Consider the following 72,089-nt stretch of genomic DNA (forward strand, 5'->3'; position numbering starts at 1 on the left):
GACCAGGTAGAAGGGTGAGATGGTCCAACTTAGATATTTACACCTTCTATGAAGCACTAATGGCAGATAAAGATCACTCTGTAGGAAGGTACCTAAATCCTGAAGTAATAGGGGTTGACCTAGTCAAGGCCTATGAAGGGGTAACAGAACATATAGATAGACTCCTCATGGTTAACCCCGGGAAACAAGGACGGAGGGAACACAGGTGGTTCGATCAGGCCTGTTCTATCCTTTTGAGAGATTTGAAACTTGAACTGAAAACCTGTCCCAGGGACAAAACGAGGATTATGGTGTGTTAAGGCTTATATAAGGACGCAGTAAACCGCTGTAAATCATCCCTGCAGCAGCAGGCCTGGGAGAACCTGAGGGAGGCAGTGGACACCAAAACATGATAGCATTTTGGAAGATAATAAACGACCCATGCTTCCAAGACAGGGACAAACACAAGATTGTTAATCATATCTTGGCGAACACATGGTTTGAGCACTTCAATGGTCTATACAACCTTAGTACCCATGAGGATTGCCTAGTGACCAAGGAAGGGCCAGGAAAAGAGGAACTTATAACTTTCTCGTTAAAAGAGATTAAGGCTGGTGTGGAAGGATTGACCAGGAACAAAGTGCCGGGATTAGATGATGTCCCTCGGGACTTGTTCCTGGTTCATGCAGCGTTGTGGGTTCCTTTTCTGACCAGGGTTATAAATGCAGCAGTGTGTACGGGCATGCCTAAATCCTGGTTGACAGCCACAATTGTTCCAATTTTTAAAAAAGGTGACAGGGAGAGCCCGTCCTGTTACCGTCCCATTTCCCTGATTGATGTGTCCGTGAAAGTTCTTGGCAGGGCTATACTTAATCGCCTATTAGATTGGGCAGAAGAACACAAGATCATCACGGATACGCAGTATGGGTTCAGGGCCGGCCGTCCTACAACAGACCAAATCTTAAGCCTGTATCTCCTGATGGCCAAGTACACGATAGCGAGTCAAGGTACTGTGTACTTATCGTTTATGGATCTTACAGCGGCATTCGACCGGGTGAACAGGAAAAAAATATGGGAACTCATGGAGAGACTGCCAGTGGACCAGGGCCTAGTAAACATCTTGAGATCCCTACATAGGAACACCCGTGCTCAGGTCAGGTACAATGAGGAGGGTAGCATGACAGATCAGTTTTCATGTACGAGGGGAGTCAGACAGGGCTGTATTCTGGCTCCCTTCTTATTTACCCTCTATATTAATGGCCTAGAGAAAGCTCTGGCTGGGTTAGGAGTAGACTCGCCTAAGATAGGTCAGAGGGGGGTTTAGGTTCTGCTCTAAGCAGATGATGCAGTACTTCTGGCCCGAACCCCCCACGGCCTACAAATACTGTTAGATGGCTTTATCCACTTCATGGAGAGTCTGGACTTGTCAGCAAATCTTGCCACATCCTACATAATGGAGGTTGGGAAGGCGCCCCTAAAGAAATATAAATATATGATTGGGGCACATCATATAGAAAAAGTCAAGTCCTTCTCATACCTGGGGACATTGATTGAGTCCAGTCTCAACTTTAAACCGTTGCTGGAGGACAAGTGTTGTACCTTAATCAAAAGCAAAAGAAAGTGCAGAACTATAAGGAAGTGCTACAGCGTAAATCTATAAGCTGTTTACCTATAGTATACTCTAGTACCTCCGAAGCACTTGAATGTAATATATGCACATAAATCTATTGCAAGTCTATGCTGCAATTTGCACTGCCGGTGAAACTGCCTGGATGAATTTGTATGTGCTAGGGGTGGATTTACAACCCCCTTGTGCCTCTTTTACACAGCTGTTGCGTCACTTTTGTGATGCACTGGTGATGCAAAATATGTACCATGATATGTGGTATTTACAATGTGACGCATCTGGAAGGTGCATCACATTATAAAGCCCTGTGTCACAAGGAGATGATGTCACAGTACACAATAACTGGCATATCTCTGGGGATGTAGCAGTTATTGTGCATTTGCTGATTAGTGATTTAATGTAGTAAATGGATTATTTTAGAACAGTGTATAGATACACACTTACCGGTACATGCATCATTGTAGTCATTTGCGATTTCTTAATTGTGATTTTTAAGGAATCACAATTAAGAAAGCGCAAATGCATATGCATGTAGAAATCGCTGAAAAATGTGCAATTTCTAAATGTTCCTTAATTGCGACTCTTAATTGAAAAATCGCAAATCTTTTTACTTTCTTGCATTACCTTTAATGAATCGCAAATTGCGATTCCTTAAATGCAATTGCAATTTAAGAAATCGCAAATTTTGGGATTTCTTAAATTGCGAGGGGCTTCTTGTTTCATGCATTCCAAAAGCAATTTTTGCGATCGCAAATGGCCGATTTTTGCGATTCGCACCGTTTGCGATTGCAAAATGCTTTGATGCATGTGCCTGTTAGTGCTGTATGGTCACAACAATACTGAAACAGAAGTATGATAGTGTTTACTGGAAGTGTAAGAATACAGATTGGGGAATTGAAGGTATAAAAGACAAGTTTGTCGGTGCATAGAATACTGCATGCATAGTCTATAGGTGTTTGAAGCACTCCCTGCTCTAAGGCACACTTTCACCATGAGTACTTGGGTACTGGCTGAATGATTACAATTCTGCAAGGAGAGTGTAACGTCAAAGCGTATCCGTAATGTGTGTGGGGGTACACGCAGAGGTCGATTTACTGTACAATGGATGGTGTGATCACTGTACGCGCACAGTACAAATACCGAAGAAAAAAACAGTTAAAAAGGAATTATATAGAATTTCATTTTAATATGTTGAAAAAAAATTAATTAATAAAACAAATATTTTTGAATTTAGTTTTGTTATTATTTTACATTAATAATATGAAATATAATGTAAAAAATAAAATAAATATAAATATTTATAATACAAATTTAAGAAATTAGTATAAAAAGAAAGAAATATAATAATTAATGCATTTAAGAATTATCATTTACAAAACCTTTGAAATTCACTGAAAAAACCATAGGTTTCACACACGTTATAGTTAGGAATTAGCATTTAAAAAACCTTGCAAATTCATTGAAAAAACCATAGGTTTCACACGTTATAGTTAGCTGGACATTTCACTCATACAAAACCTTTGAAATTCCCCCATTATAGTTAGTTCAGCTAACTATAACTCGCGCGCCCGCAATGCACTGCTGATGACGTCACATATTACATCACTCATGACATGGTCAGTGACATCACTCATGGCATCACTGATGACATCTCAAATGACATCACTGATGACATCATCCAGTGAATGTGTGTCTTTCTGAAAAATACATATTTTTATATATGTATATCTAAAGGTCGATGTAAGAATAAATGGGTAAATAATATATATATATATATATATATATATATATATATTACCTACTAGCTAGTAGGTATATATAGTTAGGATTTTTTCTCTATGGAACTTTTGAAAATTCTATGTCTAATAACTTTGGCGTTTGTGAACGGAATCGGCTGAAATTCTCAGGAAAATGGCACATTTTGTTTCTGAGCAGCCCCTGAAAATTTGGGGGGGTTCCGTAAAGGGGGTGCCGAGAAAAAGGGGGGTCCTAAAACGCGTTTTTCCCATTCATTTTTCCATAGGGCGTTTGGCCTCACTTTTAGCTCGAACGGCTGAATGGATTTGCACGAAACTTGGCAAAATTGTAGGGACTGTTAGCCCGATGTGCCTTTGCTGGGTCTCAATATATGTGCTCCAGTGGATTTTGAGAAATTAACGTTTAAAAAAACGGATATATCTGTGACAGCGTACCGGATAGCGCACCAGTTCGCGTACTTTTCGCGTAACGGAGCTTTGCGAAGCGAAGCTGATTGGCTCTCCGGTGTCTGTCAACATTCTAAACAGTCCGGAGCGGCCGCCATCTTGTCTCTCGGTAGGATCGAGAGACAAGAAGAGGCCAAAACGAAGGGGGAAATGAAGGAAAGGGGGCAAGGTAGACCCCTTCTGACCCCCTAGGATTGATGAGGGGGATATTAAAGTGCCCCGCGGGGCCCAAAAAAAATTGCCATTTTTTGTCGTAGAGGCGCAAATCGGTACGTGAACCAGGCAGCTAACCGGGCAGCTAACCGGCAGTGTAACAGGAGTCTGAGGAGAAGCTGAATGGCTGTCAACATTGTAAACAGTCTGGAGCGGCCGCCATCTTGTCTCTCGGTAGGATCGAGAGACAAGAGGTGGTGAAAAACGAAGGGGGAAATGAAGGAAAGGGGGCAAGGTAGACCCCTCCTGACCCCCTAGGATTGATGAGGGGGATATTAAAGTGGCCCGCGGGGCAAAAAAATAGTGATGTCACTGACCATGTCATGAATGATGTAATATGTGACATCATCAGCAGTGGATTGCGGGTGCGCGATATATAGTTATTGCAACTAACTATATATGCGAATTTCTATGGTTTTGTGCGAGTAAATTAAGGTTTTGTAAAATGCTAATCCCTAACTATATATGGTCTATAACCAATGGTTTTTTCAGTGAATTTTCATGGTTTTTTAAATGCGAATTCCTAACTATATATGGTCTAGAACCTATGGTTTTTTCAGTGATATATATATATTAATATATATATATATATATATATATATATATATATATATATATTACCTACTGGCGGTCGCCAGTAGGTAGTTATAGTTAGGATAATTTTCAATGTTAAATCTCAACATTCTATTTTGAATAACTTTGGCGCCGGTTGTCGAATCTGCCTGAAATTTTCAGGAAAATGGTCTCATGGCGGTCCGGTCCTTCCCTGAAAGTTTGGGGGGGATTCGTCAAGCGGGGGCCGAGATAAAAGGGGGGTCCCAAAACGCGTTTTCCCCATGTTAATTTCCATAGGGCGGTCGATTTCACTTTTAGCCCGAACGGCTGAATGGATTTCCACCAAACTTGGCAAAATTGTAGGGACTGGTAGCCCGATGTGCCTTTGCTATGTCTCAAGATATGTGCTTCAGTGGATTTTGAGAAATTAACGTTCAAAAAAATATATATATCTATATGCGCTCTCGGGTGCGCGCACCCGTGAGCGCTCCCGGCGCGCCACGCGACTTGCGCGCAGAAAGCTGATTGGCTCTCAGTTGTCTGTAAACATTCTAAACAGTCCGGAGCGGCCGCCATCTTGTCTATCGGTAAAATCTAGTCATAAGAGGTGGCAAAAACAAAGGGTGGAATTGACCATAAGGGGGCAGGGTAGACCCCCCCTGACCCCCTAGGTTTGATATGGGGGCCATTAAAGGGCCCCGCGGGGCCTCAAAAAATTTTTTTTTTTTTCGATTTTCGCGGGGGAAGCGCTTGGTGCGCGCACGGGGGAGCGTATCGGGGAGGGTACTATGGAAAAATAATCACTTCAAAAATTATAATATAGTGGGAGAAAGGTAGTAACTATGAGTAAACTTACTATGTAACAGAAAAATAGTTGAACAGTATACTATAAGTCTCACTTTATATTTTAAACATTTTTGGTAATACTTCATGAATTACATATAAAAAAGAATATTGTCTGAAACAATTGAAATTATTAAAGATAAATTTATTCCTCTGATTCTTTTTCATAATTTAATAAAATTTCTAACATAATATTGTCCGGAATTTCCTCATAATTATATGTACATGATTCAATTTCTTCCAAACATTCTATAAACTGTTCATCCAAAGAGTCATCCATGAAATCAACTTCTTTTTTTTCATCTTCTGGTTTTTCCACCTTTACTTTGATAGAAGTATCATTTGCCTTATTTTCTCCTTCCATTTTCTTTCTGAAAATTGCATATAAATTAACTATATTAGTAGAGCTAGTATACCAGAGAAGCCTAACTCAATCCATAACTATTACAGAGAAGTCTATGTCTATCTCAAACTATTAAAGAGGGATAGCATATCACTAACAGAATATTTTTTAAGAAATAAACTTAATGTGTACAATATACTTCCATAATTAGAAGTTACCTTAGAGAAATTAGTTGAAGTTGACAGTGAAATTTGTTTTCAAGTGTACTTCAGGAAGCAGTAGTCAAAATTGCTGTGTTTCCCTCTCTTCTTTTATATATATTGTTGTACTTAACCAATCAAACGACAGGAAAAAATCGTAGAAAATGAGAGATACTTTTTAATTGGTTGTAAATTCTAACATTACAAGTGTGTTTTTGTCATGTAATTTACCTCAGGATATTTAGACAGGCCTGTAGCCTAAATGTCTCAATGGAATTTCACCAAATTTGTGCAAATGGTAGGGACTGCTATGTAGTAGGGCGTATTCTATATTTGATGAAAGTGTCTCCATTGGGTTTTCCGTAAATTACTTTCCCACCTTTTTTTATTTTGCGCTTACTAGTGCGCGCTCCAGTACGCGCACCGGCAGCGTAACGGGAGCCCTCCATTTTGTGTTTCGGGACAATCGAGTCACAAGATGGAGGGCAATCAATGTTCGGTATGGCTAGAAGGGGGCACAGTAGAGACTTCTTGACCCTCTACGTTTTCTGAGGGGGTCTTAGGAGGCTCATAAAGGTGAAAACAAAAAAAAAATATGTGATATTTTTCGCGGGGGAAGCGCCCGGTACGCGCACCTTTAAGCGTACTCGTACGCGTACTTTGGTGAAAAATAGTGAAAAAAGTTAGAAAAAAATAAACGCTTTGAATGATCAGAGTTAGGGTAGCTTTGAAAAGAGCTTTTGGGTTCTGTGGTTGATTTAGGTACCTACAAGTAGGTTCCAATACACATTCTTAAATTCAGGAGGAATATTCTATTCCCCTCATCTGAGAAGTGCACTCCATCTCCTCTGTAGATGTCTTGCATGTTGTAACGCAAGTTATTATTGTATAATGAACCCATTCCATAGTCTCTCATGTAAGCAGAAACAGATTTATTTACATGTTTCCGTGCTTTCTCAAATTGTGGACCAAATTGGTTGGACCAGTTCCATTTCTGTCTTTGGCATATATTGGAATATACCAAGGCAGTGTGGGGAAAAAGTATCATCAATTGATGAAAGGTGTCCTTTAATAGCATTTCCAGACCTACCCCAGTTAATGTGCCTAGATCGTTTCCACCACAGTGCACAATTATAAGGTCAGGTTCTGGCAGATGCAAAAAGGTTTTCACCAATGGTATCAATTGGTGACATTTTAATCCTCTGTGGCCAATCCACTTGATTTCCACATTTGATAAATCAAGGTTATGAAAATTTCTGCTAGCTGCATACCTTTGAGCCCAGTGGATGTAGCTATGTCCAATAACCCAAACAGAGTACATGATGTGAGAAGGTTCTGGTCCAGTCAGATGAAGTGTGGGAATGAAATGGCAGTTGGAACAGTAGGAGTTCACAAAAAAATAATTGTGGAGTTTCTGTGCTCTTGAATCACTAGCAATGATTGGTGGATTCAGATAGTTGAAAACTGAAAGTTAGGGTGTATGGTTATGTTGTGTGAAAGAAGCAATTTGAATGGTTTAAAAAAAGTCACCAAAAGCAAAAATACCCTGTATAGGCTGCTGTATTGACAGGTCAAACATCCTTGCTGAGTTAATTTGCAACATTGTAAGATAAACTTTTGAACCTTAGAGTTCAGTTAGGAGGGAGTTGCTATGGTAACAGATAGAAAGGTTTGAGAGGGGGATGGGTGTTGGTTTGAAAATAGTGAGGGAAGAGTTTTCATTGGTTGAATTAAGGCATATGTGTACAAAGATAGAGATTTTCTATGCCAGTCTTGGTTTCAGTGTATTGAGAGCACACCTTTTCCTCTGCTAAAGAAAAATTGGTGTGTGTGTCTGACACTGTTTTCAATCTCCAAAAGCATTTCTAAAGGTAAGTAATAATTCATTTAATTTAGATAGAGATTTATTTTCTCTATGGAGAATATTTGGAAGCAGATAGTTATGTTTTAGAAGTGAAATTGTATGTTAGTATATAAGTCCTGCGCAGTGTTTTTTACATGTTATTTAAAAATCGATTTTGGGTGCAAATGAATGGTATTTTTATTTGGCCTTTTTTATGATTGCCATGTGCAGTTGATGCATGACTTTAAACATGGGTAATAAGTGATGCACTGGTGGCGCCAGGCTTTTATAAATGAGGCCCTGACTTTGTTTGATGATATTGAGTGGTTGTAGTTAGGTTCTGTGCAGTGTTTTTTACATGTTATTGAAAAATCGATTTTTGGGTGCAATTGATTGGTATATGTATTTGGCCCTTATTTATGAATGCCATGTGCAGCTGATGCATGACTTTAAACATGGGTAATAAGTGACGCACTGGTGGCGCAAGGCTTTCATAAATAAGGCCTGACTTTGTTTGATGATATTGAGTGGTTGTACTTAGGTTCTGTGCAGTGTTCCTTACATGTTATTCAAAAATCGATTTTTGGGTGCAATTGATTGGTATATGTATTTGGCCCTTATTTATGATTGCCATGTGCAGCTGATGCATGACTTTAAACATGGGTAATAAGTGACGCACTGGTGGTGCAAGGCTTTCATAAATAAGGCTCTGACTTTGTTTGATGATATTGATTGGTTGTACATAGGTTCTGCACAGTGCTTCTTACATGTTAAACAAAAATCGATTTTTGGGTGCAATTGATTGGTATATGTATTTGGCCCTTATTTATGAATGCCATGTGCAGCTGATGCATGACTTTAAACATGGGTAATAAGTGACGCACTGGTGGCGCAAGGCTTTCATAAATAAGGCCCTGACTTTGTTTGATGATATTGATTGGTTGTACTTAGGTTCTGCGCCGTGTTTCTTACATGTTATTGAAAAATCGATTTTTGGGTGCAATTGATTAGTATATGTATTTTGCCCTAATTTATGATTGCCATGTGCAACTGATGCATGACTTTAAACATGGGTAATAAGTGACGCACTGGTGGCGCAAGGCTTTCATAAATAAGGCCTGACTTTGTTTGATGATATTGAGTGGTTGTACTTAGGTTCTGTGCAGTGTTCCTTACATGTTATTCAAAAATCGATTTTTGGGTGCAATTGATTGGTATATGTATTTGGCCCTTATTTATGATTGCCATGTGCAGCTGATGCATGACTTTAAACATGGGTAATAAGTGACGCACTGGTGGCGCAAGGCTTTCATAAATAAGGCTCTGACTTTGTTTGATGATATTGATTGGTTGTACATAGGTTCTGCACAGTGCTTCTTACATGTTATTGAAAAATCGATTTTTGGGTGCAATTATTTGGTATATGTATTTGGCCCTTATTTATGATTGCCATGTGCAGCCGATGCATGACTTTCAACATGGGTAATACGTGACGCACTGGTGGCGCAAGGCTTTCATAAATAAGGCCCTGACTTTGTTTGATGATATTGATTGGTTGTACTTAGGTTCTGCGCCGTGTTTCTTACATGTTATTGAAAAATCGATTTTTGGGTGCAATTGATTAGTATATGTATTTTGCCCTAATTTATGATTGCCATGTGCAACTGATGCATGACTTTAAACATGGGTAATAAGTGACGCACTGGTGGCGCAAGGCTTTCATAAATAAGGCCTGACTTTGTTTGATGATATTGAGTGGTTGTACTTAGGTTCTGTGCAGTGTTCCTTACATGTTATTCAAAAATCGATTTTTGGGTGCAATTGATTGGTATATGTATTTGGCCCTTATTTATGATTGCCATGTGCAGCTGATGCATGACTTTAAACATGGGTAATAAGTGACGCACTGGTGGCGCAAGGCTTTCATAAATAAGGCTCTGACTTTGTTTGATGATATTGATTGGTTGTACATAGGTTCTGCACAGTGCTTCTTACATGTTATTGAAAAATCGATTTTTGGGTGCAATTGATTGGTATATGTATTTGGCCCTTATTTATGAATGCCATGTGCAGCTGATGCATGACTTTAAACATGGGTAATAAGTGACGCACTGGTGGCGCAAGGCTTTCATAAATAAGGCCCTGACTTTGTTTGATGATATTGAGTGGTTGTACTTAGGTTCTGTGCAGTGTTCCTTACATGTTATTCAAAAATCGATTTTTGGGTGCAATTGATTGGTATATGTATTTGGCCCTTATTTATGATTGCCATGTGCAGCCGATGCATGACTTTCAACATGGGTAATACGTGACGCACTGGTGGCGCAAGGCTTTCATAAATAAGGCCCTGACTTTGTTTGATGATATTGATTGGTTGTACTTAGGTTCTGCGCCGTGTTTCTTACATGTTATTGTAAAATTGATTTTTGGGTGCAATTGATTAGTATATGTATTTTGCCCTAATTTATGATTGCCATGTGCAACTGATGCATGACTTTAAACATGGGTAATAAGTGACGCACTGGTGGCGCAAGGCTTTCATAAATAAGGCCTGACTTTGTTTGATGATATTGAGTGGTTGTACTTAGGTTCTGTGCAGTGTTCCTTACATGTTATTCAAAAATCGATTTTTGGGTGCAATTGATTGGTATATGTATTTGGCACTTATTTATGATTGCCATGTGCAGCTGATGCATGACTTTAAACATGGGTAATAAGTGACGCACTGGTGGTGCAAGGCTTTCATAAATAAGGCTCTGACTTTGTTTGATGATATTGATTGGTTGTACATAGGTTCTGCACAGTGCTTCTTACATGTTAAACAAAAATCGATTTTTGGGTGCAATTGATTGGTATATGTATTTGGCCCTTATTTATGAATGCCATGTGCAGCTGATGCATGACTTTAAACATGGGTAATAAGTGACGCACTGGTGGCGCAAGGCTTTCATAAATAAGGCCCTGACTTTGTTTGATGATATTGATTGGTTGTACTTAGGTTCTGCGCCGTGTTTCTTACATGTTATTGAAAAATCGATTTTTGGGTGCAATTGATTAGTATATGTATTTTGCCCTAATTTATGATTGCCATGTGCAACTGATGCATGACTTTAAACATGGGTAATAAGTGACGCACTGGTGGCGCAAGGCTTTCATAAATAAGGCCTGACTTTGTTTGATGATATTGAGTGGTTGTACTTAGGTTCTGTGCAGTGTTCCTTACATGTTATTCAAAAATCGATTTTTGGGTGCAATTGATTGGTATATGTATTTGGCCCTTATTTATGATTGCCATGTGCAGCTGATGCATGACTTTAAACATGGGTAATAAGTGACGCACTGGTGGCGCAAGGCTTTCATAAATAAGGCTCTGACTTTGTTTGATGATATTGATTGGTTGTACATAGGTTCTGCACAGTGCTTCTTACATGTTATTGAAAAATCGATTTTTGGGTGCAATTGATTGGTATATGTATTTGGCACTTATTTATGATTGCCATGTGCAGCCGATGCATGACTTTAAACATGGGTAATAAGTGACACACTGGTGGCGCAAGGCTTTCATAAATAAGGCTCTGACTTTGTTTGATGATATTGATTGGTTGTACATAGGTTCTGCACAGTGTTTCTTACATGTTATTCAAAAATCGATTTTTGGGTGCAATTGATTGGTATATGTATTTGGCCCTTATTTATGATTGCCATGTGCAGCTGATGCATGACTTTAAACATGGGTAATAAGTGACGCACTGGTGGCGCAAGGCTTTCATAAATAAGGCCCTGACTTTGTTTGATGATATTGATTGGTTGTACATAGGTTCTGCGCAGTGTTTCTTACATGTTATTCAAAAATTGATTTTTGGGTGCAATTGATTGGTATATGTATTTGGCCCTTATTTATGATTGCCATGTGCAGCCGATGCATGACTTTCAACATGGGTAATACGTGACGCACTGGTGGCGCAAGGCTTTCATAAATAAGGCCCTGACTTTGTTTGATGATATTGAGTGGTTGTACTTAGGTTTTGCGCAGTGTTTCTTACATGCTATTCAAAAATCGATTTTTGGGTGCAATTGATTGGTATATGTATTTGGCCCTTATTTATGATTGCCATGTGCAGCCGATGCATGACTTTAAACATGGGTAATACGTGACGCAATGGTGGCGCAAGGCTTTCATAAATAAGGCCCTGACTTTGTTTGATGATATTGAGTGGTTGTACTTAGGTTCTGTGCAGTGTTCCTTACATGTTATTCAAAAATCGATTTTTGGGTGCAATTGATTGGTATATGTATTTGGCACTTATTTATGATTGCCATGTGCAGCCGATGCATGACTTTAAACATGGGTAATAAGTGACACACTGGTGGCGCAAGGCTTTCATAAATAAGGCTCTGACTTTGTTTGATGATATTGATTGGTTGTACATAGGTTCTGCACAGTGTTTCTTACATGTTATTCAAAAATCGATTTTTGGGTGCAATTGATTGGTATATGTATTTGGCCCTTATTTATGATTGCCATGTGCAGCTGATGCATGACTTTAAACATGGGTAATAAGTGACGCACTGGTGGCGCAAGGCTTTCATAAATAAGGCCCTGACTTTGTTTGATGATATTGATTGGTTGTACATAGGTTCTGCGCAGTGTTTCTTACATGTTATTCAAAAATTGATTTTTGGGTGCAATTGATTGGTATATGTATTTGGCCCTTATTTATGATTGCCATGTGCAGCCGATGCATGACTTTCAACATGGGTAATACGTGACGCACTGGTGGCGCAAGGCTTTCATAAATAAGGCCCTGACTTTGTTTGATGATATTGAGTGGTTGTACTTAGGTTTTGCGCAGTGTTTCTTACATGCTATTCAAAAATCGATTTTTGGGTGCAATTGATTGGTATATGTATTTGGCCCTTATTTATGATTGCCATGTGCAGCCGATGCATGACTTTAAACATGGGTAATACGTGACGCAATGGTGGCGCAAGGCTTTCATAAATAAGGCCCTGACTTTGTTTGATGATATTGAGTGGTTGTACTTAGGTTCTGTGCAGTGTTCCTTACATGTTATTCAAAAATCGATTTTTGGGTGCAATTGATTGGTATATGTATTTGGCCCTTATTTATGATTGCCATGTGCAGCCGATGCATGACTTTCAACATGGGTAATACGTGACGCACTGGTGGCGCAAGGCTTTCATAAATAAGGCCCTGACTTTGTTTGATGATATTGATTGGTTGTACTTAGGTTCTGCGCCGTGTTTCTTACATGTTATTGTAAAATTGATTTTTGGGTGCAATTGATTAGTATATGTATTTTGCCCTAATTTATGATTGCCATGTGCAACTGATGCATGACTTTAAACATGGGTAATAAGTGACGCACTGGTGGCGCAAGGCTTTCATAAATAAGGCCTGACTTTGTTTGATGATATTGAGTGGTTGTACTTAGGTTTTGCGCAGTGTTTCTTACATGCTATTCAAAAATCGATTTTTGGGTGCAATTGATTGGTATATGTATTTGGCCCTTATTTATGATTGCCATGTGCAGCCGATGCATGACTTTCAACATGGATAATAAGTGACGCACTGGTGGCGCAAGGCCTTTATAAATCAGACCCTGACTTTGTTTGATGATATTGAGTGGTTGTACTTAGGTTTTGCGCAGTGTTTCTTACATGTTATTGAAAAATCGATTTTTGGGTGCAATTGATTGGTATTTGCATTTGGCCCTTATTTATGAATGCCATGTGCAGCTGATGCTTGACTTTAAACATGGGTAATAAGTGACGCACTGGTGGCGCAAGGCCTTTAAAAATAAAGCCATGAGTTGCTATTGTATAAACTTAAATATGTTGCAATTTATTGTTTATATTGTTTGCTTTTTAACATTACTTTGTTGTTTGCTAATAGTGGTCTTTCATGTGTTTTTTTAACAGAACAACAGATTCAAATCAACTTCTGAAAAGCAAGCAAAAATGCCTTCAAGGCAAAGAAAAATCAAAAATACCATACGGAAAAGGAGAACATCAACAACAGAGTTTATGGAATCCTCTTCAACAACTACTTCAAAAAACACCAGAAAAGCTTCTGGTAAGCCAATTAAGTCTTTTCTTCGTAACATATGTCGTAGGAAAAAAAATGAAATTGCTAATGTGAATATACAGAAAAAGTCAACAAATCTAAAAAGGAAAGAGAAGCCCACAAAAAATGTTTCCATTGGACCAGGAGAGAAGAGAATGGTTAGCAATAGAAGGGTAAATGTTTTTAGGGACATTCGTAGGCGAATGTTTCGCAATAGGGTAGTTTTAAATTTGCTAAAAAATGAAAAGAAAAGTAAACTAAAAGCTGCTTTTTACAAGAAAAAGAAAAGTGTAGAAAAGATTGTTGATCAGGCTTTTGAAGTTAAGAAAAAATTATTTATTTTAATAATCAATAGAATTAGGATACTTAATAAGGCAATGGATGTTTTCAAATCGAACAGTAGATGGAAAAGAATTATTAATCGGAGTAATTTTTGTGAAGTATTTTCTGGTGAATGGATGCATAGTTCAAGTTCTGAGCCTTTTTTTAATGAGGAGAGTTACTTTCAGGAAAATGATTTGGTGCATGCGGTTGACACCAGTGGTCGTGCCTATGAGGTGAAAGATAGTTGTGTGATGGAAAAAGAGAAACTTGTACCTAGAGATGCAGAAGAGGTGTTAGCTGATGAAGTTTTAGGGAGACGTACTAAGGGTCCAGTGTACACATGGAAATGCAGTAGTATTTGTAGTGTGCGACAGGAATCAATTGATTTGCTTCGAAATTTCTTACGTACATATAGTAAAAAAAGTCTCAAACAAAAAATGAAGATCCTGCAAGAGTTAGATCCTTGCAGAGTGAGAGAAAGCACAGGTTTGCAAGGGCATTCACTAGCATGTCTTTCTAGAAAAGTTTGTCGGAGTGTTTTTCATCATTTTAGGATGTTAGCAGTGCATCATAATAACGTAAGGAAATTAGTGAGGAAGTTGTATTATGCAAAAAGTCCTGCACTTAAGCTTAAACAGTTAAATAGTGCTCTTTTGCATGGATCTGAAGTGGATGTGAAGACTATTTGTGAAGAAATTGAGTTTTGTTATTTTGGGAACAAAGAGGACAGTGTAGAAATAGATATAGTAATGGATGGCAATGCAGAAGATAATGGACAAATTTCAAGTATTGAAAAGTTTGATGAGGAAATTATCAAGTTTAAGGTGAAATCAAGTGAGAGGCCTAATGTAACTTGTGTGTGTTGTCGACGGACTCATTATAAAATTCAGACTAGGTTAGTTGATTTATATGCAAAAAGTGAATTGGAAAATAATAGTGAATGGGAGGATTTTGTAAGTTATTTGTTGGTGGAGAATTCTTTTGATTTGAGTTTGGATCAGCGTATTTGCACTTATTGTTTGAAAAAATTAAATGAAAATAGAATGCCTGCAAGAGCAGTTTATAATAATCTTCAGTTGATAGATATTCCTTCTGAATTGATGGATCTAAATACTTATGAATCTATTTTGATTCAATGTGTCCATCCTTTTCAGGCTATTGTACGCATGGAGCCTAAGACAGGGAAATTGCCTCCATCAGATTTACTGAGAGGATTAAAGGGAAGAGTTGTTTATTTGCCTCTAGATGTAAAGAAAAATATTAATACAATTGGTGTAGAAAGAGTAGAAGAAGATCCTTTAGTTATTCTAGTTAATGGGGTTCCAACAAAGAGTAAGAAAATTTGGCAAGATTTAGTGGATGTTAAAAAAGTCAAGAAGGCAACGTTGTATTTAGTTAAAAACAATGAGTACTACAAACATGTAAGTGTTGGAGTTGAGGAAACAGCTACAGAAGAAGATAGTGATTCTTCAGTTGGTCAAATTGAAAAAGTTGATGTGTCTAGAACTGAAGAAATATATGAACATTATACTGTTCATCCTTTGCATTCCAAAGAAGTAATGGGAAATGCAATTGACTTGTTTCAAATGAAGGCAGCAAAAGGAAGTCCCATTAGTGTATGGGAAGAAAGTTTGGAAGCTCGTTGTTTTCCACAATTATTTCCAACAGGTTGTGGTGGACGATATGATGATCGACCAGTTCAAATTCCTGCAGCTGAATACCGGACTCTAAGATTATATGCAGAAGATCCAAGGTTTCGTCAATGCATTCCATATTTATTTCATCTACTGTTTGAAAGTGATTTGTCTGGGCTTTCTTATGCAGTTAATCATATATTAAAAAGTGGACCTCATTTGCAAAATGTATGTGCAAGGGACTTTATGGAGAAAGTTAATCTGCAAGACAGTATTTTGGAATCTCAGCTAATCAATCTCATGGCATGTCAACGTGGAACCAATGAGTATTGGTTTCGTCGTCATGGAGAATTGAAATGTATGCTAAGAAACTTAGGAACTCCTACATGGTTCCTCACTCTTAGCTGTGCTGAGTATGCATGGGACGATTTACTTCAATTTCTACGAGAGGCAAATGAAAACATACCAAATATAGAATTGAAAACACCAGGAGAACTGTGTTCTTTAGATCCAGTGAATGTTTGCAGATATTTTAATCATAGATTTGAAGCTATGATGTCTTTTATTACCAACAAAAAAAATCCTCCCCTTGGAGAGGTTTTGGATTTCTTTTGGAGGAAGGAATATCAAGCGAGAGGTGCTCCTCATATACATATGTTGTTGTGGATTAAAGATGCACCCAAATTTGGAACAGATTCAGATGAAACAGTGATGAGTTTCATTGAAGAGTATTCAACATGTGCTGTTCCAAAATCTACTGAAGAAAACAATTTAAGGCAACAAGTTTTACGTTTTCAATCTCATCGTTGTGGAAAGTACTGTCGTCGAAAATTTAAAAACAAGGAAAAGTACTACACGAAATGTCGTTTTGCATTTCCTCGACCAGTGATTTCTAAGGGAAGAGTAAATAATTTGATGTCATCTCTACGACATACTGTGACGAGAAAATCTCCCAAAAACACATATAATTTGAAAAGAAATGAAGAATCTAAGTACATAAACGATTACAACCCAGTGATTTTGTCCATGTGGAATGCTAACATGGATATTCAGTTCGTTGCTGACAACTCTATTGCTGTGGCTCGATATGTGACATCTTACATCACCAAAAAAGAAAAGACAGAACTGAAGGAAATGTGGGAGGACATTTCACATGAAAAGAGTCTAAGCAAGAAATTATACAGTTTCAGTCTGAAGATGTTGTCGCATCGAGAAATTGGAGCATATGAATGTTCTGATCGGTTATCATCAGCAAGTCTCTATGCCAAATCAAGAACAATCATTTGGGTGAGTCTTGGTCTTGCTGCCACACGAAACCGAGTTTTGAAATCTGTACAAGAAATTGAATATTTGGCGGAAAAAGAACCAAACAGTACAGATATTTTGAAGACAAATATGTTGGATACATACTATCCAAATAGAAGTACTCACCTTGAGAACACATGTTTGTATGAAGTTCTTCAAAACTACAGTTATAAGAGGAACATCACAGAAGATATCAATAATGGAAAATATGCACTCATTGGCTATGAAGGATGTCTAGTGAAGCAGAAAAAAGGCCATTTGATTAATCATCGAAAATTGAGTTGTGAAGTTCCAGACAAAAGAGAATTTTACTACTTAGCTCTTTTGCAACTCTTTAAGCCATGGCGTACAGAAGAGGAACTACTTGGAGATTTTCTCTGTTATGAAGACTCTTTTAATGCAACTAAGGATACCATAGAATGTCCTATTTTTCTAAATTATCTGCAAATGTTGAATGAAGAAATGGAGCAAGAAACCACAATTGCTGAAGAGATAGCTAGAAACAGTTCTCAAGATAGTCAGAGTTCTACTTCATTGAGCCAGGATCCACTAGGAGGACCAATTATCCAAAATGAAGCTGCCACTGCCATGGATGAGGTGGAAAGAGCTATGGAACAAGCTCAAGAGGATGGAGTTAACTTAGAAGATTTGGTAACGCAACTAAACATTGAGCAGAAAAAGATATATGATGAAGTCACAGAGCAGATTGAACATGGATTCAGACATGAGAAAAAAGAGTGCTCATGTATATTATTTGACCCTGTCCGACTGTATGTAAGTGGAGAAGCGGGGACAGGAAAAAGTTTTCTAATTAAAGCCGTTGCAAGTTATCTGCAGAAAAGGACTGATTCACCACTGTCTTGTGTTGTAACTGCTCCAACTGGTCTGGCAGCACATAACATTAAAGGGATTACTCTACATCGTTTATTGATGCTGCCAGTTGAACATGATAATAAATTGCATTACAACAAGCTATCTGGAGATGCGTGTTCTGAAGTTTCAAGAGTCTTGAAGAAAATGAAACTTCTTATCATAGATGAAGTAAGCATGGTCTCAAATCTAATGCTTGCTTTTGTGCATTTGAGAATGCAAGAAATTCTTAAAACAGACTATGATGTGTTATTTGGAGGAAAACACATTATTGTTTTTGGAGATCTATTGCAGTTGACTCCAGTAAAAGGACAACCAGTGTTTAAAATGCTCACGCATGAAGATACCAGGAAGTCCCTTGGAAGCATTGGAAATGTTAATATATGGCTAAATTTTAAATATGCTGAACTGCTTCAAAATATGCGACAGGCCAAGGATGAAGATTATAAAAATATTCTACAAGATGTAAGAATTGGAAAAATGACTGAGAAAGGGAAAAAAGCTTTGCATAGTCGATTAATTTCAAATTTGTATCCAAATGAAAACATTCTTCCAGAGAATATTTTTAAAAAAATGACTGAGAAGAAATCTGGGATATGTTTGATGCCAACTCTGCAAGAATGTTCCATCTTCAACCAAAAAATGTTAGACTTAGAAAATGAAGAGATTGTGAAACTAGAAGCAATAGATAAAATAGAGCATATGGGTACAACAATTGTTTTGTCAGAAAATTTGAAAATTAAATTGCATTCATTGGAGAAAAGTATTTCAAAAACAGCTGGTTTTGAAAAGACTCTGAATGTGTGTTTAAATTGTCGTATCATTTTGAGAAGGAATTTAAATGTTGAAAGCGGTCTGGTAAATGGAGCAATGGGTTATGTTGTTGATTTTGTGAATTACAGAAATAGAGATGGAATTGAATTTTTAAAAATAAAATTTGATGGCATTGAACAAGTACAACAAATAAGTCGTTGTTCTGCTAGATTTTTACTTGTAAAAGACTTATATGTTCGCCGAAAACAGTTTCCTGTTTGTTTGGCGTATGCAGTGACAATTCATAAATCTCAAGGTTTAAGTGTAGATAGTGCATTGGTGAACATTGGAAGATCTGTGTTTAAAGAGGGTATGGCATATGTGGCATTATCTCGAGTCAGAACTTTATCAGGATTGTATTTGATTGCATGTGATGAGACAAATATTTCTGCCGATCTAGATTGTGTTAAAGAATACAATAGGTTAAGAAGAGAGTATGCTCCACATTTGCCTCAATATCCTCTGTTTGAAAAACGTGTGGTAGGCCGAAAAAGAAGAAATGAGGATAATTGTAGTGAGGTAGTTGCAAAAAGACAAAAAGTAGAGAAAACTGTAATTGAAAACAGGAAGAAAAAGAATTGTGGAGAAAATGTTGTTGGATTTCAGTTTGAAAACAGTTCTGGTGTCAACTGCTATGCTAATGTAGTGGTTAATGTTGTTTTTTTTCTTAAAAGTTTACAAGAACAGATTGTTGAAAATCGGGATCAAAGATTGTGTGGTTTATTGAATTCTGTGTTTCAGAAATGTAGCAGTGTTACAGCACAAATAGAAAGTGTAACAGAAATTCGAAATATTTTAGATTTGTGTTCTGGTCAAGATAAATTTTCACAGAACATTCAGCAGGATTGTCAGGAATTTTTAATGTATATGTTTGGTGTTTTGGAAGATGAAGGTGTAGATGTAGATAATCTTTTCAGTCTTTCTTATCAATGGCAGCATGACTGCCACAATTGTAGTTTATCAAGTACTACTACAATAGACACTGAAAGATTTATATATTTGACTTTACCAGACTGTAAATCAGTGTCTTTTAAAAATCTAGTTAAAGCAGCAGATCATAATATGGTGTGTACCCAATGTAACTGTACAATGCTGTCCACATTATTTATACAAAGGTATGGGCAGTATATCATTTTAGTTTTCCAACGATGTAGACCTGATGGAACTAAATTGACAACTTCTATCAAAAATTTTGTGGCTTCTCAGTTATCAATTTCTGGAAGGACCTTTACAACTGAAGCTATTATTTATCATGATGGACCTTCGACCACCTCAGGACATTATACATGCTACTTAAAATCTGAAAATGGATGGAGTTACTGCAATGATTCTCATTTAACTTATAAACAACGTTTGCCTTATGACTCTACAAATTCTTATCTAGTGTTTTTAAAACCAAAGTTTTAGTAAAGGGAATTGGCCTTTGAAGACGGGAATAGTTAATAAAAGTTAGTTAGTTAGTTAGTTAATCTAATATTTGAAATTATTTATCTCATGTAGATACTTTAAGTGGATCTCAAAGTAAAAAATACCGATATATCAGACACAAATTGGCCGTGAGGATTGTGTATGGTATGATGTTTTTAGATCTTTTTTCATAGGAAGTCGATGAAATGGAACTCATAAGGAACAGCAGACTTTTTTTCTACCAAAAGGACCTTCACTATCTTCTATTTGGCCTCATGGAAAAGTAAGTGAATCAAAGATTAGTGTACATATATGAGATGTATGTTTGAATGGGTTTTTTTAAACACAATCTTTTAGATTGTGTTTTTTTTTTCCCGCTGTTATATGATGAAGACTTTGAACTCACTAATTTAAGTGGAATTCAATATATTCTGAGAACAGCAAAAATAAATAATGTAACATATTGTAGAAGTTATTGTGTAGTTTGCATTATGTAATTTATATTGTGTTCACATTGTTATGCACTCATTTTCTTTTTCACCCTTATTTACCTCTCTTTAATAATTTACAATCTTTTTTCATTGCTGTTTCTTTACTGTACTTCATTCACAACTTCTTAATCTAATAGGAACTATCTGCATTTCCTCAGTTCCTTCCACCACTTTTTATCTTTTTTATATTCTCTTAGTACCACTGCTTTAGTTTCCTAACCCTCTTTCTCTTTCTCCATTTTTTTTTCTTTCACACTCATTGTACTGTAGTTCAGTTAGTTCTTCCTTTTGTCTTTCTTTTACTCTCTCTCTTCTTTCTCTCTATTACTCCCCATGTGTTGCCCTTATTCACTTATATGTACCCTCTTTCACCCCTCTTTACTTATATTCACTGATATTTACTTTCCCTCAATCGCTGCTATTCTTTTCCTCTGATCCCGTCACTACCTGTCATTCTCATACTTAACTGTCCTTCTTTTTACTTTCAATATCCATTTATATTCTCCCTTAACCTCTACTTTAGTGTTCTTCCTATTTCTTCTTTCTTTTGCTCCCTTATTCATTTTTCTTTTCTCAGTTACTTCCTTTTACACTTTTTATCTGTCTTACTATCTATTACACAGTCCCTCCTTCATTTTTTTTTCTTTTTTTTTGTTAGTGCGCTGACGGTACGCGCACGGGTGCGCGCACCGAAAGCGCACCAAAGTGAAATATAAAAAAAAATATTTTAAATTAAAAATATTATCTCAATATACATTATAGTGTTCAGTTTTACAAAAACATACTTTAGCAATTCACTAAAAAACACATAGGTATGAGTACGAATAAAAAGTTAGGAATTAGCATTAAAAAAACCTATGAAATTCACTGAAAAACCATAGGTTTCACACCAGTTATAGTTAGGAATTAGCATTTAAAAAACCTATGAAATTCACTGAAAAAACCATAGGTTTCACACCGGTTATAGTTAGGAATTAGCATTTAAAAAACCTATTAAATTCACTGAAAAAACCATAGGTTTCACACCAGTTATAGTTAGCTGGAAATTTTACTGATATAAAACCATTGAAATTCCCACGTTATAGTTAGTCGGACTCACTATAACTTGCGCGTGCAATGCACTGCTGATGACATCACATATTACATCACTCATGACATGGTCAGTGACATCACTCATGACACCATCCTTGTGACACAGTGACAGACCTCCTTTCACTATAATGTGACCCTTGAGACACATATTCAAAAATAGAAACTGAAATTTTTAAAAAAATGGAGATACCTATATCAGTTACAACAAGCTATTCAGTAATTCCACTATCTATATACACATCCACTCATTCACCAACAGTTCTATATAGTCACTCATACATATACTCACTCATCATATGAAGTGATACACCTATACATCCTGTTACACACCGACATTCATCCAAAAGTTACTCACACACATATTCACACGTGCAAATAAACTATTGGACATCCATTTATTTGAATATAGAGTTATACACACACTTCCACCTTACTTCTATTTAAAATTACACATATTTATTCTCTTAAACAATCACTTATAGAAACACATACTTATTTAAACAGGAACTCTTACAATCTCTTGCTCTCACATATACTCACTTATATACATCAATATTCATATATACTAGATTAAAACATATGTAGTTACTGATAAAGACACTAGTGAGACAATCATTCACTCACTAACAAACACATATAGACACTCATCCACCCATACAGTCCTGTACATATGTTGTCTTCAAAACACATACAAACAAAGAGTCAGTCACTCATGCATCTATGTGCTAAGTAATACCCCCACCAAACCATATAGACACTCATACTGATACTAATAAAAATATTTAATAACCCATATACATACACATGAGTGGATGTGTATTAGATGGTGGTATTACTGAATTGGTTGTTGTAACTGGTATGGGTATATCCACTTTTTTGAAAATATTAGTTTCTATTTTTGAATATGTGTTTCATGGGTTACATTACACTGAAAGGAGGTCTGTCACTGTGTCACAAGGATGGTGTCATCAGTGATGTCATGAGTGATGTCACTGACCATGTCATGAGTGATGTAATATGTGATGTCATCAGCAGTGCATTGCACGCGCAAGTTATAGTGAGTCCGACTAACTATAACGTGGGAATTTCAATGGTTTTATATCAGTAAAATTTCCAGCTAACTATAACTGGTGTGAAACCTATGGTTTTTTCAGTGAATTTAATAGGTTTTTTAAATGCTAATTCCTAACTATAACCGGTGTGAAACCTATGGTTTTTTCAGTGAATATATATATATATATATATATATATATATATATATATATATATATATATATATATATATATATATATTCACTGAAAAAACCATAGGTTCTAGACCATATATAGTTAGGAATTCGCATTTACAAAACCTTATTTTACTCACACAAAACCATTGAAATTCCATATATAGTTAGTTGCACTAACTATATATCGCGCACCCGCAATCCACTGCTGATGATGTCACATATTACATCATTCATGACATGGTCAGTGACATCACTGATGACATCTCAAATGACATCACTGATGACATCACTGATGACAACATCCAGTGACTGTATGTTTCTGTAAAGTTAAAACATGTCTTACATATTGAAGAATGAGTGGATGTATAAGTGTCTGGATGAAGGATTTAGTAGGTGCATGACTGACTGTATGAGTGAGTGATTAAATGTGTCTCACTGAGTGCATGGGTTAGTGACTAAACTGTCTTAATTTGTGCATCATTATGTCTGTTGTTCTGTAAACTGTTGCATGTGTTGATAAGTAGCTATATGAGTAACTATATGGGTTATTGATTGGTTGCCCAAGTATTTGTATGGGAGACTGAGTGTGTGTGTGGGTGGCTGGGAGGTGTATGACTCTGTGCATAGATGTGTGAGCAGTTGATTCACTAGATGTATGGTTTCAAAAGTGCATGTGGAAACAGCTGTATGGGCGGTTGACTGTGTGCATGAGTGTATTGGTGAGTGAATGGATATCTCAGTGCTACATGTCAAAGTAAGTACATATGTAAAACACAGTACATGTGAGAGTTGACATATATAAATAACTGTGCATAAGAGCCAATGAATGTGTGAGTGGCTGTATGGATCATTGTGAACTTGTATCAGGGATTGTATAAGAGAGTAAATATGTGTTAGTATATGTTTGAATAAGTAAAGTTTGTATAACTGTATAGTTGAGGAAATGGAGGTGTGATTGATTCTTTGCATGACTGACTAGGTGTGTGAGTAACTCCATGGATGAGTGACAGTCTGTGAGTGTCTGTTTGCACTGATTGTATCTAAGGTTATATTAGAGTCTGAAGAGGTTCATCGTATTATCACATGAATGATATCATCAGTGATGTGATCAGTAATGTCAAATGAGATGTCATCAGTGATGTCATCAGTGATGTCATTTGAGATGTCATCAGTGATGTCATTTGAGATGTCATCAGTGATGTCATCAGTGGTGATGTCACTGACCATGTCATGAATGATGTAATATGTGACATCATCAGCAGTGGATTGCGGGTGCGCGATATATAGTTAGTGCAACTAACTATATATGGAATTTCAATGGTTTTGTGTGAGTAAAATAAGGTTTTGTAAATGCGAATTCCTAACTATATATGGTCTATAACCTATGGTTTTTTCAGTGAATTTTCAAGGTTTTGTAAATGCTAATGCCTAACTATATATGGTCTATAGCCTATGGTTTTTTCAGTGAATATATATATATACATACATATATAAACATATATTATCTGTATATCTATATAAATACAAACATAAATGCATGCATACATATACTTATATGCATGCAGATGCATGTTATTTACATGAAAGTTGAAAAAGCACTAATAAAAGCAAAGCTAAAAAGCCACCTCATTACAAACAGAATGGCTTTAACTTAAACGAGGGCGAGATCTATTGCATTTTCAATGCTTGTTTACTTTGGTTCCATCAAGAAGGCATTCAGATGTGTCACACATTTGCCATAAATTCTGAATGTTAGCACTCTAGTTGCACATTAGATCACTGTAGTAAAGCTACTGCTCACCAGGGACGTCTGCTGCTGGTATTCAAAGTGCATGTTTCAGTCTGCATGTCAGAATTTTTTTAATGAAATAGAAGAGGATTTGAGAAGTCACTCAAAATGATCCCTAATTTTTCTTTCTGAAGCACTAATCATACTTTCTATGGCAAAATTAACCCCCTCATGTTGTTCCTTTTTAAATTGAGTGTTTTCAGACTTACCACTTCATTCCAATCAAGATGGCTTCTGGTGTGCCATACTTTTGTCATAAGTAAGACTGTTAGCGCTCTAGTTGTTCTTTAGAACACTCTGGGACATTCTGTCATTGGGCTATACTTGGGGTACATCTGGGTGATATTTGGGCTACATTTAGGCTCTTTTGTCTCTGGTGGCCATCTTGGGAGACTGTATGTCAGAATTTTTTAATGAAATTGAAGAGGGTTTGAGAAGTCACTCTAAATGTGCCCTAATTTTTCTTTCTGCAGCACTAATCAAAATTCATATGGCAAAATATACCCCCTCATTTTGTTCCTTTTTAAATTAAATGTTTTAAGAGTTACCACTTTATTCCAATCAAGATGGCTTCAGGTGTGCCATACCTTTGTAATAAGTAGGACTGTTAGCGCTCTAGTTGTTCTTTAGAACACTCTGGGACATTCTGTCATTGGGCTATACTTGGGCTACATCTGGGTGATAGTTGGGCTACATTTGGGCTCTTTTGTCTCTGGTGGCCATTTTGGGAGACTGCATGTCAAAATGTTTTAATGAAATAGAAAAGGATTTGAGAAGTCACTCAAAATGTGCCCTATTTTTTCATTCTGCAGCACTAATCATACTTTCTATGGCAAAATATACCCCCTCATGTTGTTTCTTTTTAAATTAAATGTTTTAAGAGTTACCACTTTATTCCAATCAAGATGGCTTCAGGTGTGCCATACCTTTGTAATAAGTAGGACTGTTAGCGCTCTAGTTGTTCTTTAGAACACTCTGGGACATTCTGTCACTGGGCTATACTTGGGCTACATCTGGGTGATATTTGGGCTACATTTGGGCTCTTTTGTCTCTGGTGGCCATTTTGGGAGACTGCATGTCAGAATGTTTTAATGAAATAGAAAAGGATTTGAGAAGTCACTCAAAATGTGCCCTAATTTTTCATTCTGCAGCACTAATCATACTTTCTATGGCAAAATGAACCCCCTCATTTTGTTCCTTTTTAAATTAAATGTTTTCAGACTTACCACTTCATTCCAATCAAGATGGCTTCTGGTGTGCCATACTTTTGTCATAAGTAAGACTGTTAGCGCTCTAGTTGTTCTTTAGAACACTCTGGGAGGCTGCAGTAGAACACAAAGGAATCAACTGACAGTCTCTGTCTTTGTTGGATGTACATGTTTTACTGAGAATGTCAGACTTCATTTTCACATGACTGAGAAAGATAATGTGAAGTTACAGAAAATATGCTTTCAGTTTAGCTTATAGATCCCCTTCCAAACCACTGTGGGAAAATCATGAGATATTAGTTTTCTTTCAAACAATATTCATGATATCACAGCAGAAGGTTTTTTCACATGGTAAAATCACCTTAGAACCCACCACAATTCCTAAAACGAGTATGGTACCATCAACAAATGATTTATAATGTAACTAAAGTCCTAAAACCCTCTATTAACTACAATGCTTTTTAATGAGGTGCTATCATGTATATTGGTCCCAAGATGGCTGCCAACACTTCTTGGATGAAGTGCTGACAGCCAATCAGATCAGACGTGTGGTTAGGCTCCGCCCAGATATATATCTTTTTTTGAACCTAAATTACTCAAAATCCACTGGAGCACATATATTGAGACCTAGCAAAGGCACATCGGGCTAACAGTCCCTACAATTTTGCAAAGTTTCGTGCAAATCCATTCAGCCGTTCGAGCTAAAAGTGAGGCCAACCGCCCTATGGAAATTAACATGGGAAAAACGCGTTTTGGGACCCCCCTTTTTTCTCGCCCCCCCCTTGATGAAACCCCCCCAAATTGTCAGGGGCTGCTCAGAAACAAAATGTTCCATTTTTCTGAAAATTTCAGCCAATTCCGTCCACAAACGCCAAAGTTATTAGACATAGAATTTTCAAAAATCCCATAGGGAAAAAATCCTAACTATATATACCTACTGGCGACCGCCAGTAGGTAATATATATATATATATATATATTCACAAAAAAACCATAGGTTATAGAACATATATAGTTAGGAATTTGCATTTACAAAACCTTGAAAATTCACTGAAAAAACCATAGGTTATAGACCATATATAGTTAGGGATTAGCATTTACAAAACCTTATTTTACTCGCATAAAACCATTGAAATTCCATATATAGTTAGTTGCACTAACTATATATCGCGCACCCGCAATCCACAGCTGATGATGTCACATATTACATCATTCATGACATGGTCAGTGACATCACTGATGACATCACTGATGACATCATCCAGTGTTTGTATGTTTCTGTAAAGTTAAAATATGTCTTACATATTGAAGAATGAGTGGATGTATAAGTGTCTGGATGAAGGATTTAGGAGGTGCATGACTGACTGTATGAGAGAGTGATTAAATGTGTCTCACTGAGTGCATGGGTTAGTGACTAAACTGTCTTAATTTGGCAATCATTATGTCTGTTGTTCTGTAAACTGCTGCATGTGTTAATCAGTAGCTATATGAGTAACTATATGGGTTATTGATTGGTTGCCCAAGTATTTGTATGGGAGACTGAGTATGTGTGTGGGTGGCTGGGAGGTGTATGACTCTGTGCATAGATGTGTGAGCAGTTGATTCACTAGATGTATGGGTTCAAACGTGCATGTGGAAACAGCTGTATGGGCAGTTGACTGTGTGCATGAGTGTATTGGTGAGTGAATGGATATCTCAGTGCTACATGTCAAAGTAAGTACATATGTAAAACACAGTACATGTGAGAGTTGACATATATAAATAACTGAGCATAAGAGCCAGTGAATGTGAGAGTGGCTGTATGAATCATTGTGAACTTGTATCAGGGATTGTATAAGAGAGTAAATATGTCTTAGAATATGTTTGAATTAGTAAGGTGTGTATAACTGTATAGTTGAGGAAATGGAGGAGTGATTGATTCTTTTCATGACTGACTAGATGTGTGAGTAACTCCATGGATGAGTGACAATCTGTGAGTGTCTGTTTACACTGATTGTATCTAAGGTTATATTAGAGTCTGAAGAGGTTCATCGTATTATCACATGAATGATATTATCAGTGATGTGATCAGTAATGTCAAATGAGATGTCATCAGTGATGTCATCAGTGATATCATCAGTGATGTCATCAGTGATGTCACTGACCATGTCATGAATGATGTAATATGTGACATCATCAGCAGTGGATTGCGGGTGCGCGATATATAGTTAGTGCAACTAACTATATATGGAATTTCAATGGTTTTATGCGAGTAAAATAAGGTTTTGTAAATGCTAATCCCTAACTATATATGGTCTATAACCTATGGTTTTTTCAGTGAATTTTCAAGGTTTTGTAAATGCAAATTCCTAACTATATATGTTCTATAACCTATGTTTTTTTCTGTGAATTTCATTGGTTTTTTAAAAGCTAACATCTGTAGCTGTAAAATGTATTCTTCTTTAAATCCCAAAATATATTTTAGATGTTTATTGATAATTTTTTTTTTTAATATTTTTTTTCTTCGCTTCCGGTAAGCGAACCGGGAAGCTTTCCGTTAGCTCATCTTGATGCCGCGACCTAGTCTGCGAACCGGTAAACGTTTCGTTAGCGCAACTGTGACGCGTCGCGGAAGCGCGACGTATCACGTTGTCGCGTAATGCGTCTTATGACACGCCGCGTTAGCGCTCCCGGAAGTGCTCCGGACCGCGAACCGGAAACGATTCGGGACGCGGCGCGCACCGCGTAACGTAAGCGGAACAGGTCATGTGACTTGTTTATCAAACTTTTCATTGGTTCATTTCACTTTTGGTTTCCAAATGATGTATGACTAGGTCATGTGACCTAAAAATAACACTTTTCATTGGTTCAGAACTTTTGCTTTTCCCAAATCATGAAAACCCCTCCTTCTTTCCTCACTCTTACTTTCATCTTGGTGAGAGAAAGACCATTTTCCAGTCATTCAGCAATGGCTTCTATTCTAGCTTCAGATGGTGGACCCCCACCACCACCTCAACCTCCTCATGAGAAGAGAGGACCACCAAGTCAATTCATCTCCAACAGAGAGGAGGAAGAGGAGGACCTAGAAGAAGAGGACACAGATGAACCTGAATTTATACAGGAGTTGCCCCGTGTTTCCCGAAGGAAAACAAGTTTTATATGGCAATTTTTTTCCATCCCTCAAGGGGAGAAGAAGGTCAATGCGAAATATGCCACCTGCCTCATCTGCAAATACCGATTATCTAGAGGCACTGATAAAAAGTATAGTATGGGCAACTATACTATGCATCGCCATATGGCCAGGTGGCATCCATTAAACTACAGCCGGGCAGAGTTAAGGGACCTGCAAGATAATCCCCCGACAACTCCTGTGGCCAGATCAACGTCAACTATTTCTTTGACAGGAAGAGAGGCACAGGAAACTGTGCCAAATATACAGCAAAACTTCAAACACATGAAGTTTACCTGCTTAGATTGTGGTGCTATGCTCTCATGTGGAAACATGAGCGTGAAATTAATCAACATAGCGTACGAAAACCACAAGTGCCCTAACCCACCCAAACAGTAATTTTTTGTTTTGCTCCTGTTGAGCTCTTTTCAATGCCTGTTTTTTGTTGTTTCCCCTCCATGAAAAACACAAAAAAAATATAAAACTGTTCTAAAAATACAAAAAAAACAAAAAATGTTCAGAAAAAAAAAAAATAATAAAACAACAAAAACATTTAAAAAAAGTTCTTTTCAGAACTACCTCCCCTTTCAAATAAAATTGCTAGAATGTTTAGCACTCTGGCAAGCTCTATTTCTTTTGGTTCGCTTTCCGGTTCGCTGCCCGGTTCGCGAACTTGAAGCGAACCAAAAAAATATTTTTTTAAAAAAAAGAAGAGTTAGTATAAGGGAAGTAAACAGAGAGTAATGTTAAAAGAAAGACAGCTATAGGGAGTAAACCAGAGATACTGTTTAATAGATCTATTTATTAAATCAGGATGATGATAAGGTGTGATCTCTCCTGAGGTTTGTTTAAGGTGAGACCTACTCAGGGTTACAGATCAATTTTACACTTGTTGAAGAATACAGAGCAGATAATGCATGTGAAGGCCTACCAATGAAGTAAGTCATGTCCTCTTATTACATCATTCATGACATGGTCAGTGACATCATCAGCAGTGCATTGCGGGTAAAAAGAGTAGAAAACATTTACCTTATAATTCTTGTTACCTTTTTAAAATATTTTTTCATACTTTCAATCTGTAAAAGAGAGAACAAACATTTCCAAAAATATTAAAACATGTATTTAAAAATTAGAAAAGAAAAGGGAAAAGGTTCAAGAAGAAACAGTTTTTCAACAACTTTGACATTTACAGAAGCCTCTGCTTCTCTACGTCCCCTACACAATCCTAAAGATATATATTTTAAACAAACAGTATCTTCATGCTGATGAACTGAGGCCTATTTTGGAACATGGTGCTTCTTTTCAGTTTTTTTTCTTTACAAACTCCTACTGTTTTAACTGCCCTTTCATTACCACACTTCATCTGACTGCAGCACAACCTTCTCCCACCATGTTTAACCCCTTCCATGCTAATGACAAGGTCAGCTCGTCATGGGTGTTACCTGCGCTGTGCTTATGACGAGCTGACCTTGTCATGAACAATGGGAAATAAGGATCTGCAGCACAGGAGGGGAAAACCCCCTAGCAGCCAAGGTGTTAATGTCTGGATTGTTGGACATAGTTACATCCACTGGGCTCAAAGGTATGCTGAGAACAGAAATTTACCTAACCTCAATTTACAAGATGTGGAAATTAAGTGGTTGGGCCAAAGAGGATTAAAATGTCACCAATTGATAACATTGGTGAAAACCTTTATGCATTTGCCAAAACCTGACCTGTTAATTGTGCACTGTGGAGGTAATGATTTGGGCACTTTGACTGGGGTAGGTCTGGAAATGCTTTTAAAGGACACCTTTGAGCAATTAATGGCACTTTTTCCTCAAACTGCCTTGGTATATTCGAATATATGCCAAAGACAGAAATGGAGGGGGTCCAACCAATTTTGTCCACAAATTGAGAAAGCGAGGAAGCATGTAAACAAATCTGTTTCAGCTTTCATGAGAGACCATGGAATGGGCTCCTTGTACAACAATAACTTGCGTTACTACATGCAAGATATCTACAGAGGAGATGGAGTTCACTTCTCAGATGAGGGCAACAGAATTTTCATTCTGAATTTAAGACTGTGCATTGGTACCTACTTATAAGTACCTAAATGTACCATAAACCCAAAAGCTCTTCTCAGAGCTACCCTTCATCTGATCACTCACAAATATTATTTTTTTCTAACTTTTTTCACTAATTTTCCACAAAATACGCTCCCCGGGCCGCTACCCGGTTCGCTAACCGAAAGCTAACCTCGCGGAATTTTTTTTTAAATGTTTTTTTTCCTCACATATAAGCCTCCTCAGCCACCCTCAGAAAACCTAGGGGGTCAAGATAAGTCTACCATGACCCCTTCTACCCATTCTAAACATTATTTGCCCTCCATCTTGTATCTTAATGCGACCGAAACACAAAATGGTGGACTCCCGTGACGCTTAAGGTTCGCGGACCGGACCGTTTCCCGGGAAGCGGTCCTAAAAAAAGGTGGGAAAATAATTTACAGAAAAACTACTAGAGACACTCTCACCAAACATAGATTAGCTCATACTACATAACAATCCCTTTCATTTTCACAAATTTGATTGAAATTTCATTTAGCCATTTAGCCTGTAGACCTCTCTAAGTACCGTGAGGTAAATTACTTCACAAAACACATCTGAAGTGTTGGAATTGACAACCAATGAAAATGTTACTTTCATTTTCAACTTTTATTACCTGACATTTGATTGGTTATATACCTGAATATATATAAAGGAAGAGAAGGAAACACAGCCATTTTGACTGCTACTTCTTGTTGTACATCACATTTGAATAGCTACCAAACACTTCAACTTGTTTGTGAAGGTAAGTTGTTATTTTTAAAACTGAAGTATATTGTGCACTATAACTTAATATGGTAGACTTTTTCTGATAGATATACACTATCCCTCTGTAGTAGTTATGGATTTAGATAGACTTCTCTGTTATAGTTATGAATGGAATTAGGCTTGTCTTGGTTAAATCACATACACTTTTTTATAGTCCTATTTCCACTCTGATACTATACACTGCCAAAAGAAAAATTCACTGATAAAAACTGCCTATCTAAAGTTAATCCCAACAGTGCCCTATCTCTACTAATATATATTTTTTTAATCAAAATTTCAGGCAAAATGGAAGGCGAGCAGCAAGTTCAATTTACAATTGTACTGGAGGAGAGCAGCCAAGACAAAATTGATGATTTTATGGATCAAAGTAGAGACCAGGAACTACTACAATGTGTTGAAGCAGTGGATAACCTGCTGCAAAATGAGGACATGTTACACCCTATATTCAATTTTGAAATTTCTGACACTGAAATGTTAGAAAGTTTAACGAATTATGAAACACAATCAAAATAAAAAAAATACTTTAAAAATAAAGAAAAAAAAAAACAACAAAAACAACAAACAATTAACATACAGTATTAGAAAAGTCTATCATTCTTTTTTCCTTATAGTACGCTGCCCTGAACGCTTTCCGGTTCGCGAACCTGGCGCTCACCACGCAAAAAAAAAAAAAAAAAATTTTTTTGACTCTCCTGGGCCCTTTTAAAACCTCCACATAAAACGTAGGGGGTCAAGGAGGATCTACTATGCCCCCTTATGGTAATTTCCCCCTTTGTTTTGGCCTCCTCTTGTCTCTCGATCCTACCGAGAGACAAGATGGCGGCCGCTCCGGACTGTTTAGAATGTTGACAGACACCGGAGAGCCAATCAGCTTCGCTTCGCAAAGTTCCGATACGCGAAAAGTTCGTGAACCGGAGCGCAGCCCGGAGCGCTGTTACAGATATATATCTTGTTTTAAACGTTAATTTCTCAAAATCCACTGAAGCACATATATTGAGACCTAGCAAAGGCACATCGGGCTAACAGTCCCTACAATTTTGCCAAGTTTCGTGCAAATCCATTCAGCCGTTCGGGCTAAAAGTGAGGCCAACCGCCCTATGGAAATGAACATGGGAAAAACGCATTTTGGGACCCCCCTTTTATCTCAGCCCCCCCTTGCCGAAACCCCCCCAAATTTCCAGGAGCTGCTCAGAAACAATATGTGCCATTTTCCAGAAAATTTCAGCCAATTCCGTCCACAAACGCCAAAGTTATTAGACATAGAATTTTCAGAAATCCCATAGGGAAAAAATCCTAACTATATATACCTACTGGCGACCGCCAGTAGGATATATATATATATATATATATATATATATATATATATATATATATATATATATATATATATATATATATATACACACACACACCAGCCATGGCCTGCCCATAGGGGCTGATGGGCCACGTCCCCTCACCTTTTTGCCCAACAATAGGAGTGTCTGTCAGGCTGAGCAAAGGTCAGTGTGCAAAGGATACGACCCAGCAGAGCAGCCATAAGTGGTTATAACATAGAATTTATTAGTTCCACAGTAAATAGGAAGATACTTGACAATGCGACCCCAGCCACAGGTGACAATCTGGCTCACGACGTCTCCGAGCCGCTGCTCCGTAGGCGCTCACCATAGAACGCTCGCGATGGTGACATTCTATGTGATGTCACCACAGAGCGCACCAGGACGAGGGAAGGGCAGGGGGTGACAGCGGGTCAGGGTGGGAGATACCACACATCCCTCTTCCCAACACATCAACAATAAAATAGTAAAACATCATGTGGGTATCAGACAATGTTCTTCAAACTAGGTCACGTATTGTTCCAGATGTCTGGGCAGTCTGACCACCCTTTGGCTAGTACGGTTGGCTGGATGGGTTACTTCACCACGCTTCCCAGAGGGCTGTTCACCTTGTACTTGGGGCTTTTCTCTCCTCGCTTCCCCCTCTACAGAAACTTCCTTTGGTACCTCACTACTCTTCCCAAGTTCCAAATTTTGCCTTCTTGGGTCTTCACTGCGTTCCTGAATACCTTTACAACCTTGGTGGGTCTGCTGAACACCGACCAACTCGCACTCCCTGTGGGTGCTCTGATTTTTATGTCGTCACCCACTTTTCGGGTGGAGTGCAGCCTATTGAATCTTTCCTTCCTCTCTAGCATGGCTTTCCCCTGTCTATCAAGTGCTGTAGTCTCTCTAGAGTGATCAGTCCAACCTTTCTGCCAACTCATCCACCCAGGTGAAAGTTTGGTGTTAGGTCTTCTCATTTCAAAAACTTTATTCGACAGCCGTCATAAAAGCAATTTTTCATTCTACACTACACAATAAATACTACAAGAATAATAAAAATCATTATCTTTTTAAGAACAAATTAAACAAGGTGCTGTCATTTACAAAGTTACTACATAAAATCATATCAATTAGTCATATTAATAATTCATTACACAATGTCTAGCTGTTGGAAAGTGCGGTGCGTATAATCCATGACCAACCTAGAAATTTGGCGACATCCGTCGCCAAATAAGGTGTACAATCGGTTTCCAGTATTCTTAATGCCTCTGTACATCTACGTGTTCCCAGGTTTAGGCACACTGGTTTGAACCATATTCGTCGTGGATTCACATGTAAGGGGCAGACAAACAATACGTGGGCCACATTCTCTATTAGGTCATTACAGTGAGGGCATTTATCATCTAGGTTTATCGACCATCTGCAAGTAAACGCCTTGATAGGAAGTGTTCCAATTCTAAACTGAAAATACAGTTTTTTATCAAGCGGTTTTTCAATAATGTCCCAATAAGATTCACATAATGGTACAGTTTTAAAGTTTAGATAACGACCCGTTAGGTTTGAGTTTAAGCCTGTACAATGAGTTGACAACCATATCATTTCCCAATACATATTCTTAATTGTGGTTTTTGATGGGAAACTTTCAATATTAGAGGAATTCCACAGATGGTCTAATCCCAGCTTTCTTAGCAACCCTCTTATTTCTTTTAGCCAATGAATTGAATGGAAGCGGTCAGCCCTTATAATGTCTTTTAGGGCAAGTTCTGGTGTGGTCATAAGTCGTCTCCAGAATAATAGTGGGCGTAACCGAGCCAGATCATTGATACTTTTTCTGCCCAGATCATAGGCCAGTGCTACGGTTGGGGTACTCTGGAGAACCCCAATCAAACGGCGGAAAAAACTGTTTTCCGCTGCTGTTAATTGTTTCAGATTGGAGAAACCCCAGAGTTCAGAACCGTTTAGAACAGCACTGATCACCTCCCTTTTGTAAATTTCTAGGGCAGGAGTGATGGGCTTGGTTAATGAAGTTTTATGTTTGTGGGCCACCCCACCTGCCAGTTGGGGGAATTTTAGGACAGCCATATCAATGTGAGTTTTCCAGTTCATATTAGAGTGGAGGTTTATTCCTAAATATGTAAACGCTTCGACCTGTTCAAGTTGAATACCATTAAAGTTTATTGAACCTCTGAAGGTATTTTGCTGGTTTAAGCACATGAACTTGGTTTTAGATGTATTTAACTCAAGTCCATGTGCTTTACAGAACTCTCCGAAGGCATTAACTGCCTTCTGGAGGCCGCTTGGTGTTCGAGAAACTATGAGCGTATCATCCGCAAACATGAGGACAGGTATACGTGCGCCTGCTAATATTGGGGCATCGGTGGGGGAACGGTTAAGATAGTTTACAATACCGTTGATGTATATGGAGAACAATGTTGGTGCCAAAACACACTCTTGACGAACCCCACGTTCAACAGGGAATGTGTCGGTCACCTCGCCCTGTGCACCCCACCTAATTCTCGCGTAATTGTTCTCATGCAGGCGGACCAATAGCGTCAACAGCTCCGGGGCAATCCCAGCTTCAGCAAGCACCCCCCAGAGTTTAGAGCGAGGAACTAGGTCAAAAGCAGATTTTAAATCTACGAATACAGCGTAGAGTGTTCCCTTGGTAAGCAGTACATTCCTCCAGTAAAGGGCTAGAAAAAAGAAAACCTGGTTAACTGAACTTGTGCAGGGACGGAACCCAGCTTGATAGGGGGATAAAATGTATTTTTCATCAATCCAGGTTTGAATTTTATTCTGAACTAAATGGCCTATTATTTTTTGAGCTGAGTCTATAAGACTAATAGGTCTGTAGTTACTGGGTAATCATTTATCCCCCTTTTTAAAGACTGGAATTATTTCTGCACCCTTCCAGGAGATTGGTATAGGTGCGCCTCTGGCCACAGAGTTTGCTAGCCACTCAAATTATTGGGACCAGGATGGGCGATCACTAAGAAACACATCTGCTGGTATGGCATCCATTCCAGGGGCACGGCTCCCCGTCACACTATCCAAAGCTATGTTGACATCCTTTAAAGTAAATAAATTCCGAAGGTAGAAAACTGTAGGGGGTAAACTATATTCCTTTTCAGTTAGCGCCCACGCATATTGAGGTTTAAAGAATTCAACCCATAAGTTTTGGGCTACATTATTTTGTGGGGGCTGGGACACCCCTCCTCTGTCCCATTGAACTATGGCCCAAAATTGGCTCTAGTTCCTTGCAACACATGCAGCTTTCAAGTTACGCCAGTGGGCTTCATCCCATTTTTTCTTAGCCTCTTTTTGTACCTTCCTATAGGTTTCCCTCGCTCTTCTCACCCCTAGAACGTTCTTGTTCCTAAGTTCTACACTAAGGTTCTTGCGAGCTTCTCTACAGGCCTTGTCATACCATCCTATTTTGGGCGTATTGGTTTGAACATTTCCTGATTTATTCTTCTTAAAAAACGCTTGGAGTTTAGTAAAAAATTTCATATGAGCATCAAGCATAATTTCAGGGAAGTTTTGCCTCTTAACTTGCGAGTTGATCTCAGCCACTTAGTCTAACACCAATTTTTTTAAGCTCCGCTAGGCTTTTTCTGTTCTCAATAAGTCTACCCCATTTAATATGGCGTTGATTGTTCGAAGTTACCACATCCAGAGTAATGTTACCTGACCCGTGCTTATGTTTTCTTAGCCCTTCATTTATTCTAAGATCCATGCAGAGAGGATTGTGGTCACTCTCTGTTCGGATTTTAACTGACATATCAATCAGCCTGTGCCATAATCTAACGTCCACTAGGATATAATCTATTCGACTGGAGGACCTGCCAATATCAAATGTTTTATTCCCCTGTCGATCTGAGGGGGTTCGTCCATCTGCTGCTCTAGGTTCTCTTGTTAAACATAGGTCCTTAAGTTGTATGGCCACCGTTGACCATCTAGTGGCTACGGGAAGATCCAGCTGTGGGCTGCCCCATTTGCTGTCCTCTTCCTCAGTCAGAAGTTGGTCTTCTTCGCCAAGTGGTTCGAAGGTAGTATTAACATCGCCCCCTACAATGTATGGCAAATCTACTGAGAGAGCTTCAAGCTCGTGGTCCAGAGCGGTTAATACTTCTGATGATTTACCCCCCCAACTCCCCTGGCATAGATGTTAAATACGACCATCCCCTGACCATTTGCCCAGGTTAGTGTAGTTGACAAAATATCGTCAAGGGGAGAACTCCTTTTTTGGATTTTACAGCATAAATTTTGGCGAACCCAGATAATCAGGCCCCCTGCCGGTCGACCCTTAGGGTTTTTTATGGCTGGATTGTAAAAATGTAAATACCCGAGATCATGTAATGGGGTCACTGACCATGTTTCCTGGAACAGTAGAATGTCAAATTGCTCTATAAATGCACACCATTCGGGTGAAACTAACTTATTTGTGATTCCAGCAATGTTCCAGGAAAGAAAGGACAACCCTGGCTCTACTGCTCCCTCTACTATTACATCTAGAGGGATCTGCGATAGGAGGGAACCTTGTAGATGAGCTTCCTTCTCTATTTCTATTTCTCTAACTACATTATCTGTGTGGTGGCATAGAGGTTTGGGTACAGAAACAACAAGGTCAGGAACAGGGCATGATTCTCCCATAAAGGGATTTGATTGTAGCTCAAAGTGTATCATCTTGTTTCTACTGCTTAGAGTGGTTGCTTCCTTTACCCTTTTCTCCAAATTACAGGTGATAGTATTTGTCACACAGGGCTCTTTCGCTATGGGAATATCTATGTTCTTTAACTCCTCTAATTCTTTTATCACCACTCTATCAGTCAGCTTGAGTCAATCACATTCATTCAGATAGGACAAAGCCCCAAATCGGTTTTCAAGGTTTATTTCCCATTCGCTAGGTTGAGGGATCTTGCCCCACTTATGTGACACCAGGTTCCACTTGGTCTTTAAAATATTGGGATTCCCTATTTTATTACTGCTGTAGAAAAAATGCAAAGTTAACGGAACAATATCTGTGCTCCTACGTTGTGGGGGATAGATGTACCTAGGAACCTCGGGTAGTATTTCTGGGTTTAAAAAATTTAAGACTACACAGTCACCCTTGAATTTTTTATCGCCATTCCCTATCCATTCCACCCTTCTAGCCGTGGTAATTTCTTCGGCTAGTTGCTGTTTGCCCCAGGGAGATATCAACATATTATTGGATAGCCAATGATAGGCTTTACTGATCAAAGAAGGGGTTGATTCTACTTGGCCTGCTTTTAATGGAGGTACATTGGCCAGGACCAAAACTAGGGGGAAAACTCTACAATGAGTTGAACAGGACCTTTCTCAGTGCCTATAGGCTTAGGTATAGATTGAGGATCTTCTGGGTTGGTTCTTTGGTTGTTGTCAGTTGCATCATGTTGAGGTATTCGCGGAGTTGCAGTCGAATTATCCCTATTCTCTGTCCCAGCACCTATTACATTTACTGTGGGTTCAATTCTGATTGAATCTAGGGATGACATGTTGCCCACCTTTTCTGCGGTCTGATCTATAATACCCCCTAGCCTATTGATCTCCGATGTCAAATGATCAATTTTTGCTATCAAGGGTTTGACAATGCTTTTTATCTTAGAATCAATCATACTTACAAGTAATGTAATTTGATCATTCCCCAGCGATACCTTCCCACCAGACATCCCAGATGTATCTTTTATAGGCATAGTTTTAGGGGGGGAAACAATCCTTTTCCTGCTAGAGCGTAACCCACCACGTTTATTCTGTCCCTTTTTGCATGCTCTAGCTGCTCTAGTAACAGGAACAGACACTGGGGAAGAGGGGAGGGATTTTTCTGGGGACTGGTTGGATAAATCTAAGGTGTCATTAACCAGATTAATGGCAGTGTGAATGGTTTGGTCAGGGTTATCTTCCTGGGTAAATACATTATCATGAATATCAACAATATCACTGTGATGCACCTGGATTGGGACTTCAACCTGGTGTGGTTCTAGTGGAGAGTTCTGAATAAAAATAGAGGGAGTAGAACTCAAGCCCAGTGATAGCCTTCGAGAGTTGTTAATTTTGCTCACTACCTGTACTAAATAATTATCTAAGGTATTAGAAGCAGAAGATGGCTTCTGTTTTGACATTGTGCACAGTGCAGTAGTACCACAAATATACAATACTCAAGTGGTAGCACAAGTTAATAGTTAGCAGAAAGAACACAGCACAGTTAGCAATTTGGGAAGACCGCAAAAATAAGTCTTACGGGCAGCAAGCCGCAAAGATGCAACAGAAGCAACGAAAGATTCCTGGCACAGTCCAGTCGCGGTCAGTCTCGGGCTGTCTCAGACTGTCCGCCCTTTGTCCGGGCTTCGTCCGGCATCCCGCACACGCGTCCCGCTGTGCGTAAAGGGGTGTGTCTAAATAGGAGGAGCAGGGGTGGGAAGAGACACCAGGTGCGCTGTGTTGGGCGTGCGCACAGGACCCTGGTTCTCGCAGTCCCGGCCCCTGTAAGCAATCCGTGTGAGTCCAAATGCAATTAATATCCTCTCAGCAAGGCTTGATGGCTCTCGAGCGTGAAGGAAGGCAGTATCAGGTTGCGTGTCCCAAAACAGCAGTTACAGCTACAGCTACGAGCGGCTCCCGCGAAGCGGGGCCCGCGAGCTGTAAATACGCGATGATACAGGGAGGAGCAGGGGCGGGAAGAGACACCAGGTGCGCTGTGTTGGGCGTGCGCAAAGGACCCTGGTTCTCGCAGTCCCGGCCCCTGTAAGCAATCCGTGTGAGTCCAAATGCAATTAATATCCTCTCAGCAAGGCTTGATGGCTCTCGAGCGTGAAGGAAGGCAGGATCAGGTTGCGTGTCCCAAAACAGCAGTTACAGCTACAGCTACGAGCTAGGTCTTCTCGCTTTGAGTAGTTCAAACGGGGTTACACCCGTAGTCTGATGTGGAGTTAGGCGATAGGCTTCCAGACGTTTCATGATTTCTCCCTCCCAGTTCAACCCGTTAGTCTTGGCTAGTTGGATGCTATCCTTCAGGGTCTTATTGAAACGTTCTACCATTCCGTTAGTTTCGAGGTGGTAAAGTGCACATCGCTTGTGTACGATCCCATAGCTCTCGAGGAACTCCTTCATCTCCTTTGAGCATAGCTGTACTCCATTGTCTGTCAGTAGACTGCTTGGTGATACTTCTCTAAGGAATAGCTCCCGTAAGAACTCAACGACAGCTTTTGTGGTGATTTCTGGCACGATCTTTACCTCTGGCCATCTTGAATACAAATCCACCAGGACTAAGATGTATGGGGTGCTTGTTTCTCCAGTTAACGGGCCTATTATATCTAGTGCCACCTCATCCCACGGTCCCGAGGGAGGTGGTCTGCAGACCATCGGCGGAGTATGTTGTTTCAAGACTTTGTCGCTAACTGTGCATGGGATACAGTCCCTCACTTTCCTTTCGATGTCATGGTCCATGCACGGCCACCAGTAATCCTCTCGCATTCTCTGCTTTGTTTTAGTGATGCCTAAATGTCCATCGTGGGCCAAATCCAACAGTTGTTCTCTCACCGCTCTGGCTGGGATCAACCTTGTACCCTTGAACAGACATCCGTCATTCTCAGATATCTCTTCTCTGACCATCCAGTATGGGGGTAGCGTCTCGCTTTGCTTGTCTTCATGTCTCCACCTTTCTCTTGCTCTTTCACTCACTCTTCTCAATAGGTCGTCTGCCTCCAAGGCCTCCTTCCACGCTTCCTCACTTATGGCCCCTTGAGTGATCACGCATACGTTTTCTGTTTGGAACTCTTCATTTACCTCATTTTTTAAGCCTTCGGGCTCGTCTTCTGCCTCATCATTTACGAGTCACGAAAGGCAGTCTGCAGCAAGGTTTTTCGTTCCGGGTACGTATTCAACGCAGAACGTGTAATCTTGTAGGCTCACAACCCAACGCCTGATTCGGCTCGATATCGTGTCGAGTCCCTTCTTGGTAAACACTTCTACTAGGGGCTTGAGGTCGGTACGCAAGGTAAACTTGGTACCCCAGATGAAGTCTCTGAACTTGCTCATGGCCCAGTGTGCCGCTAATGCTTCCTTCTCGATCACTGAGTAGTTGGTTTCCGACTTCCTTAGTGACCTGGATGCAAAGGCTATGGATCCTCTCCCTTCGCACCAACCTGAGAAAGGACCGACCCTAGTCCCTTCGAGCTCACATCAGTGGTTACCACGGTCTTCCTGTTGGGAACGAAAGCTTTCAGGCTGGGGGCTTCTGCCAGTGCTTTCTTTACTTCCTCAAACTCCTTCTGGCATTCTTCGTCCCAATTGAACACCACGTCTTTCTTGAGCAGGCGTCGAATGGTAAAGGTTCTGCCAGTGAAGTTCCTTACGAATTTACTGTAGAATTCTAACATTCCCATGAATGACTTTATCTCCTCTTTACTCTTTGGCGGTATCAAATTTGCTATGGTGTTCTGTAGCTCAGCTTTAGGGCGGATATCATCCTGGGTCACCTTGTGTCCTGGGAAGTCAAGCTTGTTGCACCTAATCCTGCACTTTTCTTTTCTTACTGTGAGGCCCTGGTCCTTACATCTCGCCAACACTTGCCTCAGCCTTCCATCGTGTTGTTCGTTGTCTCTGCCAAACACGGTACGTCATCCTGGTAGCATAAGACTCCAGGGATACCCCTAAGTATGCTCTCCATGATTCTCTGGAACACCGCTGCAGCGGAGACTAGCCCAAACGGCATCCTCTTGAATTTGAAAGCACCCATGGGCGTCACAAACGAGGTTAGGTCCTGTGAGTCTTCATGGAGCCTAATCTGGAAGTAGGCTGATTTTAGGTCCAACGTTGAAAATACCCTCGTACCTTCCAGCAAGCTCATCATCTGCATGATGTTGGGCAGGGGAAATTTATCCACGACCACCTCCTTATTCAACGCCCTGAGGTCGATGCATAGGCGGACAGATCCATCTTTTTTTCTTGCTGCGACGATCGGCGCAAGCCACTCTGTGGCCTCCACTGGCTCTATGACCCCTAGGTTGCACAGCTTCTCCAGTTCCTCTTTTAAGGCTTCTTGAATAGCCAGTGGTAAGTTCCTCACCTTGGCTACAACAGGCACTGCATTTTCCTTCAGCTTTATCCAGTGTGAATAGTTCTTCAGGCACCCTAACTGGTCGTTGAACACTTCCTTGTATTCCGTCTCGATGTCGTCACTGGTTCCCTGTACTTTATGGATCAAGATCTGTGGGATTTTGTTAGGGTCAAGGTATATGCCTAACTCCTTTTGTGCTTTCCACCCCAGAATGTTGTCTCCCTTGGAGGATACATACACCTTCTCTGCAGTGAGTCTACCTCTGTATTCTATTGTGCTCCAGAAAAAACAATTCATACTAATGGGCTGACCACTGTATCCCCCTGGTCTAAGGTCCATCCTGCTCAACCTGATCTTGCCCTTTGCCACGCTGTCAAACTCTTTAGCATTGATGATCGTGATTTTTGAACACGAGTCAAACATGGCCTCAATGCTTGTCCCCCGTCTTTTGGACTGTTGACCTGACCATTCCCTATTTGGAGGACAATCTCATCACACACTGTGTTAACATTTTCCCTAGGCTGTTTCTTGACCCCTTGACCACTCCTGCAAAATTGTCGGAAATGTCCCTTTCTGCCACACTTGTTACATGTGAACCGGAGTGCGGGGCAGTCCTTGTCATTTGCCATACGGCCTTGTTTGCCACACCTATAACAATTCCCTTTAAAAGATCAGCCTACCTTCCATTCCTTCTGCTCTTTGTGACCCAATTTCTGTCCTTTGACTTCCAATACCTTGTCCTCTTCTGTCACAACCTCGCTCACCTTAACCTTCCCCTCGCCATCTTTACCCTCACTGTCTTGCTCTATCTCACTCACACACTGCATCATGTGCTCCACCTGCTTGGCTACAATAAGTACTTCTCTTAGTGGAGGGTCATCCTTCAGCCACAACTCCTTCCGTACCCGTTACATGCTAACACAAACTGGTCCCAGATCCTCTCCTTACAAGAGCTCCCAAATTTGCATGTTGCAGCAAGTTTACGTAGGTCAGACACAAAGTTTTCCATGGATTCCCCTTCCTTCTGTCCTCTCTTCCCAAAATGATACCTTTCCATGATGGTGCTAGTCTTAGGGAGGTAGTGAAGGTCCAGTTTTTTAATGCTTATCTCAAACTCGTTCAGCCCTCTCACCTCTTGAGTACTAAGGTCTGGGAGGTGTTCTGAAACCTCTTCCCCTTCTGCTCTTAAATAATGTAGGAAGGTGGATATCTGACTATGGTTACCCCCAAACTTTTTGCCTGGTGTTTATCTGGTTTTTGACATAGTTGGCCTGGGATCCTGCTATTCAGGGCCCCAGGCTGATTGCTCTCTCCTTAAAATGGACTCCATGTACCTTAGGTGCATAACACAATTGGAATTGGTTCACCTTATTCGCCCCTGTAACAGTGTACCCTAGGTACCCAGGGCATAGGTGTTTCCAAGGCCTACCAGGGGCTGCAGCATGTATTGTGCCACCCCTGGCCTGGCCTCCATATTTGACACAACTGGCTGATCACTCAGCTGGGGTAAGTTGGTGTAATCACCTCTTACTTAGATATAGTATCCCTATATCTACCCTTAAGCTGGACACATATGTTCCTATCAGCCACTCCTATGGAAGGCCTCTTCAATCCTGGAGGCAGAGTGCTTGGAAATATGTGAGATGGTGCTCTAGCATGAGCTGAGCCTGTCTGCAGCTGTCGGGAACCACTCCCTAAGCTGTTCCGGGATATTGCCATACCATATACTCTTAAGTGCATTATAGTCCTCGCGGTTATTTGCTATCTTTGGTTTGGCTTTATCAAAACATGTCGAGTAAGGTGTCATACGAATTGGAATACTATCCCCTCGACAGTTCTGTCGACGGGATAGCATTCCACCCTTCTAGAGGGACACGACATGTGTGTAGCCTTAACCCCGGTTAAAGTTAACCAGAGCCTCAGCATCACAAAATGGATGCTGCCACCACAGACACAAGTCTGGCCCCCTGCTGCTGGGAGTCCTTCCAGCGAGGGAAGCCTGGACAAAGGGTTTCCTGCCTTGGGAGGTGCGAGCACCACCCCAGACAGGGTTTTGTGTATTGGGCAGGACAGGGCTGAATAGATTGAGACATGCCCGGGGCACACAAGGTGTACCCGTGCATAAGCCAGTCCAAACCGGTCCTGGGACTTTCCAGACCCAGGCCTGGCCAGGAGCTGGACAAAGGAAAGGGGGTGTAACCGCCCCCCTTCCTGGTTCCTCCCAGAGGAGGGACCTAGTAGGTGATCCACCCCTCAGATTGGGAATAAGAGTGGGAGCAGTGCCATTGCACAGCAGATCATCCTGAATCAACTTGAAATAAAGAAGAAGACTGGACTTCGACATTCTGCTGCTCAGAAGACTGAAGGGAATCTCCCTTGTGGCCTAGGAGTGGCCACCCTGTGAACACAGGCACCAACCAGCAACTCAACATCTGCTTTGCCACCGCCTCCCGCCGGAGCCCGAGCCCAGAGCCTGACAAGGCCCAGACTCCCAGACCTCTCACAGCCCGATCCACAGTCACTGCAAAGAAGGGACCTGTGGAGGCACCGAGTGACGTGGGACCGGACCTCTTGGAAGACACTCGAAAAGCTGACTGCGCAGCAACCGAGGCATCCTCGGCGTTGTGCTTTGGGGACTGAGAATCCCCACCACCGAGCAGCCCTTGCACCGAAGATCAGCCCCCCAGCATCTCCACGATCTGCGTGGGGCCCTTTTGCATTGTGCCACTCGACGCACCATCCCGGCCACTAGCCACGTGGTCAGCGGCCACCTTGGCGACTACAACGACAAACTACACTGCGGGTCTGGTTGCTCCAGACTTGCCCAAGCTCCTGTGAAAAGGAGCACTCGCTCTGACCTTGCTGGTCTGAGTGTTAAGCCTTTTTCGAATCCTGCATGGCTTGCATTAGCCAAGGCCTGTTTGCTCCGATCAGGTTGCCGACACCGTCAACAGCGAGAAACCTGCGTGGGACAGCTCGTGACCGACTCCTTGACGTCCTCGACCCCCAGAGTTCACGTGGCTGCAGAGAGAAGCTACACGACAACGCCTGTTTGCACCCGACATCGCCAGGTTCCAATCTGGTTCCACGGTAGTCACTGGCTAGTGACTTTGAACATTGTCCCCTCTGCTTTCAGGTCTTCACAACTTCAGATCCATCCTTGGATCCACCGGAACTCTTCACATCGAGCCGCCTGCAGCATCTTCAGCTCCAAGCACCATCGACCAGCGTGACGAAACCCGACACTACTTCGACCCTGTGCACCCGCTTCCTGTGGGTGAGGTAACTCAGCTCCGCCGGTGTTCCTACACTGGTACACATCTCAAGGGCCTGCGTCTTAAGTTTCAGCGTTCTAGGTCCCTCGGAAGGTTCCGAACTAACTAACTTTGTACTTTTTACGCACCATAAACTTTACATTGAGAAGTGCATGCACTTTAAACACTGCACCCGAGTCCCGCGGGCCTTTCCCGACTTAATCATTGATAGTCTCGAATAGCTCCAGCGATTCCCAAGGCCCTAGGCCTGTTTCCTTTCCAATTGGTATCTCTTATACCACTTTCTTAGTATATGGTTTAGGTGGCCCCTAGGGCTCATCCATATTGTGCAACTTTTGTGTATTTTAAACTGTCTTGTGATTTAACGCTTGTGATTCTGTGCTCATAAAGAGTCCAGGGGATTTTATAGTTAATAAATCAATATATATTTTCAATATATATCTGTATGGTGTCCTTTCATTTGGTATTCAAGGGGGTTGTGTATGGTAATACAGCTGGCTTCACATGCCTTTCAGAGTTTAGCCTAAGACTGCTTTGTCCACGTTACCACTAGGATAACTGGTCTACAAGGTTGAATTACAACCAATCATCATAAGGGTTGCTTGGCATGGTACAAAGTGATCACTAGAATTAGTGAGCATTATATACCAGGCAAACTTCTCACATTGGTGAGCAGCGGATTGGGATCTGAGCTTGCTGTTGTTTTACCATTACAATCTTTGAGATTATCATTTGAAAGATCATACAGGTACCTGCTAGGTACATATAAAACAAGACTAGTATACTTAAGTTCTACTGAACTTAGTTGTTGTAGAGCAAAGGGAGTAGCACACCGTGACTACAACTACTAGATAGGTTTAGTAGGTAAACACCAGTGTAGGTAGATTGCAACACATCCACCCACACTAGAGCAATGTCTGGAGCAGAGGGTTCCACTGGGAACATCCCTGTTGAGAGTGACCCTCCAAGGGCACCATCCAGATTTGCTATTTTTTCCTTTAAGGAACTAAGACAGCTTTGTGTCTTAAGGGGTCTGAGGACAGGGCCTTCCCCTACCACAGACCACCTTAGAGAGATCTTGGATCAGTCTGAGACTCTAAAGACCTCTAAGGCAGCCCCCACAGGGGATGCTGAAGGAGGCCATCCTTCTGATGATGACACTGTAGACACCCCTGCCCCTATCATCCTGGTAGATGAGGAAGCCCCCATCACTGGAGCTCCTCAGGTAGATCCAGATGAGGAAGAGGAAGAAGAGACAGAAGAGGGGGGGAGCAGTGAGTCAGATGATGACAGAAATAGTCAGGTGCTGGTCAGTACACTGAACCAGGCTAACTTAAGCCTATTTGGGACTGAATCAGGTAACAACCCATTCAGACCCCCAGGTGGACTTAACCGGAAGCCTAGGAGGAGAAGGACTCACTCAGGTGACTCTAACAACTCCCATACTTCTAGAGGTTCTCATGGTCACTCCAGAAGGGAGATGACTAGCCCTCAGAGAAGGGAACATGTGGCCAAAATGAGAGAGGCTGAATTGAGGATCCAGAGACAAGAGTTAGAGGTTGCCCTGGCCCAAGAGAAACTTGCTAGAGCAAGACATCCTAGAGAGAGTGGGGTAATAGAACCCACTGGTGACAGCAATATCCACAAGGATAAAGACAGGTCTTTTGATAACAGAAACCTGAGTAAGATTGTGCCCCCCTACAAAGCTGGGGATGATATCCACAAATGGATAACTGCAATAGAGAGAGCCTGCAGAGTACAGCAGATCCCTCAGGAGCAGTGGGCAGCAATCTTGTGGCTCTCCTTTGAAGGTAGAGGCCGAGACAGACTCCTCACAGTTAGTGATGGGGATTCTATAAACTACCTGGTCCTGAAGAGTGCTCTGATTGATGGGTTAGGCTTAACCACTGAACAGTACAGGTTAATGTTCAGAGATACCCAGAAGACACAGACTCAGGACTGGTCTGAATTTGTTGAATGTGCCACTAGGGCTCTGGAGGGCTGGTTGCTGGGAAGTAAGGTTACTGACTATACAGGATTGTATAATTTAATTATGAGAGAGCAAATCTTAAGTATTTGTCAAAATCAGCTTCTACATCAGCACCTGGTTGACTCTGATCTGACCTCCCCACAAGAATTGGGTAGGAGGGCAGACAAATGGGTCAGAACCAGGATCAGGCCTAAGAACCAGGGTGGTGACCAAAAGAAAGAGACTACCAAGCCTCAAGAGAAGGGTGGGGATCAAAGTAAGGAAAAGACTTCCCCAGGGCCCCAAAACTCCAAGAATGGGGGTGGGTCCCAAGACACTTCTACAACCCAGAAAAAGCCTTATTGTCATACCTGTAAACAGGTGGGGCATTACAAAACAGATAGCTGTTGTCCCAAGAATGGCAATAAAGAGAATTTACCTCCAGGTAAGGCTCCAACACCTCCTGTCACTGATAGCAGTGGTCCCCCAGGTGGTGGAAGCACCCCCAAGAATTTGGGTGGGTTTACTTTTAAAGGACAGGTGGACTCTGGCCTATCCAGGTCCCCTAACTCAGATACTCTTGTCTATGAGACTGGCATGGGGTTTGCCAATTTCACAGCTTGCCCAAACACTTTGAGCAAGTATAGACAGGAGCCCCTCATCAATGGCTTGAAAGTTGAGGCCTTCAGAGACACAGGGGCTAGCATCGCCATGGTGGCTGAATGTCTAGTCCCCTCAAGGCAACTTTTACCTGATGCCAAATATCAGGTGACAAACATTGATGGCATCGAAACCAATCATCCCATGGCAGTAGTCAATCTTAGCTGGGGAGGTGTCACTGGCCCAAAGAGAGTGGCAGTGTCAGCAAACTTGCTTGTAGATTGCCTACTGGGTAATGATTTGGAAATCTCAGCCTGGACTGAGGTTGAACAGCAAGCCCATTCTAGAATGGTAAATCTCCATGGAAAGGTTAGTGGGGCTGTGATGGCTACAGCCCCAATCCAAGATGTCCTTCCTGAAAAGGTTGGGAGGGCTGAGCAAACCTCAGCCCCATCTTTAGCTAACTTCCCTCCTGAAAAGATTAGCAGAGCTGTTATGATAACAGCCCATACCCAAACTGAGTCTCCTCCTGAAAAGGTTGGAGGGGCTGTGATGGCCACAGCCCAAACTCAAACTGATACATGGGTAGTGAAGCCTGAAATGATGCATCACTCCACCCAAACTGAGAGCATTGAGGAGGAAGAGAAATCTCCCTCCCACCAGACTTTAGGAAAGGATCAGCCTCCTCAGGGAACTGATCTTACCCCTGATGAAGGAACTATCCCAGAGGTTGTTAGGCCTGGCCTGACAGAGCCTCTGATGGCAGTGGACCCTTCTCAGGTGGGACCCAGTCTGGAGCAGGTAACCTGCCCCTCTCTACCTTGCCTTACTCAGCCCAGGGCTGCAGAGGACAAGAAGGTCAGTGAGACCCAAAGGGCCCCCTGTTAAATAAAGTACCCCCATCAACAGATTAGGGGCACCGAAACTAGTAGCCCTAGTGAGGTGCAAACTTTAAAAACTCCTGAGGGATCCCCCTTAAAAGTAGTTAGGGACCTCCCCCAGATGGATATTGTTGGGCACAGCCAAACCTGGGACCCTAAGGGCCCAAACCTGAACTGTCCCTCCAGTAAGCCAAACAGAGGGACTCAGCCTCCAGCTTTAGGTAGCCAGAGGTTGACCCTGAGAGCACAGTGCAACTCAGTCAAAGAAAGAAAGGCACACATGGTGGAGAGTGATTGGAGGAAGCTGAGCCCTACAGAGGAAACTCACTTCAGTACTCCATCTCAACACCAGCCTTTGACTTTGCAAAGACACACCACAGGTAGAGATTCCCTATGGTGCAGACCCTCAGATACCCTTAGGGTGAGGGATTGCTTAGTGGACCATGAGACAGGGGGTTACCAAGCCAGAGCTGGTACTTCCTTATATGGCCACTTAGGCAATATAGGCTTACCTGGTCAAGGATAGCCTTATCTCCTTTCGTTTGGGGGGGGGTTATGTAGGAAGGTGGATATCTGACTATGGTTACCCCCAAACTTTTTGCCTGGTGTTTAGCTGGTTTTTGACATAGTTGGCCTGGGATCCTGCTATTCAGGGCCCCAGGCTGATTGCTCTCTCCTTAAAATGGACTCCATGTACCTTAGGTGCATAACACAATTGGAATTGGTTCACCTTATTCGCCCTTGTAACAGTGTACCCTAGGTACCCAGGGCATAGGTGTTTCCAAGGCCTACCAGGGGCTGCAGCATGTATTGTGCCACCCCTGGCCTGGCCTCCATATTTGACACAACTGGCTGATCACTCAGCTGGGGTAAGTTGGTGTAATCACCTCTTACTTAGATATAGTATCCCTATATCTACCCTTAAACTGGACACATATGTTCCTATCAGCCACTCCTATGGAAGGCCTCTTCAATCCTGGAGGCAGAATGCTTGGAAATATGTGAGATGGTGCTCTAGCATGAGCTGAGCCTGTCTGCAGCTGTCGGGAACCACTCCCTAAGCTGTTCCGGGATATTGCCATACCATATACTCTTAAGTGCATTATCGTCCTCGCGGTTATTTGCTATCTTTGGTTTGGCTTTATCAAAACATGTCGAGTAAGGTGTCATACAAATTGGAATACTATCCCCTCGACAGTTCTGTCGACGGGGATAGCATTCCACCCTTCTAGAGGGACACGACATGTGTGTAGCCTTAACCCCGGTTAAAGTTAACCAGAGCCTCAGCATCACAAAATGGATGCTGCCACCACAGACACAAGTCTGGCCCCCTGCTGCTGGGAGTCCTTCCAGCGAGGGAAGCCTGGACAAAGGGTTTCCTGCCTTGGGAGGTGCGAGCACCACCCCAGACAGGGTTTTGTGTATTGGGTAGGACAGGGCTGAATAGATTGAGACATGCCCGGGGCACACAAGGTGTCCCCGTGCATAAGCCAGTCCAAACCGGTCCTGGGACTTTCCAGACCCAGGCCTGGCCAGGAGCTGGACAAAGGAAAGGGGGTGTAACCGCCCCCCTTCCTGGTTCCTCCCAGAGGAGGGACCTAGTAGGTGATCCACCCCTCAGATTGGGAATAAGAGTGGGAGCAGTGCCATTGCACAGCAGATCATCCTGAATCAACTTGAAATAAAGAAGAAGACTGGACTTCGACATTCTGCTGCTCAGAAGACTGAAGAGAATCTCCCTTGTGGCCTAGGAGTGGCCACCCTGTGAACACAGGCACCAACCAGCAACTCGACATCTGCTTTGCCGCCGCCTCCCACCGGAGCCCGAGCCCAGAGCCTGACAAGACCCAGACTCCCAGACCTCTCACAGCCCGATCCACAGTCCCTGCAAAGAAGTGACCCGTGGAGGCACCGAGTGACGTGGGACCGGACCTCTTGGAAGACACTCGAAAAGCTGACTGCGCAGCAACCAAGGCATCCTCGACGTTGTGCTTTGGGGACTGAGAACCCCCACTACCGAGCAGCCCTTGCATCGAAGATCAGCCCCCCAGCATCTCCATGATCTGCGTGGGGCCCTTTTGCATTGTGCCACTCGACGTGCCATCCCAGCCACTAGCCACGTGGTCAGCGGCCATCTTGGCGACTACAACGACAAACTAAACTGCGGGTCTGGTTGCTCCAGACTTGCCCAAACTCCTGTGAAAAGGAGCACTCGCTCTGACTTTGCTGGTTTGAGTGTTAAGCCTTTTTTGATTCCTGCGTGGCTTGCATTAGCCAAGGCCTGTTTGCTCCGATCAGGTTGCCGACACCGCCATCAGTGAGAAGCCTGCGTGGGACAGCTTGTGACCGACTCCTGGACGTCCTTGACCCCCGGTGTCCACGTGGCTGCAGAGAGAAGGTACACAACAACCGCTGTTTGCACCCGACATCGCCTGGTTCCAATCTGGTTCCACGGTAGTCACTGGCTAGTGACTTTGAACATTGTCCCCTCTGCTTTAAGGTCTTCACAACTTCAGATCCATCCTTGGATCCACCGGAACTCTTCACATCGAGCCGCCTGCAGCATCTTCAGCTCCAAGCACCATCGACTAGCGTGACGAAACCCGACACTACTTCGACCCTGTGCACCCGCTTCCTGTGGGTGAGGTAACTCAGCTCCGCCGGTGTTCCTACACTGGTACACATCTCAAGGGCCTGTGTCTTAAGTTTCAACGTTCTAGGTCCCTCGGAAGGTTCCGAACTAACTAACTTTGTACTTTTTACGCACCATAGACTTTACATTGAGAAGTGCGTGCACTTTAAACACTGCACCCGAGTCCCGCGGGCCTTTCCCGACTTAATCATTGATAGTCTCGAATAGCTCCAGCGATTCCCAAGGCCCTAGGCCTGTTTCCTTTCCAATTGGTATCTCTTATACCACTTTCTTAGTATATGGTTTAGGTGGCCCCTAGGGCCCATCCATATTGTTCAACTTTTGTGTATTTTAAACTGTCTTGTGATTTAACGCTTGTGCTTCTGTGCTCATAAAGAGTCCAGGGGATTTTATAGTTAATAAATCAATATATATTTTCTATATATATGTGTGGTGTCCTTTCATTTGGTATTCAAGGTGGTTGTGTATGGTAATACAGCTGGCTTCACATGCCTTTCAGAGTTTAGCCTAAGACTGCTTTGTCCACGTTACCACTAGGATAACTGGTCTACAAGGTTGAATTACAACCAATCATCATAAGGGTTGCTTGGCATGGTACAAAGTGATCACTAGAATTAGTGAGCATTATATACCAGGCCAACTTCTCACAAATAATATTCTAACAAGGCCACTTTCCTCTCTAACCCCAGATTGGGCCCACACACAACAGCATAGTTCAAAAACATTTTCTTCCACTTCTTCCATTGTATTGCAGGTTCCCCTGGGTTTACTAAAAACATTGGGGGCGGCGTTACATTCTGCATTATACTTCACAGAGATCACTAGCAAACAGGTAATGCTACTTATTTTATCGGTGTTGTCCCAACCACATTCAACAAAACTCCTTCCTCATTTTTGAAAATACATACACTTCTATGAAATGAGTTTTTAATTTCGCTTTGCTTGAAGCATCCACAAGATGGCACTCTTTGTCAGGGAATGGTTATCCCTCTGAGGGACAGATTGCCCACACTAGCGCAGATGTAAGCTTTAGTTTCCCCAGAAAAGACAGTACGGTGGGGGAGGAGGCCCCTCCTGCTTCAATCCAACTACCTTTTGAGCTACTGTGAGTCTATTCGCTACACGACTGCGTGCGAAGCCAGATAAGGTGAGTTGGTGGTGTGTTCCCTAGCTTGGCTTCAGCAGGGATTATCTGGATGACGGGGAATTCTTCAGAAAGCCTTCGTGAATTACGTTCCTGAACCAGTCCATTCACGTCACACTGCACAGCCTCCACCACCCGTGTTGCACTTCTTCTTCACCGATCTCTCGCACCAGATATTTCGTGTGACATCACACTCCTCGTGCTCCACACACAGTTTTTCGTTTCGCCGCACGTTCAGTTTGAGTGTTCTTCTTCCATTGTATTGCAGGTTCCCTTGGGTTTACTAAAAACATTGGGGGTGGCGTTACATTCTGCATTATACTTCACAGAGATCACTAGCAAACAGATAATGCTACTTATTTTATCGGTGTTGTCCTAACCACATTCAACAAAGCTCCTTCCTCATTTTTGAAAATACATACACTTCTATGAAATGAGTTTTTAATTTTGCGTTGCTTGAAGCATCCACAAGGTGGCACTCTTTGTCAGGGAATGGTTATCCCTCTGAGGGACAGATTGCCCACACTAGCGCAGGTGTAAGCTTTAGTTTCCCCAGAAAAGGCAGTACAGTGGGGGAGGAGGCCCCTCCTGCTTCAATCCAACTACTTTTTGAGCTACTGTGAGTCTATTTGCTACACGACTGTGTGCTGAGCCAGAGAAGGCGAGTTGGTGGTGTGTTCCCTAGCTTGGCTTCAGCAGGGATTATCTGGATGACTGGGAATTCTTCAGAAAGCCTTTGTGAATTACGTTCCTGAACCAGTCCATTCACGTCACACTGCACAGCCTCCACCACCCGCGTTGCACTTCTTCTTCACCGATCTCTCGCACCAGCTATTTCGTGTGACATCATACTACTCTTGCTCCACACACAGTTTTTCCTTTTGCCGCACGTTCAGTTTGAGTGTTCTTCGTAAGATTGTGCGTTGCCAGGCAGACTTCTTCTCATACCCCACAAATAGGGCTCCCGGTTTTATGGTATTTATTTTTTTGCAATTTCCGTCTGTATTTATCCATATTTATTTTTTGGGCATTTTTTCGGTATTTATCCACATTTATTTTTTTCACAAGCAAAAGACAACGCTACAGCTAGTATTTTTCCACATTTATTTAAATTGACAATGCACACATGCGCTCGGTTGTTATTGGTCAATTCGCCAGGCTAGATGAAGATTTGCTTACTGCTCTGGCTGTAACTGAAGCAGTTCGTGGCGTGGACTGTAAACTGCCTGGTTTATTATATCGCACCAGCCCTTTTTTTTTTTCAAAATTGCATTTATTGTTAAAAGAGCAGTAGGTTTTAACAGCAAGTTGCCCGGTCATTACAGCAGGTCGAGAGTTGTGGTCCCAGTGCTGGCTCTCACCAGATGTGCAACTGGACTGCTGCAATGTTACCACTCCGAACAAAGCTGCTCACCGCTTGGGGCTGGCTCAGCTGCGCGCTACTAGCAAACTCTGGATACATTCACCCGTAGCGTTCTTAATCACGTGCACAGGCCAGGAGAGTCAATGCAGTGATTTGCCCATTGGCTGGGCAACCGAGACTGGGTACTTAAAGGTGGGCCAGGTTGGCGGTAATAACTATGTGCCGTTTGAGATAGCCACAACTTAGCGCTGCTGCGCTAGTGCTCAAACCATTTGTGTTGAATTTGCTGCAGTGCCAGTAAATAAATAAGTCAATTGATTATGCTGACGCCCAAGCGAGAGTGCCTGCAGCTATACCTCTTGTGAAAGCTGCATGAATTCTTATCAGAGTAACGAGATGAACCGTGACCGCCGTGGGAGCATTCGTGATGGATCAGTTCTGGCCCGTACAGTGGTGGCGCTGGCTTTGTCAAGTAAAATTAGTGCGAAGGTATTTACCCTCATTTGACACACTAATGATTTGAATTTCAATGTCCTGCCCACCTGGACCCCAAAAGTCAATTGCCCCTGTGCCGCTGAGTTAAATAATTATAGGAGGAGGCCGGCGCTCGGCCTGTCACCTCCTGACCTGACACTTGCTGCCTGCCTGCTCAGTCCCTGTTGTGCGGGGTCCCCCGTGATTCTTTCAGGTCAGCGTGAGTCTTAGAGCGGGAGCTGAATGTCTTTAAAAGGCCCTAGCACAACTCCGAAGATAATGTGCCACTTTGCAGCTTATCTCACCGCTGTCGCCATGTAAAATGTATCCTGATTCTCAGCAGCTATGTGCAGCCAAGGGGCGTGACTGGACAGACTCAAAGAGACTAGGAGGAACCATGGCCAGCAGTCTGTATATCCCCAGCTGCAGCACTGTGACTCACAGACTTGGTAAGTAAAAAAAATGAAAGCCACTGACATAAATTATTTTCCTGCTAAGGTCCGAGTTGTAGTTTTAATCTCAGGGTTAGATATTTGTTTTATGATAGGATCAGGTTACAAGGGCACTAGGTCAGTGCCCATTCGTTTCATGTGCGTGTGCTTTAAAGCAGTTTCAAAATGTTCTTAGAGTTTCTCGTTGTTCAAATAAGTAACATTTCTGATATATAGGTTTCCCTTATCTTCATTATTTGATTTTGGGCGGACGTAAGAAAGTGTCACTCATAGTTGTTTAAATGCCACTCATTATTACACAAACATTTTGGAGATGTAACACATAGCAATCTGAAACCTTGACAGCTATGTGCAAGGCAACTGCCTTACTATTTCTCCCTCTGCATAATCCTCTTTGCAAACCCGGGTACTCCAACACAGAATCTGCTCAATTAAAACCCAGTCTGCGAGAAAAAGACGGGTGCTAGGAGCAATTGGCATAGTGAAGAGGCGGGGGATGAGGGGTGAAAGAACTACAAAAGCCTCATTAACAATTAAACGATCTTTCAAAGACCTGTGAAGTACTCGGGTGCGCCCTGGAAGCTTTCTCAGCCCGGGCTGACACCTCTTAACCCTCTAAGGAGGGGGAGACACCAGATGGCTGGGGGTGTGATGTTAATGAGAAAATATACTAGTATTTTCCCCTTTTTTATATATAAATACAGATAAAGGAAAACTTGTTTTCCGTCTGTATTTATATGTAAAAATCCGTTTAAACGGAAAACCGGGAGCCCTACCCACAAAACAAATGTCACTCTAATAGCGGGTAGAGCGGTGAATGACGATCCCTCATCAACTCTCCACCTTTCGTTTACAGTCACTCTGCGCTTTTAAATATGCTTTGCTCGCCGAGGTGCGCCTACACAGACATAATTTCTTCCGTTTTTCTTTTACATACGTTACTCTCAGACCGGGTATTATTTTCACTTCCCAACTGTTTTTCTTCCCGCGCGTCCCGCGGTCTTCAATATTCCTCGCCAGCCTTCCGTGTTGGGGTCACGTCTGCCTGCTCCTGGTCCTCGTCGCCAGTGTGAAAAGGATACAACCCAGCAGCCATAAGTGGGTATAACATAGGATTTATTAGTTCCACAGTAAATAGGAAGATACTTGACAATGCGACCTCAGCCACAGGTGACAATCTGGCTCACGACGTCTCCGAGCCGCTGCGCCGTAGGCGCTCACCATAGAACACTCGCGGTGGTGACATTCTATGTGATGTCCCCACGGAGCGCACCAGGACGAGGGAAGGGCAGGGGGTTGACAGCAGGTCAGGGTGGGAGATACCACAGTCAGCCTGACAGACACTCTTTATTTCAGGTCATTTACATTTACATTTACATTTACATTTATTTCAGGTCAGTCAGGCAGGAGCTAGACATGCGCTAAATGTGCAGGCTCCTGGCTGCCTGAGCTGAAGTTTGCTGGGTTGAGGATGTCACAACTTCTGTGGGCGTGAACTTCCCAGCTCAGTAAATGTCCTCGAGGCACTCCCCCTTTTGACGAGGCCGAGCGTCACGGCACCTGAGCGCCTCTGTTTAAAGTCCTGAAGTGCTCCGGCCGACCGTAAATCGGTGACACCTTGTCACAGAGTGGGGTGAGGTCAGCAGTCTCAGTGACCCCAACCCACTCTGTGACCAAGTTGGGACTGCTGCCTTCCCTCATTGGCTGACCTATGGTCAACCAATGAGAAAATGCAGCAGTCCCAACCCTCCTGGGACCTCTGAGGCCGAGCTGCAGATAAGTGTAATTTCCTTTTTTATTAGTGTTGGGTGCATGCGAGTATGCATGGGTCAATATTTGGTAATGTATGTTGTGAATTGGTGTGTGTGCACGTGTGGATGCATGGGTATGAGTAAGTGTGTATCCTGTCAGCCCCTCTCCCTCCTACAATTACTAGCCGCCACTGATTAACACACACACATATACACGTGCGTGAGCATGCGCAATTTTCCATCATTGGCCGCTCCATCGGTATTTTTCTGAGCTCCCTTTTGCGCGCTCCTAAAATCCATATTTAGAGACGCCATTGCACAGGCCACTAGAGTTTATTAACTTAAACAACTTGTCCATGTCTCCTCTACTGCTCTGTTTTATTGGTTTGTGTGAACTGGATGTAAACAGGTAATGAACCCATTTAGAAACGAAGTCCAGCCTTCCAACAATAAAACACGTCTGAATGTTTTAGTTATGAAATGAAAAAAAGCTCAAGGTAAGCAGAAAATGCTGTACGCACAGAAAGAAAATGCGGAAATAAACTGGAAACGCTGGAGACATCTAGTAGGAAATATTGACTGTGCATGTGTCGTCAGTTTATGGAATAGTTCTCACCATATGGAAAACTCAGACATCTGCTGCCTATATTACTCACTCAATGTGACTTGATGAAATATTTATAAATAACTTCAAAGAATTATGCCGGACAGCCTCTCATGAGTGGGTGTCTGAGGTATTCATAACTGAGGATAATGAAATCAAAGTCACATGCTCCCTTCCCTGAGGAGATAGATGGTGGAACGGGTGGTGGTAGTGATCCGTGCGCGGTGACTGAAAGGATGCTGGCATGCACTTTTGTGTGTACCTGATACAATGTACAAATGCACATATTCTTAACTGTTCTGTGGAAATTCAATCTACCTGACAGAATATTCACGGTTTTCAGGTAAAATATCAAACACGTGGGGTCACCGTTCATTTCTAGTCTACTGACAAGATTTATGTAGAAGAAAGAGATTTTCCGAAAAAGTGACTGAGGCATATGGGTTCCAGGTGTATTCTAAGGGGAATAAGCACAGGCCACAAATTACATTAAATATATATTTCACTAATGCATCATAAACAAGATAAGATCCAAATACGGGGAAGAGACCTGTGGACAGGATCTCTGCTATATTTACATGTCATTTACATATTTTATCCAACTCGGAATATCACTTACAATAGTTTAGCTTCTGTCGCCGTTAAGAATCCTGGAGTCTATGTGAGCTGTTATCTATACTACTATTATAAAGAGAGAACTCTCACCTTTGAGCCAGGTAAACTCGGGAACCACAGCGCCACAGCACCAATCTACACACACGATACATCCTTGAAAATGTCAGGGTGTGTAGATGGACATAGGCAACATAAAATAAAATAAAAACGTAAATTAAAAAAATTAACTTTAAAAACAAAGTAGTCCCCTGAAAGAAGCGCCGGCCGCGACGTAGCGCTGGCCGAGACGCGCTGCCCGTGACATGCGTGATGATGGAACATGGAGCAGCGGTGATGTGAGGAGATCAGGTAAGGCATTTACAAACATGTCGGGGCGGGAGCGGGGGCGGGAGCGGGGGCGGGGGCGGGGGCGGGACGGGGAGGTGATCCGTGTCCGTGAACACGTCCGTGTTTCCAGAGAAGGAGAAGGAGGAGTCCCGTCATCTGCAGCAGCGGAGCAGAGCTGACCGGCTGAGGGCGGCTGAGAACGGAGCGGAGCACGGTGGAGGAGCTATCTGTCAGCACAGGGGGTCGGGGCTGCGGGGTCGTGAGGTACATCACACCTACCTCTGCTCGCTCTGCCCCGGCCAAAAAATGCAGCCCCCAGCCCCCTTCTGCCCCAGGCAACGCTGGGGCGGGCTGCTAGTTCCAGATATAAAATAGTTTTCATCCCAGCCCCGACACTGCATCGAGCCAGACAGTCTCCTATGTAGTTTGAGAAGGTTCTCCAACCAAAGAGATCTTCAGATAAAATGGTTCCAACAGGTGCATTTGATAGGTTCCTAACATGTCAGTCAATAGTCCATAATGGGAACCATTCACATATTTCAACACTTCAGAATATGCCATAGTACCTACGAGCAAATCATGTAAGCACTGATAAGAAACTTATGCATCTGGTGCAAGACAATGGACGCACAGCAAGAAACTACGCGCGGCACAAAAGAAGTGGAGTCTATCTTATCCATTGTGCCCACCTTTGAATAAACTGTCGGTTGAAATTCGTGCCAGTTTAAAATACGTTTAAGACATTTATGTTTATGCACATTTGCATGTATGTTATTTATCAGGATGGTGCATTAGTACATTGGGTGGGCAAAATATTCATACAAATTGATGATGGAGAATGAAACAATGCATGATTTAAGAATATTTCAGAGGTTGGGTTAGTGAGAGGACAGGGCTCTTCACCAGAGCGAGACAACTGTGCATTTCCTCAAGACTGGAGATACAGGTCTCCTGGATAACTTGAGTGTGTGGAGGAAGGAGTTCAAAATCTACAGAGAAGATAGTCCACAAGACAGGTATTTCAAACGGCCCTAACTTAGGGCATAAACCTGCTTAGGAAGAGAGAGTTGACAGGTGTTTGAGGAACACAGCGCTCCTGGAGAAACATAGAGGGGAATGATCTTGGACGGGGGGAGGGGCGAGCCTCTATGCAATGTGTTGTAAGGAGTGCTTGTTACATCTTGCTTATGTCTTGCATTTCCCTTGCTTAGATTTCCCCATTGCCTAGCCACTGTATCTGGTAGAATGTATGATGACATCTAAGAATGTTTGGTACCTTTTATTATTACATCTTAAGATCATTTTATTGTTACTTAACTTGGATTTATCTACAATAAATCAAACCTATATTTACTTACTGAATTCAAGAACTTTATTTGCTACAGTGCTTTTGGCTTAGATGATGACTGGTGACATGATAGAAGCAGAAAGTTCTCCTCTGCTGAAGTTTATGAGCCCGTGGTGTCAAGATGGCTGTGTTCTCCACAGATTACTCAATAGCCTTTCTGTGTCCTGGTACTAACGTTTTTCCACCCTCAGGCACAGTGCTGTTAATGGAAAATCATTACTCTGGGTCCGCTTAATTTCCGTGTACGGTGGTGGCAGAAACGGAAGTTGGTAGCTATGAGGGGCAAACTCATAAGAAGCTGTTCAATGATAGAAATAATATGAATAATATTTTCAAGCTCTACTCCCAAAGAAATTGGAAATTGAAAAAAGTGATAGCAAAGTAATTCTCTCTTCATTGGTCTCAGATAAACTGCATTTTTTAAAAGATTGATCAGGGAGTTAAGACTTTTCCTACAGTGATGCAAGCCTATGATTTACTACAGGGAAGGTAGCTCAGGTACTTAATGCATTTGCTGAACAGATCTGTTTGCAATCTCTGGTTTTCTTTTACATTACAGAATAGCTGGGAGAGTTGGTGTATCTATTGCAGAGAGTAATAAACAATGTGTTAACCTATTTGCTTTTTTTAAATTCAACATTCCTCCAACTCGGGTAGAAGTACTGCTAAGTCAAAGGATGTCTTTGATGCAAGGGTTCCCAAAACTTTGGGCTGGCTTCCCAAAGAAAATGGACAGGGCCACCCCCTTTGCTTCTGGTCTTCGCGTTCCAATTCCAGCTGAGAGCCTTTGGCACCTTGATCACTGTCACATCTTTAAAAAACTGTGAGTTATAAAATACAATATAAGATTTGCCGCGTTCCTGACTGTTATCTCGTCCTAGTCTTAAGATTTGCCACTGGACTCCCCCTTTGGAGTTGTTGAGTTAGCGTCTTTTGAATAGGAGTTTTAATCAATGTTTTAACCAATGCTATTCAGATTGTTTTATTGCCATTATTAGATTTTTCTCTGGTCCGAATACTTCAGCGCAGTCGCCTACTGATCTACTCCCATGGGGAAAAGAAAGTCTGTTGATAAAGAGGGGGGTGGGAAGAGTGAAGGGCCTCGGAGCAAAGTTAGTCAAACCAAGACGACCTGCAAATTCAGTGCTACCAGATGTGTTCTCAACCGTATTTTTCAATTCAGCATTCCTCCAACTCGGGTAAAAGTACTACTAAGTTAAAAATGTCGTTGATGCAAGGGTTCCCAAAACTTTGGGCCGGCTTCCCAAAGAAAATGGATGGGGCCACTCCCCTTTGCTTCTGGTCTTCCCGTTCCAATTCCAGCTGAGAGCCTTTGGCACCTTGACAACTGCTCTAACTATAGCGGAGATGCACACCGTAATCAAATTACCACCACCACACCCGTGTGTGCATCGCTTTTCACGATGCACACACGGGTGGGGTGGTGGTAATATGGCCTTTCAAAGGTTATTTCAGGATGCATCAATGAATAACTGACGTATAATTTTTGTCTTCATGCTGAGAGAGGTTACTTATGACTGTGTATAACATTGTTGTTTATAGATAAATATGCTCCTGATGAAGGGCCGGCTTTGGCCCGAAATGCATTGAGCCAAAGAAGACATACAGATGAAGTTGTGGATACATTTTTTCCACGTTTATACAATGTGAAAGTTGTTTTTCATTTATTTTGTCATCATTTATAAATATTTTGATGTATGGAAATGGACTTCTGATGAAAAGTTCCATAACATGACAGCATTCATGGTGTCGAATTAAAACAAAAGAATTTGTTTTCCTAAAAATCAATATATGTTTAAATGTGTTTATTTGGGTTGAATTAACCTTGACAACTGTCACATCTTTAAAAAAACTGTAAGTTATAAAATACAATATAAGATTTGCCACGTTCCTGACTGTTATCTTGTCCTAGTCTTAACATTTGCCACTGGACTCCCCCTTTGAAGTCGTTGAGTCAAAAACAAAGCGTCTGGCCCTGACAGCATACCTGGAGATGTTTTTCTGAGCAACATCCCGAACTGGACTAATAATATTCTGACTTTAGCAAATGGAATTGCTGAAGGGGCTCTGATACCGCCGTCATGGAAGTGAGCCAAGTCATTTCAGAATTTAGGAAGGGGGATCGTTCGCTACCCTCCAATTATAGGCCCATCAGTCTAAACGATGCCGTACAGAAGGTTTTCTCCCTTGCCCTACTTAACAAAATCACAGACTGGATGGAGGAAAACAACATATTATCCCCCTTCCAAGCTGGGTTCAGGAAGAAAGTGAGCAAGTTTTCCATTTCACCTTGTTGGCCTGGAAGACAGTGCTATTAGAACAGGGTAGTCTTTACACTGCCTTCATTGACTTAAAGTCAGCTTTTGATCTTATACCTAGGCCTGAACTATGGCAGGTTTTATGTGACCAGGGGCTCCCACATGACATTTTGGCTTTTCTCATTTGGGTACCCGAGGGGAATTATGCAAGGGTGTGATGGGGGATCAAGGCTAGCTGTCAGATTCAATTAAAGTTGCTACAGGGGTACGGCAGGGCTGTGTCCTGGCACCCACATTCTTTTCATTGTTTATAAATGAAGTGGTAAAGCACCTAACAGAGGTTCACGCTGATGCACCCAAAATGGAGGGGAGTAAAAATTACAACTTTACTGATTGCAGAAGACACCCTGCTGGTCTCAAAAAACCCCAGTGGCCAAGAGGATTAGAGATCAACCCCTCAAAAACCAAGCTAATGTTGCTAAATCTGCACAAATCATTCAAGGGCAAATTATTATTGAGGGGGATCCCTCTGGAGAGAGTGGACACTTTTGATTATTTGTGCGTAAATGTCCTGGAAACACCACATCTTGAAACAAACCCTTCAGCAGAGGTAAACCACAGGGGCATTATTAAAGGAACGTAGGGCTTCACAAACTAGGCTGATAGTAGCATTGCTCCAGATCGACGATCAGAAAGTGGTAAGTTCTGCTCTTTACAGAACTGAACGTTGGGGGTTCAACAACCTAGAGGGCCTTCTCCACACAGAAAATACATTTCTGAGGTTCATCTGCTCTCTCCCACAGAGTACTCCACTCCCCCCCCAAGGCTTGACATGAGCAGGTCCTTAATAGTGGACAAAGCTAGATTACGCCCCCTTCTCTTTTGGTTACGTCTGAAAAAAGCATCTGAGCTTATCCACTATGTGGCTGCCCTTGAAGAAGTCTTTAGCCTAGACCGTTTTAAAAAAAATGGGTGGTTTAGTAACATCCAGACATCCTTCTGTGCGGTTGGCCTGGGAAATCTGTGGGCTGAGTCTGACATTAGTTTGTTACCGAGTTGGGACTGCGCCAAGACCAGTCACTGGAATTGGGTAGATCAGAGAAATGTGTAATTTACAGCTGGCCGGCTTACAACAGAATTTCTAGAACTCAAGCTATTTAGTATGTATGATCAGTATATGGAGATTATCACCATTCTGAATGATAGGAAGCTATACATACAGTTCAAATTTGGTACTCTCCCTCTGAATTTATTTACAGATGCAGGGCAGCGGGGATCCGATGACGCATCACGCTGCTGTCCCCACTGTTCAGGGGCAGATGAGACGATTATTCATGTTTTCTTTGCATGCCCACTGTATAAACCCCTGATGCGCGAGGTGGTTATTAGCCCCTGTCTACAGGCAAATGGGTTCTCAATGTCATCAAGAGGTACTACGTATTCTAAAACAGGCTCCAGTCCATTACTAGCTTGTGCAGTAGCCATATTTCTTGGGAAAATGTGTCTTATTAGAATGCTTAGATTGAAGAATGGCTAAACCATCTACTGTAGTTCTTTAACTATACCTGGTCCCATATGTCTACAGCTACAGTTAGAGAATGACATATAACAAGCATCAGTACCAGCAAATACATTATCATGATGATCGAAGGAGCTATTCAGCTAAAACGTGGAAACTGTGCTCATCAGATATTAGTTGCACGTTTTTAATAATGTTTATTGATAATACATGCTTTATTTTTTTAATGTAGAATTTAGTAGGGCTACATCAAGTGTGAGCCTCATATTTGATACACCCTTATCTTATGTATTTTTTTCTCTTTTTAATGTTTTTAAAAAAAACATTTATTTTTTATTTTTTATCTACTTTCTTATGAAGACGCTATCTTATTTACAGTCAGCTAAGATTGTATATAGAAACAATTTAAGACATTATATGTGTTGGCGAATCCACTACTTTTTATCCTTTGCACTTCGATGCTCATAATCGACCCAATAAAGGGGCAGATTTACAAGCCCCTTGCGCCCCTTTTACGCCGACGTTGAGTCACTTTTGTGACGCAGCGGCGGCGCAAAAGAAGCGCCATGGTGCAGGGTACTTACAACGTGACGCATCTGGGAGATGCGTCACGTTGTAAAGCCCGGTGCCAGAAGGAGGCGTTTCTGCGCAGGGGGGGGGGGCGTTCCGGCACAGGAAGACCTCCTAAAAGTGGCTAAGTGAAATCTACAAGATTTCACTCAGTCACTTTGGGGCCCAGGCTGCGTCAAAACCCGGCGTAAGGATTAACAAGGCATTAACAAGATAGGGCCCCCCAGAGCCTTGCTGGAGCTGCGTCCTGCTTACGATGCAACTCCAGCAATGCCCTGCTTTTACGGCACAGATGCGTCACTCGTCACGCATCTGTGCCGTTTTTGCCCATTAGTGCGCCGCATTGTAAATGCGGTGCATCAATGGTGGCGGAGGCATGGCGCACAATAAGTGGCGCATCCCTGCTGATATGCAGGTATGCGCCACTTATTGTAAATCTGCCCCAAAGTTTCTTGACTGGACAAAATATTTTCAAGGGGTTTGAGTTCGAAGGTGGAGAAGTCTGACCACCTGTCAGCTGGAAGTGAAATGCAACAGTTCCTCGTGGCAAAGCCCACTGAACTTATGCAAAGTAGGTGTGCTGCAACCTGAGTTGCTGAGTTGTTTCAGAAACACATAGTCCAGTTTATCTAACGTTTTGCAGTTATTTCATTACACTGCTCAGACGCTCCCTTTGGCTTCTGCCTTACCTTTCTATACAGAAGACCACCCCCAGTATTTCAATTCTGGGGTTTCCTCAATCCCTCCATTGGGTAGAGAAAGGTTGAATGACTCGGAAGAGACTTTGGTTTTCACATAAAGGCAAATCACATTAGAAAATGTGTATTTCATGCCTCTCCAGAAGTTGTAACAAATGCAGATTTACAAACATGTTTATCATTAGTGATGGTAATAAGTAGGAATGCGAACATTTACTGTAACACGCCCAAAGCAACAGGTGGCTTTTGGTAAACAAACACAGAAGTTGACTGCCCACGAAACACAATAATATCCACATATATTATTTACAGAGAATAAATATTCATGCTTATCTAGTACACTGAAAGACCAAATCCGAACCCGATCTGCATTATGTTGCAATAAATCGGAATTTCATCTTAAAGATTGCACCCAATTACATTTCGCCAAGTCAAACCTGCAGGAATTTAAATAAGGAAAAAAGCCCAGTAAATGCCAGGAATGCGTATTTGGTTGCACAAACCAGGTCACGCCCCACTTTCTTATACACGTAATAGGCGTTACAGGAATCGGGTGTTGGCCATTGTAGGTCTCAACTTGTTTTTTGTAAGCAGTAGATAAAAGTAACGCCCAACAGGAACCAAAATGTTAAAAATTACACCTCCAAGTCAGCAATGATTTAGATAAAAACTACGGGTTCATTTTAATTTTACCCTGCTTGGCATTTGTGTAGCTGCTTCTGTCATGTGTGCAACCACATAGGGGTCCACATTTCGCCATTTTGGTAAAGGCCAGAGCACGAAAGCATAGTAGTGTGGTCTTCTTGGGATTAGTTGGTGCCATGCACAAGAGTCTTGAGCAGTGTTCTGAAGTACATACATTGGCCCCCGTGCTCAGGTCTGTACGTGCTAGGAAGGGCGATACAGAAGTAGCACATTCATATATACCTTGAGCCATGTGGTCCTACAGAACAGGTTTCAGTCTTAAAATGGGTTTTTGTGCACAGACTATACCAAAATAGTGGTTGACTACTCACGCCTCAGGCGGTTGATTCGTTTTGTTTAAAAAATAGTTGTTGTAGGAAATTGGGTTGCTGGTTGAGGAGGGGTTAAACCGTACTCCATCATGAACCACAATCCTAGTCAGGGTGAAGCCACAGGGTCCCAAGGGACCTCCTTTGGGCAAAGTTGGCTAAATGGGGAGCACAACCAAATCTCCTCAAGGTTGGTAGCAATCTATACTCAGGTACTTGGGCAGAAATCAAAATAGGTAAGGGTGACAGAATGACCAGAAAGATCCCCACACTTATAGGCCTAAAACAAGGATGTGTCCTTGCCCCCTGTCTCTTTAACATTTATACAGCAGATATGGATCCCCTGCTTTCGGAAGTTTTGAGTGATCCACCAAAACTCGGGAACAGACCAGTGCGCAGTCTACAACATGCAGGCGATATTGTCTTATGCAGCGAGACTCTTGTCGGCCTTCAGCGCCAAATGACTGCCCTCCTCAGTTTCACTGAATTATCAGGCTTGAAGTTAAATTACAGCAAAACAAAAGTTATCTGTTTGTCTTTGAAAAAACGGCAAGCAAAACACAAAGTTAAAATGGAAAGCAGCAGAGAACAGGATCGACAAAGGTCAGCACCTACAAATAGTTAGGAGTGGAAATTAACTCCAGATTAAATTTTAAAAAGCCCCTTGCACATCGAAAGACTCTAGCCAACAAGCTATATTTCGCCTTCAACCTAATAAAACAAAATGGGGAACTCGTCTCAGACATACTTGTTGCAAATCATTGGGGCAAAATTTCTACCCCCATTGAGCTATGGTTCGGAACTCCATAAGGGTAAGGTTTTAACCACTATCAATAATTTACAGTCTATTCTGTTCAAACGCATCTTTCACCTACCACAAAATACACCTCAAGCACAAGTGTGCATTTAGGCTTTTCACCAACTCCCAGTAAAGTTGAGTCCACAACAATCAAATTGTGCTGGAAGATAAGAGCTGGACCACGGAGCCATTGGCTGCCTTCTGCTGGTCTGAAATGGAAAGCCAGCATACTTATAATAAAGACTGGCCAACTGTGCTCCACCTAGCTTTTACAACCCTTAACCTCTCTATCTGGGAGTTAAATATCAGCTTCACAGCGTTTAAAATAATTGCCAACAAAGCAGCCAAGCCCCAATCTTTGACACTTGATAAAGCAGAAATTGCCGGGAAAAAGCATGGCTGGACAGTTTTACAATCCTACACTAACTGGGGTCCCCAACCATACCTTACGTGCCATATTTCCCAAACCATCCAGCATTTTCTTCTATTAATTTGCATGGGAACTTTTCCCTAAAGAGATCATCTCCCACCCTGGAAAGAAAGCTGGCTGAACTCCTTTTGCCGTGTATGTGGCCAATTTGATGAAAGCCTATTATATCATCGGTGCATCTGCCCTGCAATTAATCAACTTAGACACAAATTGCTCTGCCCTGCATTTCGGGCATTCAAAATAAGATCCTGCCACAGTGCAGTGACTGCATTATTTCATAGTAAATCAATCCAGCTCTCCTGCAGGCCACCAAGTTCCTATTACAAGATAAGGAATTACTGCCTCCAGGCATGGATACAAATGACAAAGTAACTGGAACTTGTCAGCCAATCTAGGCTGCTATACCTCATTACAAGCAAATACACAGCCCTCATCCACCAAGGGGCCACTTGTCCTTAAACCTTTGCCCGGATAAACCTATTGCAAATTTCTAAGGCCTTCCAACTGGTAGTTGACATAGATACTTCTGTATACACCGGGTACACTTGGCAATTGAGCAAATTAATGAACTATCAATCTTAATGTATGAGGACATTTCTTTTTCACAGCATGATGTTTTAACCAGGAGCTTTTTTCACAATGTTTTTAGCAACTATTTTTAACCTTCTTGTGTGGTTTGACTTTGCAACGATTTTAAATACTCTGCGAAAAATGTACTTCCTTCCTCACTCTGGTGTCAGGGGTGCATTTCGCAGTCAAAGTGATGCTTCAGTAATGAGGAGCTGTGAGACTGATATGTGAGAACATGCAACATCATTGAGGCTACTGTCGATGAAAGATTTGAAAAACAAGGTTTTGTGTCAGGAAAGCGTTGCACAGGCAGCGGTTCTGATGCGGGCTGAGAGGTTGATGCGGAGTCCTTTGTGTTAGGAGAACTCAGACAGCAGAGGCAATGCACCGGTTCTGCCTGGGTTTGCGCCACACAGCAGAGGAGATGTGTCAGTGGTTCCACAGATGCTCTGCCAGAGCGTATTCAGGAGCACGTCTAAGGGTCTAGGACTTGGGTGGCACCACTTGGCAGGGTAGGACTTACAGATGGCACACTCCAGGTACTGTGTTCAAGGTTGTTGGAGCCTTCTGTCCCTGAGGCTCAAGTCAGGAGGTCAGCCATCTTGCCCTTGGAGTCACTTTGGGTTCCTGGGTTCAGCAGATGCAGGTCCAGTCCTTCTTACCCAGGCAGGAGGTCAGAGGTCTGCACAGTAGGCAGTTCCTTCAGAGTGGCAGACCTTTGGGCAGTACAGCAATCCTACTTCCAGGCAGAGTACCCATGAGGGTCCAGTAGTACTGTGAAGAGGTGGTATCTGAGGTCCAGTATTAATACCTGGTGCCCTTCATCTGGAAGGTTGGTGCCAGCTTCTAGAAATTCTATTCGAAGTGCACAGGCTTCCTGACTTCCCTGCTCTAGTTTCAAACTAAATACAGGTGTTTAGCCCTTTGAGTGGAGGCAGGTCAGCCTATTCAAGTGTAGGTTGGGCTGCCATTGATGGCCAATCCAGGCGCACCTATGCTCTCTATTGTGTGTGGCTTTTCATGAGGAATTCTCAAAGCGCAACTGTCAGCTACACTCAGTTATGTGACCCAGGGAACGACTACAGGCACTACATGGTCAAGGCCAGAAAATGCTACCCTTCTAAAATTGCCAACAACAACTTACAGCCACGTAGTCAAGATATACCACGCGACCGCCGGGAGAGAATCCCAAAGCAAATTTATTTTCTTTTTTGACTCAAATTATTAAGGATTCCAGGACATGAACACAAACAAAACAACTGTTATGACAGTGGATTCATGATGACAATATCTTCAAGTATACAAAATTTACAAATATACAATACTTACAAAAGTGAATGAAACCACATTAGTAGCAAGACACACCAAAAACAATACAAAATTCAGTGAACAACATTGATTGTAGTTATATACAGTGCAAAAACTTTCAAGTATAAAGCAAATATATAACCAGTCCTTCAGACTGTGAAACCATGGGACAGGCGGGAGAGGTGGAATGAAATGCCTGCCTGTCAACCAGGCCTGTGGTTAGTTGTTAGAAGCGGGTTGCACAACTAGGGTCCAAAGAAATCGGTACAGTTGTGTCCTAGTGGCACCCTTGGGGGTTTACCACAGGGTGGAAATGTCGACGCGTTTCGAACCAGCGTTATTACAGGTTCTCTTCAGGACAGGGACTGGGGATCGTGGTTCTGTAAAAGATATACAGAGTGGGTGTCAGATATATCTGTCAGGATGATATTGTAAATTGCTCTGACTCCAGGGGACAAAGAAAAAGTGATTACCTGCACAATGGCGTAAGAAAAGCCGTGGTGTCGGTTACACTCGACCGGGCAGGGTTTCTGAAACAACAAGGGAAAGTGGGCTTAGCGCGGTGGCGCACCAGGGGGGCTGGAGAAATACACAAGTGGTGTAGGGCCATAGTAAAGGCCGTTTAAGCTTCCTACCTGTACTTCAACCAGGAGTTAGGCTGGAATTGTAGTGCCCGCGAGGCGGTGCACGACCGGTGTTTGGAGAAGGCTCACATGTTGCAGCGTCTATGAGTAGGAACTAGAGGACCACAGAAAACACAGGGGGCCCAAGGTTAATGTCGCTGGCACACGTGAACGCTCCCACAGGTTATCACCACCGCCCCATGGAGAAAGGAGCCAACCTGAAGTCCCAGCCAACAAAAATATTCGTCTGATCCATGCCAGCAAAGGGTTAATAATTTGCGCTGACCTGAAACGAGGGAAGCGCGAGCTTCAGTTAGTCACTGTCTCTGGCGGAGCATGCCGACAAAGGTGAAAAAAGACGAAAAAAGACGCGTCCAAAGGGCGCGCGGCACTTACTCTAATGAGAGGAATGAATCCGGCGTTTCAAGCGGCAACACTGGCAAGGAGTGAGGCGCCGCGCTCGAACGCGTTACTAAAGAGCCCGCCCGGTCAATAGGCTGGGGGGTGTGGCTGGGGTGGGCGCTCCTAAAGGATGCTGGTCACGGTAGTTTGATGAAATTCGGCTCTGCAAGGGAGTGGGAACATTTGTAGGCACGGAAATTCGTGTAATGATTGTAACAAGCAATGCGGTAGCGTCCCGCAACAATGTTATAAACAGAGCAATTCTGAGATTAATTCGTAACATGTTGAGACAGTGGAATAAACCGGCTAGTTGTAAGATTGTAATTTACAACGACAATTGCATGCAAGTCACAACCGTGGCATTAGTTCTAACTTCCTGTGAAGACAGGGAATCTTAGGTCTCATGAAGGAAACATGATCTGAACAACAATCCTAATAGTATCATGGGTGCATTTGATAACGTTTCTAGTGGAGAAAAAAGAATCTTTAAACACATAAGAAAGCAACACATGAACCTAGGTGATGTCAAACGGGCTAGTTATATTGTAATTTACAACGACAATTGCATATACAAATCACAACCGTGGCATTAGTTCAAACTTCATGTGAAGACAGGGAATCTTAGATCTCATGAAGGAAACATGATCTGTACATCAACCCTAATAGTATCAGGGGTGCATTTGATAACGTTTCTAGTGGAGAGAAAAGAATCTTTGAACACATACGAAAGCAACAAATGGACCTAGGTAGTGTCACAGGCACCATTGGTGATATTTTGGAAAACAGACATGAATTATGGACATACCCCCCATAAACCAAATTGCAGACCTCTATCAACCCACCCCGGTTGCCTCAACGCGCCAAACAGAAAGTAGTGTGCAAACAAGCAAGATTTATATTAGGAAGATATAGAGACACAGTTCAAAGTGGGCGCACAGCCGAGCTCTGCCAGAAAATACAGTTCATAGGCTAGTAGATTCAGTCATTTCATTCAGGCCGGAGTTGGATGTATCAAACTTGAGTATGAGGTACGCCTCCTTTTGTGATAGGCGGACGTCTGGATCGCCATTGCCACCCTTAATGACCGCGAGGACCGTCCATCTCATGTCATGACTGGAATGTTTTTTTTGTACAAAATGAGAGACCATGGGGGCCGTCAGGATTTTGTTGTTGATTCTTGACCGATGTTGTATGATTCTCTGACGGACCTCCTGTGTAGTTTTACCAATGTATAGCAGATTGCACGGACATAGTATCGCGTAAACTGTATATTTGGTCTTACAATTTGTATGTTCGTTGTGACGCCAAAATTTGTTTCCATCCGTAAAGAGTGAGCCTTCCATCGTAAGTTCACATACGGAGCAAGTCCCGCATTTGCGATGCCCTGTGACTGGGCTTGCTCCAAAGATAGTACTTTGAGAAACCTTCCCTTGTTGTTGAAATCCGGGCTGGGCAGACGTTGGATCCAAAACCTTCACTGTTCTACAGTCTGGTTGAGCGAGCGCTGGCTCGCAAGGTTTTTTGCTTGTTTCGACTTAAAAGTGGGGTCTATTCTGTACATTAACTGTGGTAGGGAAGGGGCTCCTTCCTTTACATTTAGCATGGCCGAACAAGACACGTTATCATTCAGTGAGGATCATGTAAAAAAACTTCTCTCTGACTCCACTCTTTTCTCTTCTGTTAAACTCAGCAGCACAGCCAAACAGCTCAATTATGCCGAAAAACTAACTAGGCTTAGAAAAAAACATGTCCGGACGGAGCTACACGGTCACTTCCTCCTTGCTAACCTCAGAGCTGGTACAATCCCATGGGGGCTCCAGATTAAGAATGTCCCCGTCATCTTCACCAACGACCCAGTCTACCGTAAGGGATTCAGCTTTATCAGTACCAAATGCAGTAGGGACTTGATGGTACACACAGTGGAAACTGCCCAGCGTATCCTTAAAAAGGAAGAGGAAGAAATTGAAGAAC

General features: G+C 42.0%; 1 protein-coding gene across 1 annotated transcript; it reads left to right on the forward strand.

Moving 5' to 3' along the window:
- The first annotated feature begins 7,730 nt into the window (after positions 1-7,730).
- Positions 7,731-37,468, forward strand: LOC147722782 (uncharacterized). Its single transcript, XM_086967380.1, has 3 exons — positions 7,731-7,835; positions 13,751-16,845; positions 37,336-37,468. Exons 2-3 carry the CDS (start codon positions 13,790-13,792, stop codon positions 37,466-37,468), a joined length of 3,189 nt encoding a protein of 1,062 aa, XP_086823506.1. The 5' UTR covers positions 7,731-7,835; positions 13,751-13,789.
- The last annotated feature ends 34,621 nt before the right edge of the window (positions 37,469-72,089 follow it).

The sequence above is a fragment of the Lissotriton vulgaris genome, chromosome 4_1, assembly GCF_964263255.1.
Source record: "Lissotriton vulgaris chromosome 4_1, aLisVul1.2, whole genome shotgun sequence".
Taxonomy (NCBI): Eukaryota; Metazoa; Chordata; class Amphibia; order Caudata; family Salamandridae; genus Lissotriton; species Lissotriton vulgaris.

Excerpts from the sequence above, each read along its gene's own strand:
- LOC147722782 (XM_086967380.1), top strand. The coding sequence starts at position 13,790 with ATGCCTTCAAGGCAAAGAAAAATCAAAAATACCATACGGAAAAGGAGA. Across the intron at positions 16,846-37,335 it reads AAAAGAAATGAAGAATCTAA|TGGCTACGGGAAGATCCAGC; the intron begins GTACATAAACGA and ends TTGACCATCTAG.